This window comes from Salminus brasiliensis, chromosome 11 (genome assembly GCF_030463535.1).
Source record: "Salminus brasiliensis chromosome 11, fSalBra1.hap2, whole genome shotgun sequence".
Classification (NCBI taxonomy): domain Eukaryota; kingdom Metazoa; phylum Chordata; class Actinopteri; order Characiformes; family Bryconidae; genus Salminus; species Salminus brasiliensis.
Genome location: NC_132888.1, coordinates 33,754,075 through 33,826,163, shown reverse-complemented (window position 1 = coordinate 33,826,163; position 72,089 = coordinate 33,754,075). Strand labels below are relative to the sequence as shown.

Sequence of the window (72,089 nt, the reverse complement as noted above, 5' to 3'; positions counted from 1 at the left end):
GTAATTAAAACATGTAACACAATGTCATGTTTATGTTAACTATGCATATATCTGCACTGCACCTTTTTTCACCAAATGTGTGCCAATAGGAATAAATGGTGTGCAAAGATGTGTAAACCCTTCTAAAATGATTAGTGTATAACATCAATTTACCCTGTCTGCCCCCCGGGTGCACACTGCTCACTGTGTGTGTTTGATGCACTAGTACTTGTGTGTTCACTGCATGGACAGGTTAAGGGCCGAGGCCAAATTCCATCTGTGTCCAACACGAATGGTGCTGTCTTGTTTTAAGTAATATTCTTACACAACTTTGATAGAGATCATTTTACAGTTTTGGACTTTTGAATGTTGTTAGTTTCTAAATAAAATACTAGCAAGATTAGTTTGTACTTGATTCTAGTTGGGTACAGATTTGCTTGAGTTTCTTTTCTTACCTTTACTTTTATTATTTTTTACTGGTTGTTTTTGCTCATTTTCTTTTTATTACTATCATTCTGTTTTTCTTTGACTTTAAGCCTTTTCTGTTATTTTATTTCCTTTTATTATTTACTTATTTTTTCTCTCGTTAATAGTTTTATTTGGTAGCCCTTTTTTATTTTGACTGTTTTATTGTTTCCTAGTTTAATTTTTATGTATAATTAATTAATTTAATTTGTGGTCCTATTTTTTGCTTTACTTTTTTACTTATAAATGTATACTTACTATTTTCAATCCCTTCTGTATACTGCTCAGCTGAACTGTAAATGAATAGTAAAACCCTCACCCTCAATATATTGAGTCTAAATTCTATTTAAAATAGATTGATTGAAAACAAAAGTAACATAACATAAAATTTAAAAGGTAAAGGTGCACGTATTTGTCACTGTACAGTGTACACTGCACAGCAAAATGTGTCCTCTGTGTTTAACCCATCTGTGGTAGTGAACACACACACACACACACACACACACACACACTAGTGAACTAGGAGCAGTGAGTACACACACACACCCAGAGCAGTGGGCAGCCAACTCCAGCGCCCCTCCAGCAGAGAGGGTAAAGGGCCTTGCTCAAGTGCCCAACAGTGGCAGCTTGCCAAGCCCGGGTATCGAACCCACAACCCTGTTATCGATAGCCCGACGCTCTAACCGCTGAGCCACCACTGCCCCTCTTTACTTTCTTGTACCTTTTTTAATGGTGCCAGGATGGCTTTCTCACACACACACACACACACACACACACACACACACACACACACACACACACACACCAGACTTCACCAGAACTTGCTTGAAACAAACTCCAGACCACTATACCCAGAATGACTTTGGACAACTCAAGTTTAAAAACAGCGATCACATTTGGCCAAAAGGTACTAGGTAAAGTAATCCCATTACAATTAAAAGGAAATAAGGAGTAGTGTGTAATAGATTACTTTATTTTGATTAACATTCCAGTGTGCAGCCCTTAGTGTGTAAAGAAAAACACAAGAGGTTTAAAACCTTCACTCAGCCTTTGGATGAGATGTTTAATGATGTGTCGCCATGACAACAATGCTGTAAGACGTCAGCAAGTTATGTTTAGTAGCACTAGACAACCACTTGGCTTGATGTGGAAATTTTCCCTTTTGTGTTTGTGCATGACGGAACAAATGCGCAATATACTATTTTTAGCAAGTGTAACATCACAGAGTTCAAGAGATGAGAGAGATGATAGGAATCCCAAAAAATTCTGGGCCCTAAAGTGAAGTCTCCAAAGACCAAACACTTACAGTTACAGGTGATCAAGGGGATGTGGTTTGCCTATATAACTTTTTCAAAAATTGATTTGACAATAAAACTCATGATAATGGGTTCCTAAAACCCATGATAATGGGGATCTAAAACCCAGGTCCTCCGAAGCATAGGCAATGCAAGGGTAAAATCTCTACCACTAGTAGTATGTCACTAGTTCCCAATCTACGTTTGGATTATTATCTGTCATACCAAAGGGTTATTAAGTATACCACTAAGTTACTAACCCACGGTGTTAAAAAGGTAAAGTGTAATCAAAAAGCAAGAACATGTACCCACATCAAAGCACTTTGAAGGTAAAATTTACTAGGAGAGACACAATGCAATTACCACACACCTCTGACTTTAGTCCAAATGTCAGCAAGTCTACAAAACAATAAAAATGTTTTTATAAGCTCATGTATATCTCTAGGTTAAAAGATTTATGACTTCCTTGTACCCACAACATCTCTAGAAATTAGAGCAAATGAAACATTTAAAGAGAATTAAATAGTTTTTTAATGTCCAACAATTTATTTATTTATTTTTTACCTTGGCCTCATTCAAAGATTCAAGAAAACTCATCTAGCAATTAATAGGAGGAAATCATTATGCTGGATTTTTCCCCTTTAGATCTGCCTTTAATTTCCGACCATGCAAGCAAAGCAAACATCTAGAATCTTATTCTAATCATGCTACACATGAACTCTACAAACTTTCTTGATATAGCAGCAGCATTTAGCAGTGTTAACTCTTGTTTAGTATGCTTCTTGTCGTTAAGTTGGACAGCACAGCATGGCTTTGTCCATAACGATACAGGGAACTGACAGGACTTTGCCATGTGCGTTTGAAGAACAGGCACTGAAATGTGTCTCACACACTGACTAGAGATCAAGTACATCTAGACAAGGACTGGGACAAGGTTTCCCAGGCACCTAATTCACGTGTTTGATGCCGCCACTAAAGTATTTTTATGTTCTAAATATTGTAAATTTTTAAAAGAAGAAATGGAATTCTCTGTGGAAGATTGCTTAAATCATTTTGATCCAATGAAGGAAATATTAAAGGCTAAACAAAAAAATAAAATATATTTGTAAACCTTAAACCTTTGTAAAAGTATGACCATCACATGCTTGTGCGAGTCTTAAATCACAATAGACAAAGAGGCCCCAGCTCCACAATCGACACCTTCAAATGAAACTAAAGTCTGCAGCTGACCATTTACAAAAGAAAACCCCTTCTGGAGGCAGTCTTTGTCAGATGAGACAAAGATTGAGTTGTTTGGTTACAATGACCAGAGGTATGTTTGGAGGACAAAAGGTGAGGCATTCAACCCCAAAAACACTGTACCAACTGTTGAGCATGGTGGTCCAACTGAAACTGGTTTACTTGCACAAAGTTGATGAAATAATGAAGGACTACCTCAAACAGTCGGCGAGATGGTTGAGATTTGGACACAACTGGGTGTTAGTCTCTTTTCTGACAGAGAAGATTAAACAATTAAAAGGTGCATTTCTGTACAGCTGAAACTACATTAACACATTGTGGCACCACCCCTTGTAAATTTACTGACCATTACTGACCAGTTTAGAGTTGTTTGCTTTTATTTTATTTATTTTTGTTGGCAAGCACATTTTGACGTGTGGTTTTGTTATGTTCTTGTCATCCAGTTTGATTCTCATAGTGCGGTAGTTATAGTGTGTGTGTGCTTGTTATAACTTGTTACTGCTGAAAACTCTTCTTGTGTTCACCACATCAAACATCTAAAATGTCCAAGCATAACCTGATTTAAATGTAACATTACAGCAGGAGAAACAAGTTTCATATTCTAGACTGCTTAATTGCTGAGATTTAATGATAAACATGAAATTATGGAGGACTAAAAACTTATTTTAAAAACATTTTTAAACAGTCCTGTAGTACTGAGCGGTGTACCAGTTCTCTCTGTATACTATCAGTGTTTCTTACAAACTGTAATACCAATAGGCCAAAACAAACTAAACAAAACAAAACAAAAAAACACTTAACACTGTGTAGCTAGCAACAGTACACAAAAGTGTAGTTAAGTCAGGGGTCAAAAGAGCAGGGATCAAAACCATAGGTCAACTAGATCGAACAATCAAAGCAAGAGAGAACAAAAATGAGAAACCGAAAAACAGGTACATGGCAGTAGAATCTGAGAAATAGCGCTTGGTATACAATAAACCAATAAACAATACAAGGTAAGGTGCATGTATTTGTCACTGTACTACGTACAGCGAAATGTGTCCTCTGCAAATGTGTCCTCTGCACATCTGTGGTAGTGAACACACACACACACACACACTAGGGGCAGTGAATACACACCCAGAGCGGTGGGCAGCCAACTCCAGCGCCCGGGGAGCAGAGAGGGTAAAGGGCCCAACAGTGGCAGCTTGCCAAGCCCAGGAATCAAACCCACAACCCTGTTATCGATAGCCCGGTGCTCTAACCCACACACCCACTAACCGCTGAGCCACCACTGCCCCTATAAACCACAATAATAAACCACAGCAATACTTTGCAAAGGAAGAAACTGACAGTCTTATTTAAGGATAAAGGATAAAGGATAAAGATAATTTAGAAAACAGAGAGATGTACACAGGTGATAGTAGTAGGGCTGGCACAATATCACAATATTGTACCTGTTAACACACTAGCAACAGCCACACCGCGGTGTTCATGTTTTTTACATTTTGTAAGATGGAGACAATGGTAGGTGCTCACAAAACCAAACGCATCTTCACCTGTTTAGACAATGCACTATGCAAAATCTGTGAGATGAAGCCTGCATGTTGGAAGTCAGCTATAGAGGAATCATGTCAATGAGTAGACAAAACCACACACTTAAAGAGATGCTGGTAGTGAAAGACCGAACAAGCTAATGAGACAGTACCACAAAAAAAAACAAACACAGAAAACGACCTCTGCCGTCATACCATAAAGAGCCAGAGCAGATGACTCACTTAAAGCACCATGAAATGCAGCTGGGCATATTGTTGGCCCACTCGGCAAACCACACAAAGCAAAGATGTTTTTCTTAGTGTGCAACGAGGACTAAACTTATTCATGTTGTTTGATTCGTGCAGTCATTTTTACTAGATTATGAAAGTTTATTGAAAAGGTGGCAATCCAAAATCAAACCAGTAAACAGGCGAGGTTCAAGACTGGAGCCATGACATAACAGAAGGGCTAAGGCAAAAACCAGGAAATGAGAAACAGGCAGAATAAAAGGGCAGGTATAAAAGGCAGACAAAATGAGGCAGAAGATTCTAAACATAAAAAGGTTGGTAAACAAAGCAAAACAGGGCAAACAAACACAGAAAGCAAAAAGACGGTGCAAAGAGTCATTGTGTGGGGAGAGCTTAAGTAGCGGAACTGATGAGCTTTAGGGGCACGTTTAAAAGGGCTCCGGAGATAGGACTTTGTCCTAATTGGCTGAAGTGGTCACGTGAGCAAGCTGAGGAGTCTGGGAAATTGAGTACATATACAATGGCTGACGGTAAAACTGCATTTGAACTGTAGTCTGGTGTGTCAAGTGAGACAGAAAGCGAACCTGGTGTGTGACACACCATAAAAGTTAAAACATTTACTTAAGGATTCACTAAAAACTGCATTATACAAATTAAACCACATGTAGTAAATCCAGTGTGGAAAAGTGGACATACACCATTTCGGGCTTAACAGTGACACAGGCCCCCCCAGGGCAGTGTTCTGAGCCCTCTGCTGGTTATACTACTTTTCCCCATGTTTATTTATCATATTTTTGCCCAATTAACTGCAAGTGTTACTGTGAAGTCAAACTGTAACAGTGCAGATCACACATATTGCATATCGTTCCAACCGCTCCACAAATTATACCATCACCACTACTCATACCATCACTTCTCTCCCTCTCTCCCTCTCCTGGAGAAGGACACTTACGCCAGAATTCTGTTCATTGTCTTCAGCTCAGCATTCAACACCTCATCGGGAAGCTAAGCTTGCTGGGCCTCAACACCTGTCTGCAACTGGACTTCCTGACTGGGAGGCCCCAGTTAGTCCGGGTTGAGAACAGTATCTCCAACACAATCACACTGAACACGGGGGCCCCCCAGGGCAGTGTTCTGAGTCCTCTGCTGGTCACCCTGCTGACTGTGCAGCAAAACACAGCTGAAACCACATCATAAAGTTTACCGATGACAAAAGTGCTGAGTCTCATCAGCAAAGGCAACAAATCAGCAGAGAGGAGTGGCTGGCAGATTGGTGTAAAGTCAACAACCTTCACCTGAATGTAGACAAGACCAAGGAAATTATTGTTGTTGACTTCAGAAGGGCACGACACAACCACTCTCCGCTCAACATCGACGGATCCTCTGTGGAGATTGTTAAGTTCCTTGGTGTCCACTTAGCAGAGAACCTGACCTGGACCCTGAACACCAGCTCTACAGCCAAGAAAGCCCAGCAGTGTCTCTACTTCCTCCAGAAGCTGTAAAAGGCCTGTCTCCCTCCACCCATCCTCACCATCTTCTACAGAGGCACCAAAGAGAGCATCCTGAGCAGCTGCAGCACTTTCTGGTTTGGGAACTGCACCGCCTCTGAACCGCAAGACCCTCCAGCGAATAGTTGCATACAGCTGAGAGGATCATCAGAGTCTCTCTCCCATCCATCATAGAGATTTACACCACCCGCTGCATCCACAAAGCATCCAGCATTGTGGAGGACCCCACCCACCCTTCACACAAACTGTTCTCCCTCCTGCCATCGGGAAGAGGGCATCACTGCATCCAGTCCAACACAACTAGACTCAACAGCTATTTCCCACAAGCAATCTGACTTCTCAACTCCAGAGACTAAATGGATGGACCACACACACACACCACACACACACACACAGTGAATCCCAGACCATGTGAAAGCATTGTACTACATACTACCTCACTACATCACTGGACTCATTTACGCGCATAAATTGCACATTGCATTTTGTACAGTTGCACAGACCTATTATTTATTTCAAAATAGCTGCTAGAGTACTGCACTAACCTGTGCTGCACTCTACTGTTTTTAACACGGTATGCACAGTTTATTGCACAACCCTACTACTGTCCCACTAGGTCTGTCTCAGTCTGTCTTATTTATTTACACTTTCTAGTCTGCACAGTGTTGTGTTGTTATGTCTGTCTGCATTGTGTTGTGGTGAACTGTCTGTATGCACTTGTACTGTGTTGCACCATGGTCCTGGAGGAACGTTGTTTTGTTTCACTGTGTACTCTTTATATAGTTGAAATGACAATAAAGCCTCTTGACTTGACACAGTTCACAGAAAGAGTCAATTGCAAAACTCACCAGAATTCCAATCTCACTCTGTTTTTAATAAAAAGATATTACATTTGAAAAGCATTCTGGTCCAATGACTAAATGCATAGTGCACACTAGAGCTGCAACAACTAATCAACTTCATTGACTAAAATTGATGACAAAAAGAGCCAATCAGCTTGTTGGTTACAAATAAAATCCCACTCTTCAACAAAAATAACAGACAACAATAAAATCAGCTTGCTGGTTGCTCCGCAAGAGTCGACGCTCCAGCCAGACCCTGTCAAAATCCAAAAGGTCACTAATGCAAACGAAGCAGTAACTCAAAATACTAATAAAATTACTAATGAACTAGTATATAAAACAAAAGCTAAAATTACTGTCTCGTATGGGTCTCCCTTTTTCTTTTATGCCGATTTGAATAATTAGGGAGAAACCTGATTTAGTTTTGTAATATTTTATTGCTGCTACTTTGCACATCCTTGGTTTAATATTGTGACAGGAAAACATTGGAGTTTCTCTATCTTTTATATTTGCCGAAAAGCTCATGAAAACACTGTATTTTTGAATAAGTCCTTCATCTTTATTGTCTTCATTGTTGGTTAGCAAATACATAAAACGAATCTATAAAACAAGCCACATTTAAAAGTTGAGAGCTTCATCAAATCTAATTGATAGTTGAGTAATTCGCAATTTGATTAATCCATTAATCTTTTCAATAATCAAAAAAATTTGAATATTAAAATATCATTTGGTGCAAACCCTATTATATATATATATATATATATATATATATATATATATATATATATATGCACACCTCAGTACCTGAAGAAAGAGTCAGCCAATTTGCATTGTCAGTTTCTAAGTAATAAGCATTGAGATACACTATGGGAATTTGAACGGATTAATGACAATGGATTCATGTTTGTCCAGTCATTTATGTTAATCTGTGCTTTTTTGTCACAATATAGTAATACTATAAGTTAAGTTGTTTTACCATATATATAAGTTTGCATACACTAGCAAGTTAGCTAAATCTAAAAGAAGTTAACATAACACCAGATTGAGTGGAATACAACTTACAATTGTGTGTGCTACCTTGTCCCAGAAACAAAGAACCTCATTCTATTCAAGGGAGTGGTAACATGAGAGGTGAGTGAGAAGAGAGGAGAGATGGTTGAGGAGGAAGGAAAATTAAGGGCACTGAAACGCATTCACTTACTACACTGAAATGGGCTTTTGTAACTAAGCCAGCTGAGGCAAGAGAACTGGTAAGCTGAGAAGAATGCCTTAGTTACCCCCAGGGCAACCAGTCTATTGATAACCTTTTTCTTTTTTTTAACAAAGAGGGCACAAAGTGAGAGACAGAGAGTGTAGGGGCAACAGAGCAAAAGGCTATCCCCTGAATTTCATTTACCCAAGCTAAACATAGGTCTCAGACTTCTCCATCCATTTCCTGTTACCATGCTTATACTACCAGAAAGACATATTTTGTCACACATTTTAGTATTTAAACATTTAAAACATTTTATTAATTACAAATATACATGGGGTCTAGACATTTCAATCCTTGGATCTTTAAGATAATCCAGCAAAAAAGAAATGTGTATGTGTCTATGTATATTGTTGCACAAAAAGGCAACTGCAACTTTTTTTACTGCCAGTGCAGAAGGTGACAATGTCTGCTTCTGATAAGCCAGGGAAGCCCCAGATTCCTGTAAGCTAGGGAATAGCCTAGTGCAATATTTTGTAGGACAAGCCTACCTTACTGTACTTACGACAGCGGGTTGCTCAACTGTTTAGATCTCTTGTCTTATGACGTATACCAGCAGCTTATGTAGCCTACCTTAAAATAGAACAGGTTACAGCAAAACATCCTCTGTTTATATTCATATCATAACTTCTTATATAAATGGTCTTCACACACTCTGGACTCCTGTTAATAGCCATTAGTGGCCATTCCTCTGAATAGTCAGCATTTATTCGAATAGTCAAATGAAGTAGCGATTTAACCAGGAACATGGTTCAGCCATGCAAAGTTGCTTTGTACACATGCAAATGAGACAGATATAGAGCATGGGTCACAAAAACACAGGCACCGTTAATGGTCCCTACCCTTTCCGCAATCAGACACTATACTCTCTACTGCAATCACAAGGTTTACAGTACTGTCCCTTAGGAAAACATTAATGTAGTCGCAGGTTTGTGATTATCTGTGTCTAACTGGTTCAGCACTACAGATAAAGTGCAAAATTGACCTCTTTTAATACAGTCAAATCCATAAATATTTAATCTGTGTGAGGGTCTTTATATTCTCTACACCACCTAAATGGATGTGTAATGAAGTGCCAAACAGGTGGTCAACAAAGAGTGGTACAAAATTCCAGCAGAGAGGTGTAAGAAACTTCAGAAATTTCAGTTTTTCTTGAAGGTGCCAATAATTGTGTCCAGTACATTTTTGGAGTTGTGGGTGCAATTATAGGATTTTAGTTTTCTTTTTTTGTGTTGTACCAAATTATCTTTTAAAAAGTTTGGCCATGGCTGCATCTCCTTAATTTGCCATTAAACAATTAAGGGAAATGGCCAGACCTGCTCTGTTTAGACAGGAATACATTTATGTGGGTTCCTGTGGGTATGTGGATACTTCTCCATTTCACCGGTGCTGTTTATTTACATCAGGATAGCCCATGTCTGTGTTTTTATCCCTTATTTGCTGAGAAATGTACATCCAAGGATATCCTACTATTTTTTGTAAACTGAAAAGGTGTGGTCTAATCATTTTGGTCCAAATACACAGATCTGGGAATTTACATATAGAGCACAGGGCTATTGATGACAGGGTTGTGGGTTCAATACCCGCTCTCTGTAAGCTGTCACTGTTGTGTCTTTGAGCAAGGCCCTTTACTCTCCCTGCTCCCTGGGCACCTGCCCATGTGTGCACAAGTGCTCACGGTCACTGTGTGTGAGATCACTAGCATGTGAGTGTTCACTGCACGAATAGGTTAAATGGAAAAGGCCAAATTCCATCTGTGTCTAAAACTGATGGTGAATGGGTTTTTTTGGATACACGTCTAACCGATATGGACTCTTACCATCATGTTAGAGTCTTCAAAACAAAACATACATATTCATTGTCAGAGGTTTTCAAAGGAACATCTAAACAATACATTTTGGAAACAAGTCATTTGGACTGAATAAGTTAAAGTAGTATGTTTTGGCTGCAATGATCAAAGATATGTTTGGAGACTAAGGAGTGCTATATTTTACACAAAAAAACACCTTTCCAAGTGTTTTCCAAGGGGTGTACCAATCATGCTCTGGTCTTGAACCCAGAGCGCGAACCCACAACCCTGTTATCAATAGCCCAGAGGTTCAAGCTTAAGGTTTTGCTTTGACCCCTGCAGTCCCCCAAACCTACTTAAGAGTAGGATATATATTTCTACTGAAATCCTGTCCTGTTGTCAAATTCAAAAGGAGTAAAAAATGTGATGCTGTAGACCTAATTCTTAATTAGACCCTCTTATGCTAACACAATAACAGTACATGCATGATAATCTTTGGATGCAACATACCAAAGATTGACATTTGTTTTATAATTATGCAAACAGGAAGATTAGAATACAGGGAGAATATTAATTGATCCAAGTAAAAATGTCAATTAGTCTGGGATAGGAAGGCTAATACCAGTAATCCTGTAAGTACAAAGGAAAGTACAAAGGCAGAAGCTGTTTTAATAAACAGAGACAGCACCATGATTCATTTGCTTTTGGGCCATAGAGAGCAAGAAGGAGAGAAAGAGTCCCCAACTCACAAATCTCCTAATCTAGACTGAAGTCCACTGTAGAAAGAATACAATGGCAGGCTTGTACTGATCATTAAATCCAAATCATGCTAGACTTCAGCCAAAGCACACATGAATAAGTTTATACCTTCGGCATTTCTGTGTTGGTTTAAGAAGACCTAAGATAACATGCACCATGGATACCATGACATTGAATATATGTTTGGACTACTTTATATGTAGAAGTCATTTTTATATTACTGGAACGAGGTTACACCGCGAGGATTCATTTACTTAGAAGGCTTAGAGCGCTTAAAGTCCAAACAGTCAGCCCTTAGGTCTACAAATTTTACAATAATTGGTGGAATTTAAATAAAGTTTGGAAAAAGTAAGTTAAAAAGCAAAATGAAATGTAATGATTAACCATTTTTTTAATTTTAATTGACAGTTATTACAAGACTTGCTGCTAAGGTTTTGCTAAGTGGTTGCTATAGTATCCTAGGTGGTTGCTTAGGTCTTACTAGGCAGTCGCTATGATATCCATTGTGGTTGCTAAGGCAGCTGGTATGGTATCTTAAATGGATGCTAAGATTTTGCTACACAGTTGCTCTGGTATACTGGGTGGTAGCTTAGGTGTTCCGACAAGGCGCTGCTGTATCCCAGGTGGTGTGTTGTGGACATTTGGCCAAAAAGTGGGGTAGTTTCAAAGCTTTATCCAAAAAGATGGTAGGTCCAAAAGCTCATCCAATACGTTTGGCTAATAGAGCTATGTCTACAAACATTTTGCCAAAAGTTGCAGTGTCAAAACATATGTCTCAAAGCCGTCCGAAAGCTCCTCAGTACCTGCAGACAGTACATGTCAGCAATGGAGAGAAAGGATGCCGCACCTGTCTGGAGGAGTGACATCAGTGTTGCTTGGTGTGTAGCGCAGCATGTGTGGTGTTTCGTTTGTGTGTGTTGTGGAGTGTGGTGTGTGTGCTTTGCTGTGCATGGTGTGGGTTGTTCAGTGTGTGTTGTGTGGAATGTAATGTGAAATGTGCAGTGTGTGTATGAAGTGTGGAGTGTGTGTATGAAGTGTGGAGTGTGTGATGGGGAGCGTACCTTGTGTATATGTGTGGTGGGCAGTGTGCAATGCGTGTAGTGTGGAATGTGGTGTGTGTGGTGTGGAGTGTGCTGTGTATGTGTGGGGTGTAATGCGTGTGTGTGTGTGGAGTGTGCTGTGTGTGATGTGGGGTGTAAAGTGTGTGTAGTGTGGAATGTGGTGCGTGTTGTGTAGTCTGCAGTAACTCTTGTATTGGTTCTATGCTTCTGTTACCTTTAAAATACTGTGCAAAAGTTTGGAAACTGAATGGGATCCTATGGGGAAAAATATTGTTTGACTGACCGCAGCTCAAACACTGACTGATCAAACACTGACTTCAAAAAGCACAAGCAGACTCCACAAGTATTGGTTCCAAAAACCCTGTCAAGTTTCATGGTTCTAGCACAAAAACAATAAATGAAAAAGCATTTTAATTTCTGAGCATTTAATAATTATAATAATAATAATAATAATAATAATAATAATAATAATAATAATAATAATGGTAATAAGCAGAAGGAAAAAAAAACAAAGAACAGTAAATTGGCTTTGACATTATTAAGTAGCATGTTGCCAAAAGCCTTAGTACACAGAAAGGTACATGTGTAACATTTTTGATGTTGGTACATCTGTTTAATTTCCAGTCTAATCTGTGGGATTTCAAATTTATATGATTATTTTTTAAACAACAGTAGATTTATTATTATTTAAGGGACAAAGTTATACACAAAACCGTCATAAAGTCCTATTAATGGGCTTAGATATCTGACAAATATACCTCTTGTAGATTATTTTAGTACAAAATTGACATAACATACATGAAACATTTGTCAAATATTTTAATTTTACCTAACATTGAGGATCTCTTTACATCAAGAATAAACTAAAATAAGGCTTATAATCAGTTCATCAAAACCAAAAAGTTTGGCTTGAAACTTACCTTTTGGTCCACAATGGAGCAGGCAACCTGTTTGACATAGGCCAGGTCCGCCGTCTGTGGCAGCAGTACCGACTCTCTGGTCAGTCCTATTTGGATGATGAAGGAAACACCAACTGGTGTGGGAGGCACAGCAGGCATACTGGAAGCACTACTGGGTCCCCGAGACAGCCCTGCCTCTACAGCAGAGAACCCCGGTATATGGGCAGCAGGCAGTGAAACTGAGGAGGCATGCTGTGTCAAAACGGACCCAGAAACCGAAGAACCACCTTGAGGGAAAAACACCTGGGATAGAGGTCCTGACGGTATTTCAGGGCTGCCATTGGCCATCATGGAGAGCAACAGCCAGTTAAGCAAAAAAGTATGAGTAGGGGATGAGAGGGAGCAAAATGTAAACGCTTACAGTTCACTGACTAACTGTTGCAGTCCTGCTCTGCTGCAGACTCCCTCTTGTAGAAGGGCAGGAAAAGGCTCCAGGAAGTGCTACTTCTCGCTTCTTCCGTTCTCTTCAATGTGCAAAATGATACAGGCCTTTCATTTTAGAGAGAACAGTGAGCACAATGGATATCGGACAGCCTCCTCTCCTTATCTCCTCCTTCTCTTCTTCCTCTTCTTTTTCTTCTTCTTCTTCTTCTTCTTCTTCTTCTTCTTCTTCTTTCTTCTTTCTTCTTTCTCCTCCTCCTCCTCCTCCTCCTTATTCTTCCTGTTCTCCTCTTCCAAAGCTGCTTTGAAGTGGAGAAAGTCCAAACTTAAACAGGAAACACACTACGGTAAGAAAGAAACAGTACAACAAAAAGATGAACAAGCTCGTCTGCACAATGTGTCTTCCTGATACATGAAATTCTGAAGGCCGAGTGTCTGAAGAAATTATGAAAAGCGAGTGGCTGGTTAGGCTTGCTTTGCGAGTCCAACAGTGTTTCGGTTTCTCGTCGAGTAGAGCTTAACAGTGTGCGCTATGCCAGAGTGACTTAAAGACACGCCCTATTCCCTTGTCTCCACCTTAAACGTTCTAAACCTGCCAAAGACGAAGAGGAAGTGTTGTGACGAACATGACTCTCAGCCAATCGGATGGAGAAGGAGTTGTAAAGAAACATTTGTTGTGCTCTCAGTCCTTGCTCCTCCCGCTCGCTGTAAACGCGTTTGTCTTTTTACCTTCTGTTTTTCACTCCCCCATCCTGGAACAGCCTACTACTTTTTACACCACTTCCCTTCTTTGTACTTGTTTTCCCCTTGTTACGTACTTTGCTTCTTTTCATGTTTTATTTGGAAGAGCCACTGTACGTGTTTTACACACGATAAATCATTTGAATTATGCATTCATGTGGCTGTGACCAATGCTATATAAAAAAGAAAAGTTCGTCTCCTAAATAAATGTAATAAGCTGTACCGTGGCAACAAAATCACAAATGAATGCACGTTTAACTATCTATATATAAATAATAATAATTTCTATGTATAAAGTAATCTACTTTATTCTTTTTTTTTTGTACGTGATCTTTGCTGTATGTAACTAATGGTGAAAAGGTTACATAGTATTAAGGCATTTCTGTTTAATAAAAAATAATACTTTCGAAAATTGTTAATGTTAGTAGCCTAGCTATTTAAGTAAGGGAATATAACTCTTGGGTGTACATAATGATTATTTGAAAAATAAAGCAGTGTGTATGAAAGTAATGAACATTTCTGAATAATGAATAATCTGAATAATCTGAGTAATAAACATTGTTCCAGCATAAGGTAAATGTTTCTTGGCAAAGCAGAGACAGACATTTAGTAATGGTTATTTACTTGCCCAATGTGTTTCTGGTTGCCTTAGCTAAGGCAAGAAAGGTTTCTTTAGATTTCAAGTTCTTTTTTTGACGCTTTCTAGATGATTTTGTTCTAGATTATTGCCTTGTTCTTCGAGAGCTTTTAGGTAGCTTTTAGGACAGGGATGGCCCAAATCAAGGTTGGCCATTTACTTTTACACTCACACTGGTTACTGATCATTGATCCTACTACTATATATAAGTTTACTCTTGATTGTCAGAGTGGTATCGCCATGGCTAAAGCCTGATGGATGTTTACTGGTAATGTTGTGCAAGTCTTTGGTGCATAAAAACAGAAAGCTGCTTCTTCGCTCAGGAATTTCTTAGAAAGATAGCATTAGATGCTCTTACAGCACAATTTAGAACATAATCTCTCAGGCACTCAGAAGTGTTTGAAGGTGCTGACTGAAAAAGCTGACTGAAAAGACTGAAGAACTTGAAACAGTTCAGTAGAGAGTAGAGTAGAATTTATTATACTATTTACAAAGTGATTCTACTGCACAGGTTTTAAGTAAATGGCATCCAAAACCCCCAAAACTGTCATACATACAATATAATATGATGCTTTTTGGTGTGTGGTTTTGTATTCCCTAGATTTTCTGTGCCTCTTTTCATCATACTTACTCACTGACTATAATAGAATTCACTGTCCAAATGCATTAGAATAACTCAGTACAAGGTGGGTACTCACATAAGCCAAAGGTAACTGCTGAAAAGGCTGGCTGTTCGCAGAGTGCTGTATCATGCATATGGGCTGGTGTCAGTGCTTCATACATCTCCAGAAAGAAGGCTATGAATGCAGAATTCCTAATATCAACCCTCTTCTCAACCAAAGACAATGTAAGAAGTGTCTTACCTGGGCTAATGAGAAAAAAAATGCACATTTCCTCAGTGGCCCAAAGTCCTTTAGATTAAAGTAAATTTTGCATTTCATATGAAAACCAAGGAGTCTGGAGGAGATGATCAGCCCACCTCTGTAATACAAGTAACCTTGTAAGTCAAACTAATATAATAAATCTTATGTATATTAAATAATGGAAAGCAAGAAAAGCTTTGTGCCTGTGACTGTTAAATATATTATAAACTGTTTTATTAAAAATAAAAAAGGATATTATGCAAAAACGTATGAGTAGGCGGCCTACAGTAGAGACAAGGGAAAATATAAAAAAGCATGTGCTAAAGAGCACATGGAGAAAACCAATGTAAACTGTCAGAAGGAAAATCAAGATAAACAGAGAAGAAGGGCACAAAGGGACAAAAGCATGACAATTACACTTTGTTTGGTTTCTAATTTACTATTCTAATAATAAACAAGAGACACAAAAGTTTTGTGCACCATATGATAGACTCTGAACTCATAACCATTTATGGACAAAGTATTGGGGGGGAATATAAAGACTTTGATTTCCAAGTACATAAAAAAGGTCTGAACTGATATTTGTTAGTTTGGTAATTAAACAGAGCTGATACAATCTAACACAGTCTAGCAAAAAATTAGTTAACAGAGTTATCTTGCAACATGAAGAGTACAAACAAAGCAGTTACAAATAACTAAAACATAGCTACTGACCTATGAGAACATTCCTTTGGCCTCTTCGTCAATCTTTGCCGGACCCTTCCCCAACACCACAATGCTGGTTTTATGGACTACTAAATTACCATTTTATAATAATCTTTCATTTTACTCATCATTAAAAAAATGGGATTATAGAGATTTTGGATGCCATTTACTTACAGGGGAATCAGTTCATAATTCATATGTACATAGTATGATACATGCTGAGCTGGGTGTTTTTATCCACTACAAGTAGTGAATTTTACTTTGAAACTAAGGGCTTTGTTTTTCAGGCTTTCATGTGCTGTGAGATTTACTGCTAAATCACTAGTAGGAAGCATGCACACAAATCTTACATGTGTCTAGTTTAACCATGTTTTGGCAAAAGGCGGCTTATCCACAGGGGTTTCTTCAAAGAAGATAAGTTTCAAAGTTTTACTCTGTCACAATTTTCTTACTCAGAAGGACAAAGCTGCTGCAACTAGGTTGAGAGATGGTAAGGAGGTTTCATATTAAAACAAACAAAATAAATGAATACCCAAAAAGGGTCAGGCTAGGTTAGGCTAAGATAGGACAGAGGTTTTCTATAATGCTCTGCTCTGACGCTGAGTTCTCAACAACAACAAAATCTTTCCTCAGTCTTGACTTTATATTAAACAACAGCCTACTTTTATGAACCCTATAAAGTCTTCTAGGGTGACATCAGCGACAAGATGTTTCTGTAGTGTCTGCTGTATTTGGGGCCAGATGTGCAGATTTCAGAGCACTAATCATTAAGGCTGCCTATAGAAGTGCTTAAATAACAAGGTCGCTAAAGTAATAAAGCTTGTTCAGGTAGTACATTTCATGCCACTGGCACAAAGTGCCTTCATGCTGTGTTTAGTTTTCACCAAATGTGTGTGCATTATGGCCACATCTCCACTTTGGTCTACTGTTTCAGAAGTCTTGTGGTTTGTGCAAATGCCACTTTGCAACAGCCATGTTCTTTTTAGAGAGAATTGGCTTTTTCTTGGCAACCCTTCCAAACAAGCTTTTTTCAAATTGTACTGCAATGGGCTTGAACTTTTAACATGCTAACTGAGGCCTGTAAAGTCTGCAAGGTAGCTCTAGGGTCTTTTGCATTTTCTGAGCATTGTACGGTTCAACCTTGAGGTGAATTTGCTGGGACGCCTACTTCTGGGAAGATAAGTAGTACCTGACTGCTCTTTGCCCTCTTAATTCCTATGAATAAGCTTTAAGAATGTAATTAATTTCACGCACTTATGAATTTTTTCTTGTTTTTGTTAAATAATGATGGGTGTAATTTCTTTTTCCCCCATGACTGTATTAGAAAAACCTGGATTTCCTTGAATGTTTTTCTGAAACCTTTACAGACTTCGTTGACGAGTCGCCAGTGTCTTTGATGTTTTGGCGACTGGTTGCTTTTCTGTATTTATTTATTTAGTGTGCTTGTAAAAACCTGGTTACAAGCCCTGATTGCAAACTTCATTATAAGTGATTTTACCATTCAAGAGGCCTGAGGACTCGAGAGGGCGGTGTCAATACTGTTAATTTGGTTAATTTGTTCTTTAAATAAGAAGGGGGGGGGGGGGGTCATTACTTTTGCACATCTTCTTTGCTGGATTACTTTGTTCCATAAATGCAAAATAATTTTTAAAGATTCTCTTGATCTAATCTTAAATTGTTTTAACACTGCATTTGTCAGTTTTAACCAAAAACAAACTACTAAATTATAACTAAATTATAAAAAGAATCAGTAAGAGGCTGACGTTTTTCCACAGCAGAATAAATATTTGTGTGCACTGTATAGACACATGTCTTGCATACTGAAAAATACAAAGAACAAAAGGCACACTTTCATCGTACTACATAATATGTAGAAAATCTTTATTTTATTCCAAACAACATAACACAAGACCTGCACATAAACGGAAATTGAAGAACAGGGAAACTTTGTAAGTGTATCATTTTAATTCAAGCTAAAATACAGTTCAAAAATGTGTAACAAAAAATAAATAAAAGGCAGGTCTTTTATTCCTTGGAGTTAGAGCATAATGTTTAAATGCAGTTTAATGTGATTTACAATATATCACACAGTGATAAATTGCAATTTAAGAAAACCCATAAAGAATAATCCTTTTACCTTGGCCTTTGACTGCCTTTTTTGTCATAACTCATAACCAGTTTATTAAACTTTCCCCCGCCCCTCGAAACAGCTTTACTCTGCATGTTTCAATCACAAGCAGGTTCTAAGCCTAACAGTAATAAAAATAAAAATAAAAATTCATTAGGACATTGTTTTTTACAATTTATTAACTGGAGTCACAATAATAATGACATTTGAAGAAAAGCAAAATGAGGGCGCAATGGCAGCCATGTTTCATAATATTTTCTTTCTTCAATAGTTTTAATATTAAAAAGCTAGTATGAGGTTTCAAAGATATAGAAAAGAGGAATGTGACATTTTCACACAGACTCATTTAGTCTGCAGTCTTTTGGAGAGAATATGATTATGAATGTAACTTTTTCATGTACAGATGTAGTGTAGCATGAAGCTAAACATTAGTGTGTAGTGACGTCCCTCTAAATGAAGGCAGCAAGCAGCAAGATAAGGTGATCTCACTCTGAACAACTGTTTGAATGTTAAATATGCTTTGCATTTAATATGCACTGACTGAGCAAGTAACATCCACCATTCCAGACAAAAGACATGGGGCCAGATTCATAAATCTTGGTGGTAACTAAGTGCAACTTTGTGGCACAGTAATCAAAGTCTTAGTTGCATGATGGCCAAGTAATAAAACGAAAGAAGCAGAACTACTGTTTGGTAAAATACAGCAACAAACAATGGTATCCAATATAAAAATAACTTCCATCCTCTTTAAAAATGTAAGAAAAGTAGAGAAAAAAGTCCAGATAAAAACTAAGCTTCAGCGCTTAAAACCATCTGCATGTTGCTCCGGGTTATTTGTAGTTCATCTAATAGTTATGATGTCTGTCATGAAAACAGATCAGAATTAGCTTTAAAATATATGGGCTCCTAGTGTGTGTATAAAGCATGAAGAGTTGGCAGAGAGACCATGCATGTTTGCAAATGAAGAAAAGATTGCAAAATCCATTTCAGTTTTTTACCAAGACATTTACTGCAGGGTTCTAAAACCTGCATAATTTTTGCAGGATGATGTATATGCGGTAGCATCAGTTTTTCTAAAAATGGAAACTTTTATGAACGAGCAAACATTATATTGAATACATTTGTTGTTAATGTCATGGTAAATCTGGCACTTTTTTATGAATCTGGTCCATGGCATCCTTTGTCTCCTTTACTATAATATTGATTTCTTGTTTGGAAATGGTCTCTCCTAGTAGGTAAATATTCCAGGATAAAAAGGTAAATGAGCAGAAAGACCCACATTACTGATTGACACCTAGCCTTTAGCTGCCACCCCACCCCCAACCAGTCCTACTTTAACACATTCTTGACAATTTAAAATTACAATTTTGTGAAAGCACTTATTCGTCACTCATGCATGTTCTAACGTCTTAGAACAGTAGTAATCTAAATAATCAAATGTGAAATAAAAAAAAATATGCTCCTGCAGAAAATGTCTTACCCTGTTCCACTATCAATATCTTCTAAGGTGCATATGGCACCTGCCTTACAATATGCACAATTTGTCTCCATCCTAAAACATATCTTGAAACATAACAACATATATTAATAAATAAAAACACATTACACAAACACATTTTTAAAAAAAAAATCACTCAATTGGCTGTCATTCTGATTTTACAGGAAACCGTGTACTGGATGGTACAACTTAGCAATGGCAGGCTAAGGCAAGGAATGAATACTTTCCACCCGCTTACACAAATAGTTCCCTGATTCAGAAGAGCTTAGCACCAAGATTTGAAAGACAGCTGGCTATGTACAGGGTATACGGAGATAGCATCTCAATTCACAAAACAGATCTTGCACTAACCCAGTCAACAACTGTTTGCAATAGGATGTTCCTTTACTTACTGAAAAGTGAGTCACTGGCCTATTGACTACTGCTTGTAATGTAACCAGTGTGGATATGAATAGTGATATGAATGGCAACCACAAAAACTCTTATTCAGAACATACACACAACAAGCAGACACACTAAAAACTTAAAACACATAACTACACAGATGACAGAAAGCTGAAAGTCTAAGGCTTTTTCTGTGCAGATGTGAGGCCAAAGTTAAAGCTATGATTTTTGCTGTACTGCTGACAATGTGGCAACTGAATGCTGAAAAAAGTTTTCCACATCAGTCTTTGGATTAAAATGCATTATTTGTTACTGGGTAAGACGGCTGTTCCCATTATGTAGGAATATTAGCTCATAAATAAGAATGTTTAAAATCCATACTGATTGAAATATTTGGAAGTGTTGTGATGGCAATAGCAGTCTAATTTGTCCTAAAATTACTGAAATGACTGTGTTCTCTTATGAGGGCGATGACCCTGTATACACACTAAGGAGCCTGCCTGAACAAGAACTAGTGCTTGTGCACATAACTTGTGCATTAAAACAAGTAGCAAAACTGTAAAACTGCTGTATTAAAAACCTATCATAACAGTACAGTCCCTATCACAATGTGTGAGGCAGCGAAGGATTATGAGCAATGGAGTCCCATGTTTATTACACAGGCAGTTGTGTGCCATTCCCTCTAAATGCATGTCATAGATGTGTAGAATTAGAAGAGTTGGCTTTATGTTTCACAATTCATGCCCAATAGTGAAGGTGTCCACTAAGAAAGAGAACAGGAAGAGAGGGATGAATAAATAGGGTAAATAAATGAAATAAGCAATAAAAGTTGGTATAACAGTTTTAGAGACACTTAGGCCAGTTTCTCCCAGGTCTGGCAATCCAACATTGAGACATGCATTCAACTAATCATGCTTAAAATCTAATGCAAAACATTATATATAAACTGCATTTGAAGAAATGGGTATGAATGTAAGTACAAACCAAGATTGGAGTCAGACAAAAATCTTGGCAAGGGCATCAGCTCCAGCGCTGGCAATAAAGGGCTGTGAAGGGTGGAAAGCCACATCATGGATGGCCTCGTCATGCTTCTTCCTATGAGCCGTGATTTCTTGCACACATGTCCGATTATCCAGCATCCACAAGCGAACTGAGCAGTCATGACCTGAAGGGTGAATGACTATATTGTTTCTCAACTGATTAACTTGAAACTTAAACCGCAAAAACGAATGGTGGCAAGTTACTTATTATTCTGCATTATATATTTTGTGTGTGTGTACATACTGCCAGAGATGAGGTAAGTGCCTTTAGGGTCTGTGGTGAGGCAAGTTACTGCATCCAGGTGAGCCACCATGGAATGAATGACTTTTCCTGGAAGAGGGAAAGAAAGAAATTAAGAAAGAAAAAAAAAAAAAAAAAAAAAAAAAAACACCACCACACAGAATATCTTGGGCTGACCATTATGAACATAGTTTTATAACAACACTACGACTGCTACTACTAATAGCATGATTATTCCTACATTAAAAGGAAATGCCTCTCAGTTAAACACACACATACCTGTCTTATTATCCATGAAGCGAATGGTGCGGTTCTCATGGGCAGTGATAGAGATTTGTTGGGACGGATGGCTGACCACACGATTAATCAGCTTGCTGCCTGCAGAGGGCATTCAATATGGACATGCTATATTAGTGCAAAGAAAACATACTACAGAAACAACTCCTTTACAACACATGAAACAGGTAGTTTTTAAATTAATAGTTTAAAACACTAATAGTTAAAAAGATGATCACATTAAGTATATTTATCTACGTATACTATACATACTGTACATATGCACTTTAAAAACACTAACCTTGCAGATTTACTGTGCTGGTGCATCTATTGACTTTGCAATGTTTGTTTGTTTGTTTGTTTGTTTGTTTTTGTCCCCTTCTAGCTCGATGGTCCTGGAGACCTGCTTTCTCGCAAACTTTAGCTTTAAACCTTAAGGACTACTTGGCTAGAAAATGGCAGACACAAAATGATTACTAAGTAATCAAACTATATTCAGAAGTGCTTCATTAGCTGAATGAGACGTTTAATCTGGGTTGGAGGTGAAATCCGTAAGAAGGAAGTTGTCAAGGAGAAGGGTTGCTAAACACTGATTAAACGTATTAACAAGTTTAGTTTCTAATCCACAAATCTACTCTTGGCTGAATGACGGGGCAGGCAAGAGCGCCAGTTAGAGCGCCAGGCTATCGATAACAGGGTTGTGGGTTCGATTCCCGGGCTTGGCAAACTGCCACTGTTGGGCCCTTGAGCAAGGCCCTTTACCCTCTCTGCTCCCCGGGCGCTGGAGTTGGCTGCCCACCGCTCTGGGTGTGTGTACTCACTGCCCCTACTGCACTAGTGTGTGTGTTCACTACTACAGATGGGTTAAATGCGGAGGACACATTTCGCTGTACAGTGTACACTGTACAGTGACAAATACGTGCACCTTTACCTTTAATTTCAATCTACTCTTGATAAACTTTAATACCACTGTGACATCTACTACCATTCTAGGACCATGCCAGCATCAGCCACAATTCTATATAAAAATTCAAACATTGCCAAATAGTTGCGTTCAGAAGTTTAAATACACCCATCATGAACATGAATGTCATTTGAGAACTGTTCTTTAACATATAGTACATAAAGGAATAAATACAGGGTCTAAATATACAATTAGCTTTGTAACGATTTTGTTATAATTAGTTATTCTTAAATTGTTATAAGTAGTAATAATTAAAAAAAAAAAAAAGGTAAATGTCCCTTAGCAGCTTGCAATTGACCAAACCATTCTGATAGCCATCAAGCTTTTGAAAGAATTCTGGTTGGATATTTTACCACATTTCCTGGCAAAATTAGTAGAGCTTAATTAGTTTGTTTGTTTCCCCGCATGGAGCCAACTTTTAAACACAGTTCACATATTTATCACAAGTCAGAACTTAATATAAACCTGCTTTTTATTTATTCCATAACCACCAGTGATGTGCGTTTGGTGCCACTAAAATGCTAAAATCATACATGAGTGCTGTATACAAGCACATTATTCCTGATCAGATGTTGCTATCTTATAAAGTGCAGGACGACTTACCAGACAAATAATCAGAAGCATAGTACAGAAACATAACACCTGGCAGCCAGTGTTAGAAAGGGCTGACAAAATATTCATAATAAATGCCTTTAAATGTGTACTTTACAAGGCTATCCCTGTGCTTCTGTGAAGAACTGTACTCTAGCACTCTTTTGTATTTGCAAAATTACAAAGGGATTCCGCCCTCACCATCCTTAGTTTGAGTCTCCAAGACCAAGATGCTTTGCTCTGTGTTGAGGTCGTAGAGGACAGTCTCACCTCCATCAAATGACACCACTGCCTGAGACAGGTCAGCATTCCCAAAAGCAATGGACGTGGGAGTACCATGTTCTGAGACAGAGAGGCGTGTCTTGGTGAAATAAAGTGGCACCAAAAATGTACTCAATTATTAAACATGTAATGTGGTCTAGAATAACTAACAGCTGTTAATTATGACAAAAAGCTTAAAATTCTCTTAAACTCTTAATAATAAACTTATCCTTTTAAATGTTACTGCATGCACAGACAGACAGACAGACAGACCTTTCTCTTTGTTGAAAACAGATTTGCAAGGGGAGGAGCTCTGGGGGTCCCAAATACGCACAGTGCCATCTGCTGAGCAGGAGGCTAGACGTTTCAGAGTGGAGGAGTATGCCAGATCCCAGACAGAATCTTCATGTCCCAATAGCACACTACTCTCAACACCTGGGTCTGTAGAACACATGCACAAAAAAACAACCCTAATCAAATGCATAATAAATCTATGAAGCAAGGGCTTCAAACATCTGAAGTACACCAAATAGGGAAATTATGTTTTAAAGATGAAGCTGTAACTGGGTTTCCATTTTAACAATAGCAGTATAGAATAGCAGTATGAACAAATGAATGGAGATCAATTGAACAGACAATGCTTTGCATGATTCTGGCTGTTCAGTCCTGTTTTCACATGCCTCTTGTGGAGCCATTAAGACTCCACAACAGCTTAGCTGGGATGTGTAATGAATTAAAACAAGAGCAAATGAATGTCGGTCAGACTAAAAGCTTGTATGATAAAAGCATCACCAGGACTAAGTATTCTCGAGACTTGCCATAGTTGTCATAAGGATCCACATTAAGATCTGGAATTTTCCAACAACGAACGCTTCCATCCAGACCGCCACTGTAGCAGGTCTCTCCTTCCTCACCCATGGATAAAGAAAGGACTGATCCACTATTTTCACAGACACACACATAATTCTGTTAATATACATAAGAAAACCCAAATGACCATAAATCAGTCTCAAATCCTAAGGTTAACTCAAACTCTAAAGCTCACCTGTGTGCTCGAAAAGTATAAACAGGCTCAACATCCAGTGCTGCATTTCTGAAAAAGAGAGAGAAGGAGCGACAGAGAGAATGGGCAGGGTCAAAACACAATATCTATATTAAGTATTAAATATCTTTAGACTTAAACATGCCAATAAATTTTTTTTATTGAGAAAGATCTGTGAAAATTGTCTTGAAAGAAAAACTATACACAAACATGTATTGTATACATCAGCAAAGATTTTACACTTGTGTTTTTTTCTTTACAGTGGTTAAAAGAAACTAAACTGCAAAACGTTGTAAAGTGTTAAATCTTTGCTGATATAATACACTTTATTATGTAAAATCTATGTACACATTTTAATTAAATATTACTTGTCTTCTCGCAGTGTCACACCTCAAATAAATTAACATACAAACTAACTTAAAATTAGTTATTTTAAATATAGAGTATAATATAGAGAGAGGATATATATGTATAAAGTATAAAATATATAAGTCTATAAAGTATAAAAAACTAGTGATAGTAATTATTATTTTTTTGATGAATGTTAATGAATATCAACTGTTTACAAACCTAAAGCATGTGTAAGTGCCAATTTATAATGACTACCTAATACTGAAGCAATTAGGCTATCTGACAGAACTACTTACTTACTGCCAAATTGAAGTCTGCTGGAGTGTGCTAAGAAAATATAGCAGTATTGTGAATAAAAAATCCAACCTCTTGCTCAAATAAAAAGGTTTGTAAGTGTGATGTGTTAATTACACATTATTTAATTATCTCATGTTGTGTAAGACAGCACGGGATAGTATCTCACAAGCTGAGGCCGGTTTATGTTTTGCTACATTCACAAGAACCAATGACCCTTCAGAATCCCATTAATGTGTGTTATGTCATAAATCAAGTAAATCTGTATAGCTCACTTTTAATGGATGAGGTCTCAAAGTTTTGGATATCTTTTTGATTCAACAAATGTGGTCTTGACTACTGCTCAATGTCTCTCACTTTAAAATAGCTCCTGTCAGATTGAGGGTTCATCAGTGGGGCAGATCCAAAAGTCGAACAAATTAGTTTGTAAAATCATTTGTTAAACTGTTAAAACCAATTAGTGCAGCTGCAGGCTGTAGAAGGGTCTGATGTAAATGGAAACAAAACACTTGCTTGTTTTCATTTGTCAACTGCTACATATGCTTTTACTTTATACATTATTATGTTACTTCATAGAGAACAGATCAATAAATAAAACTAAAAAATATAAATATAAATAAATAAATAAAATCTGGCTAAATAAATTAGGCCAACTGTTAGAAAACTGAGGATTAAACTAAAATAGGAACGCACTTAAATAAATAATTTGTAAACAAACAAAAGTTTACCTGTTTTTTTCCCCTTGTTTAATTAGGTGTTCCTAAGTCTCTTGCCTATACAGTAGCTTATAAGCAGCAGACCTTACTTGAATGTTAGCATATGAAACATTGTATGTCAGTCTATGATTCAGTGCATTTTGTAGATTAAAGAAATGCATGCATAACTGCATGCATTGCTGCATTCAATGGCAACATTTCATCATCAGTTCACCTAAGGCCAGACAGAGCTAGTAGTTAGTGCTTACTTTTTAGAGTGCATGGCCTTGTTTAGGTTCCAAAGCTTCAATGTGCCATCCTCTGAGGCGGTCAACAGCACTGCTTGAATGGGGTGAAAGGTTAGTGCTTGGATAGCGTCAAAGTGGCTTCGTAGCGTAAAGCGAGGATTCCATGTCTTTTTAAACTCCTCTCGACTGTCTTGTAGCTATGAAAGGGGAGAGGACAAGACGGAACAAGAAAAAAAGAAACGCAGAGGGAAAGATTTATTAATTAGATGCAAATATATATATAAAATACATGTAAACAATAAAAATGTAATGTAATTTAAAATAATTATTTACATTTTATGCATATGTGTTTAGTCAAAAGCTTTAAAACAACCCAAAGCAAGCACAAAAAAAAGACTTACATCATTACTGAGCTCATTGTCATTAGCAACAGTAAGGTCAGCTAGCTCGCCAAGGTTAATGTCCCCTGCTCCAACTGCATCCAATATGAAGACATCAGAGGAGAAACCCAGAGTGCCCCCTACAGTAAATTGTAAAAAAAAAAATTTAAGGTATTCTACTGGGCTAGGGCCTCTACAATGCACATCATCATTTAACATTTTTATTTGTTTTCTTCCCACTTCTTTGTCATCCATAATTACAAAACCCAGCAATCTGTTCACTTTGTACTGTATATTCTAGCATTGTTCACTACTAGCCAATTTTTACAAATTTAGAAATGAACAGTTATTTTAAAATAGAGACACAAGTTCTAACTGGATTTACTGTATAAAGAATAAAGTAAAAAAAAAATAGAAAAAACAAAAACATTGAGTAGGGCTGTGATTGCTATAGACATGCATTAAGAGAGAAGATCAAGGGGTGTGCTTACCTTCCCCGGAGCGACACTGTGCTGGGATAGTGGTAGGTGGGGAGGACTTTGGGGGGAAATCTGACATTATGCCTTGCAACTTGTTCCTGCGGTTCTCTAATCCAATATAGGAAAGAGAAACAGATCAACATCTGTACAAACACAACAGATAAACAATAAATGCAGAGTTGCTTTTAGTTACCCAAAAGGTAAACTGATTGTAAGGGATTGTTTGTACAGTCACTTGAATATTTTAAATTTAATTTAAATACCTTAGCACAACCAATATAACAAGTTTCTCCAAATTCAAATGCCATTTTTTAAGACTTGTGCAGTTTCAAAATTATTCAACCGAGGCTTTAGTACCTAGTAGAGCACCCTTTTGCTATTACAACCTACTGCAAACATAATGCATAGCCAGAGACCAGGTCCTGGCAACGTTCCTGAGGAAATTTAGCCCATTCTTCATGGGCAGTGGGCTCCAGTTCACAAAGAGTGTACTTACACTAGGCCCAGTTGCCTCGTACTGTGCACAAGCACAATTTTAAATGGGTACAGCCTTATTCAAAATGCATGTTTATCCCATAACAAAAACCCGTTGCTGAGTTTATATGCTTGCTCTCTACTTCTCAATACTCCAAGTCTTCCATATTATACTTCTATTATACTCCTCACTGTTTTCCCCCCTCTCATTATATCAAGAGGAGTTTATTTGAAAAATAGTGAAGTAGTCATATTTACCATCACACAGTTTACTTGTGGTTTATTCGGCACGCTGGTATACAGTACTTTTACATGCCTTATAAAAGTATTACTTAAATGTACACACTGTACAGTTGCACAATATTCATTCCTTATTCTTTATTACTGTACTGCCTAATTTCCGGTTAGGTTTAAATTCATATTTTTGTATTACTGTGCTGTATTGTGCAACTGCTACTGGCTGCAAAATTCTTTAGGGAACACTAAATGTATGCATGTATCATGTATGCATCTATCTATCAATCAATTATGCAACACAGCAATGTTGCATAATGCATAATGAGGTCTCCCCGTTAACAAACTATATACTATACTATACACCATAAAATGTATTACTAGCAGGTTCATAAAAAATGTTTGTAGGCAACAGCAATACAGCAATTTTTGTTTGACCTTCTGCATAGTTTGCCATACTTCAATAATTGAGCAAACCAAACAATGTTAGATTTAAATAAGAAAGGCTCCACCCAAATTCTCTATAACAATAATTTACAGCTGCTGTAGTGCCCCTGATTCTAATTTTAAAACTGTATATTAATTACCAATTGACAATTATATATTCTTTTATACCTAACTCACGCCCATCTCCTGAGATGCGTGCCTCCCCAGCTCCCTCACTCTCCTCTCCAGAGCCAAGGAAATCAAACTCATTAAGGGCATCTTCCGAGTCATCTTCATCTTCTTCATCCTCAGGGTCTAGAACTGTGGTCATGGATTCATCACCCATCTACACAGAAATAACGCATCTGATATTATGGACCTCGAATTCCTGCAGGACCAATTTGCTTGTCACATGTCACAAAAAGTGTAACCAAAAATGGCACATGAGTTTTTCTGACTGTGTGTAATCTAGATGTTGAAGGGGAATGTCAATACCCAATACCTGTAGCAGGGGACAGATATGCAGTCTTATGTATGTTGCAATACATTTGGATACACTAACCATTCTTTACTAAATTCTTCTTAAGATCAAAAAAAAGTTAGTAAGTTAAGTATCAGGTGTCATGACTGGCTAGGTTGTGACTCAGGGGGGTTTATACTCGCAGGGGATGGCTCGATGCGAGAGTGCTTTATTAAGCAAAACAAGGGGATAAACACAAGAAAACGCAGCAATATTACTGGGACTAATGAACAACCAAAACAAACGTGACAAAGGAACGTAGACAACACAAAACGCACACCTGAGGCTGGTGGAAACCTAGGGAGCTAGGCTAGAACAGGGAAACTTAACAGGGAGGTAAACTATGAACATAAACTATTGGCCATGCCAGCGGATAAACGGGGGAAATAACAAACAGCGCTCGTCAGGCGCAACAGAACATACTTGACGTGAATACGGAGCTGTGAGATCAGTCGCTGAACCCAGGAGGTGACCCACGAACAAAACAAAGTCTCAGTACACTCATGAACGGTAATAGCTGAGTAGAACACTGGAAACCCAAAGGACTCCCATGGACGTCCTCGTGAATCTCTAACGAGACGCTTGACTCAGTAGAACACTGGAAACGTGAAGCACTCCTACGGACGTCCTCGTGAATCTCTAACTAGACGCTTGGCTAAAGATACCAAACACAGACGCCAACACACCAGGTTGGATCAGGATGGTAAATTCTCGTCAGTGAGTCGGTTCGCGTTCGCTCCCTAAATACCGCCGCCTTAGGTGTTACAAATCAACAAAACAATGAACACAAATCAAACGTACATGAGGAGACCTAATACATGAACTGAAACGAGAAGCATGGCTGTCAAATTAAGACTCCGTGAACAGTGATGTGAACCTTGACCTGGAAGTCCGTGAATATAGGCATGAACAGAATGTCAACTTAAAAGTCTGTGAAGCCTGTGGACCGCCCCCGGTGCAGGCGTGGCAACGCGGTCCTGACATCAGGTAAGATGACATACCACCATAATGAACAAAATCTAGGTCAAATGTTTTTTAGTAGCTAAGAATGGAAAATTATAAATATTGGTATGTATATGGACAGCATGGGAACATTCTGGGATAACATGTTGGGATGAGGTGGTAACACTGCTGGGGTGCAGAGTAGTGGTGTGGGAAAGGTGAGGGGACAGAAAGGTATGGTGTGGGGAATGTTAAAGATGTCAGGGACAGGATTTCACTCCTGTTCAGCTCTTTACACTATATGCTCTCACAATATGAACAATAAGTTTGCTTTTGTATGTGTAGGAAATTTGTTAATGTCTGAATCTTTCACAGCATTGCTAACCTTGGTCCGTGATGACTTGTTCTTGCGTGGCCCATCAATGCAATCTGTAGCAATGCCTTGGAAGTCATCATCTTCATCACTGTCTTCCTCATCATCCTGGCAGCTGCGCAGGAAGGGAATCTTATCCAGTACTGAGCCACCTATCCGCTCTTTAGAATGCTCTTTGCCTGCATTCCTGTAAAATGCACAATCAAAACTAACTACTTTGCTGTTTGTGGACTAAAAGATAGACATAGCACATATTCACACTAACCAACATTTACAACCAGTAATGGCATAACAGCGTATATAAACGAAAAATGTTACAGTGCATGCACCTCCTCTCAAGCTTTGCACATGAGGAACAGTAACCACATTACTCTTATATGCTTGCAATTTCAGCATGTATGCCTTAAGTGATTGTGAGGTGGTTCAATCATCCAATACTTGGATCCCCAATACTACTGTGTAATGAGATCATTGACTTAGCACTGTAGCAATAATTCAGTCAGTGGTAAAATATAAATGGTTAAAAAAAAACACTGTGGCTATATGTAATAACAAAATTTACTATACAAGGTTAAAAATCCTGATGAATTGAAGGAATGGATCAAGACCAATTAATTGTGTTAGAAACGTGCAATGACCAACAGGCAAAACGATGTGACCTTCAGAAACCATACCCACAGTGTCAAGGCCATCATCTGAGATTCCACCATGAAATAAACAAGAGAACAGAACCATGCCAACAAGTACAGCCAAAGGTGCCTTCCAAATATTTTATGTTGCAACTGAGACAAAAATTGCTCCAAATCTTTCCTCTGTAGTTCTGGTTGTAGATACCCACCAACCTAGAAAAAGTGAACCTTTGTTATCAACTTAAAAAAAAAATGGTGATGAAAAAAGGAGATGAGATAAAAAGTGTGGGTTTTACAGGTGCTCTGCCCATTAAATAAACACACAGAAAGCCTGGTTACCGACAAAGGTTCTTCTCAAGAAAGTCGGGTTAGTGTGAACCATGCTTTAATGCAACTTCCAGACGACCTAAAGATGTACTATAGAAATGCAAAAAAGCATTTTCTGCAGTCTCCCTACCTAGCTTTCGAATCTCACAGCCCCAGCCTGTGTTCCTGTTTAGGGTACACAAGTCAAGGCCGTAACCTGTACCCCAAACTAGCCACTATATTTATGATGCAAAGGATAGGTAATATAGTGTACAACCCTCAGCCCTCTCCCTTTCATGGCCGGTCCCCGTTTCTTAGTTTGGCCCCCACCAGGAATTCCAGTATTATATTGATAGATTATTTTTCTTTCATTTGTTTTAGTTTTACCACATGCTATTACATATGGAACTGTCCAGGGAAAAGGAGCAGACAAATGGTGACCTAGTTATGTTGAAACAATGGGGTCTATCAACTTCACACCAGCATCACCAGCGTTATCAGCATATGGCCATCAAAGGCGATGGAAACCAACGTGCTTTGGCAAATGGACATCAAAGACCAGCTGATTCAAAGTGTGAATGTCACGCAATTGCACATTAATCACGTTTTTGTGAGGTATAAGAATTGTAACCAACACTGTACGGCAAGGTTTTTGTCCAACACGGTTCTAAAGCCTTCCGCCGGCATTGCGTTTACTGCAGGACTAAAGTGTGTTTTACTACATTCCTAAGGCTGACTGATCGAGTTGATTCTTTAGGTGCGGAGAAGCATATACGACTACCACAAAGTTTAACACTCACAGTGTTAATTTAACTCCATTAACTTCGTGTTGATTACTGGTAAATATGCTGTCTATTTTTACGCCATGTAGTAATGCCTTTCCTCCCCGATTTCAGAAATTATGATCCATATAAACTGATTCTGTGATGATATGCCTACAGCCTGCTATTTTGCATTGTCATACACCTATTATAACCTGTGACGTTTGACAGTACATCTACAATTGGGACAAATTCAGAACTGTTACTACTCTCCCCTGTTAAGGTCACTCCAAGACCATAATTCGCAATTCTCAAAGCTCAAAAGGTAACAGCAAAAGACCTATGGAAGGCTTTACAAACTGCAAAAAAAAACACACTATTAGAAAGCACTTAACAAGAACCATGCTTATTGATGACAAAAAAGCCGCTACAATCCAAAAGTATATTATAGTTCAATTACAGCACAGTTTAAAAGCTAAAAGTTTAAAGGCTAAAAAAAAAAAAAAAAAAAAGAGTTGGTTAAGGCAATGACAACGACCTTGACCCTCTGACTCAGAGTCTTGACATTTTCATTCATTTATAATTTAAGACAAATCTTTTTTTTTCACTGTGACCTTCAACCTATCAAGATTCTGTGGCATGACCTGAAGAGGGCTTTCACAAAGCATCCTAGAATGATTAATGAACAAACATATTTTTTTGGTGTAAGTCATTAATTGCAGGTTATTAAATTCAAGAGTTTACTGACGTTTTTTTACCCTGCACTGTAGGTGTTTACTCAGTGTGAGTTACATTCAAAAAGAACCAGGTCACCAGGTCAAATTCTATTCGAGTTCACATTGAAGAACAAAGCAAGGTACATGGGAGTGAAAGGAATAAATAAAAAATAAAAAAATAAAAAAATAACAAATATTTTAGATGTAAATCATATGTAAAAGATGTCCAAATAATGATGTTGTGTCTTGTGTCATATATTAACTGAGAGTACCTTAGACTTCAGACCAGAGCAATAATGTTTTTGGTTTTTTTCACTGAACGCATTTAAAGCATGGACAGTGTCAGAGTATAAATTCAACAGATGAATACTGTTCAACACTTCAAAATCTAAGTGAAATATATTTCGCATGACTGTGTAGACCCCCTTCCAATAGCTATGAATCTTCTTACAATTCCAAAACATACAGTGCCCTCAATAAGACACGTTTCAAAGACATCAAGATGTGTCAACATGTGTAATTTTTTGCTTCCAAGTTTTCAAACACCTTCGGAGTCTGTAAAATAAGATACAGTAAATAGGGAAAGCAAAATCTTTTTTGGGTCATTGAAAATATAATTTTTTCCTTCATGTAGATACCTAAACCTGACTGTGTAGGCAAACCCACAATGCATATTCCGTTAAGCAGTGTCTTCCTCATTTTCTCAAATGGTCACCATCTCTATGATACCTCTACCAACAGGCTGGTGTAGAACAGCAGAAGAGAGCCGTTGTAGAAAATGGCTGTCCTCACTTCATGTCTGTGTAGCACAGAAGGTTGGTAGCACTTCCTGCAAAAAAAACTTTGCAAGAGAAGTACTACCTTTTCTTTTGTTATATGAGAGCGGATAGTGGTGAAAATAAGAATTAGATTTCAGCATATAAAAAGTATGCATGTACTGTATGCTCATACAGGGCTTGCACTTGAGCATATCTTTTTTTTTTCTTTATCCATTATGTTTGTTTTTCTTCTTCTTTTTTTCTTTTAGCAATACTAATACTACTGTATTTATACTTTTTATTCCACATTTATTGTTACTTCATTCGTCAACCCTCTGGATCAGGCTTGTGAAAAGTTCATCAGCCTAACAGAAAATTTTGGCTACTTTACCAAATGGAGGAGAAAAAAAAAAATACCGAACCTCTTGATCTGTTCCTCTATCTGGCGTACAAGTAGTGATTCCCCCCCATCATGGGATTCAGGTTCTGAGGGAACTTCACTTGGTGGGGGTCCATTCACTTCTGGGCTACTGCGACCCAACAGAGACCTCACTCTCTTTGAACGCATGTCCAGAATAGTGTCAGAGTATCCCACCTCTTCAAGGTACCTGTAAAAAAAAATATACGCAAAATTAAAACAAAAGTTAAACAACCTATTCTCTGTTATAATTTTGTTAAGAATGTGGAGGGATAAAGATGACAAACTTGCGCAACAACTGCCGTCCCTCCTTCCAAGTCATTTGACTGGTTGGCTCACTATCCGATTCTGCTGGCCCATTAGGAACTGCAGGACAAGGACAGCGTAAATCACTTTGGTTATGACAATCCAGTGGATAAGTGCAGGATAATCACCAACATTGTGTATCAGATTACAATTTAGTAATTTCTGAAAGACATCAAGATCTGAATTTCTAAAATTTAAAAAATTTGGGTAAAACAGTAGCGTTACTTGTTTCATTCCCAGCATCAGGCTTCTTCTCCCCTGGGTTCTGATCAGTACCTGTTTTCAGCTTCTGGTACTTGCCCCTAAAGATACAAAACAAAGAATTAATTCTCTTAAAATATGTTGCCTAGAAGTCAGTAAAGCTGTTTTCTTAAACATTTTAGAAATGCATTTCTAGGGGGAAGATTTTAATTAAAAACAAAAAAAAACTACAGTAAAGGCAACTCTTCCTTTTGACCACGGCTCACATTAGTTATGACTCGTTTGGAGTCTTGCTTGAAGTAATTCAATCTTTAATGTAATCCCAGTCTTACTGGGAGTTCATACCAAGCTAGTAAAATTTACTTGAACTTGGGTATGGCCATTAGATGTCTCCAGAAAAGAAACGCCCATAACAGCCAACAGTCACTGAAACTAAGCTATGCACTGTTGTAGCTGATAAGCTGCAACTCGATAAAAGAATTTAGTTCCATATCTGAGAGGCCTGACACGTTGGAAAAAGATTTTAAAGCAATATGCGATAACTTTGAAAATGTTAATAATGTTATTAAGGAAGCAAAATGTGTGGTGGATACTCTCCAAACGAAGATGGAATCAATAAAAAAAAAAACAACAAGGGTGAAAAGGGATAGGACCTGGCAAGATTCACTTTGGAAGGTAAATCTTTTGAGGTTGAATGAGCACTTCATATCTACAGCTCAGACCAGTTCAAATTAGGTCCACATTCTTTTTAAACTGCTTCTACCTGTACTGGAACACCATTCTCAACAGGAGCTTGACTAATACAGCACAAAAGGTAGACAGCTCCAGCTTCAGACAAGTTGTTGTGAACAGAAGAGCGACAATGGCACGACAATGACAGTGTTTGTCAAGTCTTTAATTTTGTGTAGTTTCCCTACTTGAAAGGGATTGACCCATCACGGAGTATCCACTGGAATTCACTCAATGACCAAGCAGATTTCTTCTTTTCTCTTTTTAATCTTAATACATTTTTAAATTCAGTTCTCTTTGTCTTTAATTTGCAAATAACAGGATTTCAGTTTGCTTATATATCAGTCATTTAATCTGATATGCAGATTTGCAATAATTTCAGAATAAACTATTCCCGTTTTAGGTCAATTAGGATGACCAAAATCATTTCTTTTTGCTAAATGCCAGAATAATAAGGGAGAAAGTTTTGAAGGCAATTTCTATTACTTTCTTCAAAGTCAAAAGTTTAAATACATTTCATTAGTATTTGGTACCATTGCCATAAACTGTACACTGTGTGCAGAATTATTAGGCAAATGAGTATTTTGATCACATCATCCTTCCTATACATGTTGTCCTACTCCAAGCTCTATAGGCTTGAAAGCCAACTACCAATCAAGTAAATCAGGTGATGTGCATCTCTGTAATAAGAAAGAAAGGGTGTGGTCTAATGACATCAACATCCTATATAAGGCGTGCTTAATTATTAGGCAACTTCCTTTCCTTTGGCAAAATGGGTCAGAAGAGAGATTTGAAAAAAAAAAAAAAAACTTGTGAGATGTCTTGCAGAGGGATGCAGCAGTCTTGAAATTGGCAAAAAATTTGAAGCGTGATCACCAAACAATCAAGCGTTTCATGGAAAATAGCCAACAGGGTTGCAAGAAACGTGTTGAAGAAAAAAGGTGCATAATAACTGCCCATGAATTGAGAAAAACGACCACCTTTGAACAAGACAGATGTGTCTCTTACAGATGTTGCCAATATACCTATTAGAAGCTTCCAAAGACATGACATCATTAAAGGGGCTGTGCCAAATTGTTTAAAGGCATAGTAATCTTAGTGTATTTAAACTTCTGCCTTTTAAGAAATGAATAAAAATTCCCCCTCTCATTATTCTGGCATTTAGCAAATAAGAAATAATTTTGGTAATCCTAATTGATCTAAAACAGGAAAGTTTTTTTTTTATTTCATGTCAGACAGTGAGAAAATAAAAAATGCGTATGTGTTTCAACTGTATATAATGAACACTAACAGGCTAAACATTTAGCTAAGCAAACGCAGCTCAGCAACTCTTAGCACAGAGCTAGGACAGTCCACACTGGTTCAGGCAGCAGCTGCTATTTCCACTAGAAAAGCGATTCCTTGGTGGTGTTAATTATTTGGATACTCTTACCGGCTGAGTCTCTGGATTTAGTAGATGCATCAGTCCTGAACAGTGTCTTTGTGAACTCTAACTTTGCTGGGCTTTTAGTAGTAACTTCTCTTTATGGCGAGGACTAGTGCATCTCTCTCCCTCTCTCTCCCTCCCTCTCCCCCTTTTTTTTTTTTTTTACTTACACAAAATACACAAAATGTTATTGGGATATTGTCTGTGTTAATTTGGGCTCACCTTTCTTGTTTAAGAGCATACTCCAGCATTTTTATCCGCCTCACCAGATCTTGCTTCATGTTCTCCTGCCCTTTCCTTTCTCCCTGAAGGAATGCCACCTGTGCCTGAGGAAAAAAAAGTTGAGAGAGAGCAGAATGAGAACCTGAAATTGAGAGACATTGAGATCTTTCCCAATTAGGATTAACTACAGTTTTGTAAAAATAACAATTGAAAAACTGGGTCTCACACACACACACACACACACACACACTCACACACTCACACACACTCACACACTCACACACTCACACACTCACACACTCACACACTCACACACACACGTAAGCTTAGTCTCTGTAGCTAATCAAACCTGAAACAAACGTAATTCACAGTTTAATAACAAACAAAAATAATTAGTGTGACCTGCACAAATGTTTTGAGGACAGGAGAAATCTTTTGGCAGAAATTACAGACTGCAAACACTTTTGTAGGCAGCTAAAAGTTTAGTCCAGACCAACAGGATTTCTTCTGGTATGCAGTGTTCAGTACCTATCAAAAGTGGTCCAAGAAAGGACAACCAACGACAAGACAAGACTGTGGGCTCACTGATTCAATACATGGAGGCCCCACCTCACAATTTACAGGAGTTAAATAATACTAATGTTCTGGTGCCAGATACCACAGGGCGCCTTTAGAGGTCTTGTGGATTTTATGTCTTGAATGAACAGATCTGTTGAAAAGATTATTTAACCCCCATTGCAAAAAGGTTTTATAAGCAAACTTTCCAGCAGTTTGCAATAAACAAGCCAAAAACAATTAAACACAACTAATAATAACCTCATAAGCAAATCAGGTGGCAAATCAAGGGCTTTATTAGTTGCATAAGGTATGCTTGAGATAAAACACATCAAATATCTGGTATGGCTAGGGATTTGTTGACTGTGACCTTTGACCTAATTTTAGACTTTAAAACAAACTTACAATTCAAAGAAAGTAGAGGGGTGAAGAGGTTTTGGCAGAGTTGGAACGGGAAAGTGAAATCGAGGGTTTGCTGGATTCGGACAACAGTGAACAACTAAAGAAATAATAATAATTTTTTTTAAAAAACTATTACTACTACTACTACTACTACTACTACTACAACAACAACTACAAATAATATGAAAAAGAAATAATACATAAACTACCTTTAAAGCAGTTAAAGGTAAAACTGATCATGTCCAAAAGTTGCTGCCCAAGTGTACAGTTTTTGACCCTCGTTACCGTGGTGGTTATAAAATGGACGATGCTTCTTTGTCTGAGACAAAGAGTTGGTTAGAGGAAGAGATGTTGGAAATGTGACCTGAACCAGCAGCGCATGCACTAAACGAGCGAGAAGAGGAAGGACAGAAGGGGGCGATGCACAGTCCACACTGCCTAAAAAGAAAATAACTTTGGGCAGCCTTCTGCAGAAAACAGCAGCAGCCATCAGAACCAAATGGGTTTGCAGAGGATCAAGCAGCAGCTGAGCGTTCTGCTTATTGTAGTGCGCCAGAGGCAAAGAGTTCATTTTAATTATTTTTCAGCCAAAAAGCTGAAAATTTGTAAATGTAGCTTTAAACCCATTTTGCAAAGAGGATTGCTGGCACTGACACACACAGCTTATCTAGCTCCGCAGAGAACTACTGTCAATAGAATAAGACTCTCTAGCACAGATAAAAATTAACAGATAATAATTAGGCACCATGCCTAATACCAGGTGTGGGCTAGAGGGGTCAAGTCAAGTGGGTTTTATTGTCATTTCAACTATATACAGAGTACACAGTGAAACGAAACAACGTTCCTCCAGGACCATGGTGCAACATAGACACAGTGCGTACAGAACACAAGTGCAACACAAGTGCAGACAGACAACACAACACAGTACAGACAGAGAATAATAATAAATTTTTTTGCTGAGGTTATTAATCCCCTCAGCATTAAGCTGTGGAGCAGAGGAAATGTGTTCCATTAACACTTTGTATTGTATGTTGGGGGTGAGGTGGGGTGGTGATTATCCAACATCCTGATATCAATAACGCTGTTGTTGCTGAATGAAATCCAATCCTTATATCAATGCTAGTAGAGACAATTCCAACAAAAGCAGGATAAACTCTTTAATACCTTAAGCAATTTTATGGAAAATATTAGTATATAAATGGTAATGTAATATTATGTTAATATAATGTTATTATATACCATATCTCCAGCATTTTATAGTAACTTGGCTGTTGTCTGGAAGATTATCAACACCCTCCACATGGGTAAGCCATAGAAATCCATTGCCGAAAAGGCTAGCTGTTCACAGAATACTGCATCAAAGCATATTAATGGAAGAAGAAAAATATTTTGTCAATATTGTTTGTTCATATTAGGTAATGTACGTACAATTTGATGTATAACCTAGAAAATAATAAGAGCCCTAAATGAGCCCTAGTACCATCTCCAAATTGAAGGCCAAGTTCCATATATAGGGGGACGTGAGAGACAGGCCGCAAAGTGGGCCTCCCAAGAAGAGGACACCCCAAGATCGTTTCCTCACCCTGTAAGCACTTAGGTCTTCTAAGACCTAGAGGCTTGCAGGACGATATGGCCAACAGCTCTCTGCCCAGACAATCCAGAACAGACTGCACACACGCCAGTTTCGTTTGCGCCGTTGTTGGCAACACATGAATCTGGACTCGCTGAACATAACATTTTTCCACACGTTCAGGGAAAGACAAGGCTTGTCATCATTAGAGCCAATCTCAATGCGGAGAGATATTTAGATGAAATTCTGCAACCAGTGGCAATCTCCATAGTCTGGGACCAAACTCAATCCTCCAAGATGACAACGCTCGCCCCCAGAGAGGGTTCATCAGAGACTACCTCCAGAATTTGTGAGTGGAGAGGATGGAATGGCCTACCAGCAGTCCTGACCTCAACCCCATTAAAACTTGTGGGATCAGCTTGGGAATGCTGTTCACTCCAGAGTGCCTAACACAAGCACGTTGGCTGACTTGCGACAAATGCTGGTTAAAGAATGGGATGCCATATCACAGCAGTGTGTCCAGTGACCAGGCTGGTTACCAGCATGAGGAGGAGGTGCCAGGCTGTTGTGGCTGTGTATTGGTTCTCCCACATGCTTCTGAGGCTCCTGTTTGTTAAATGAAAAAAGATTAAATTGCCAATATGTCTTGTTTCCTCAAACTTTAATCATCCAGTCCACCAAACGAGTCAACAGAAAAATAAGAGGGTTGGAATTGGCAAAGACGATTTTAAAATTTTCTAAATTTTCATGGACGCAGTATACATACTTAGTCCTGCTGCTCATCCCACAAAGGAATATTAGTGTAAAACAGCCAATATGATCATGGAGCCAATGTTGTACAACCCAACCCATTGCAGCTTGGGGGATACATTGGACCGCATTAACTTTGGTTCGTCAAAGTGGCAGAGCTGAGCTCCAGTACTGTAATTTGATGGAAAAAGTAAATCTGTTCTCACAGTAAAAAATAACCTAATACAGCATGGTCAGGGACTAACAGCTGGATGTTCTGTGGAGTATTTTACTACAAAGTGCCATATACAGAACCCCTTAGGCCAGACTGCAAGCTCAATGGTGGGCTTGGAAGCTTGGTCTGTGAGAAGGTGGCACAGGTAACCAAATGAGGTAGGTGTGAATGGCCTCACCTCTAGTCTCGACAGCATAGACTCTGGTTGCAAACTGCACAAAATGCAGAGCGATTCTAGCTTCATTTTCATAAAACAGAAGACTATGTGATGATATTTTATTGCCCAGCTCTGTACAATATACTGTTAGTGCTTAATAAACACTGATCAACAGCAGGTTTCATTACAAACACTGTAGTTAGACTAGTTTCATTAAATAAAGAGCAACAGATGTTAAATAATAATCACTCTATTCAGTACAGGAGAGTATCTGACTAGTAGTTTAGTAGTAGTAGTTTATAAGAATCTATCGTGATATAGTATTTTTACCATACCCAGCCCTACGTCATTGTTTTTTTGTTTTTTGTTTTACAGTGAATGGTCAGCACTAAACATTCCCTGGCAAATAGCTTTGTTTGTTGCAGTAAAAAGTGAGGAATCAGAATATTTATAAAGCCTTGAAAGTTGCATCAAGTGGCCTCTCTAAATATGACTGTAAAGTCATATCTCAAACATGTCATCAGGGTCAGAGACCTTTGAAAAAATCATCCAAGAGCTCAGATTTTTTTAGGTGGCCAAACTTGTAATATAGCTAACTGAATTAAACTGAGGAAAAGAAAGAAAACAACATTTGAATAATATAACTTAAAAATGTAATGAACAGAAATGCAGTTTTCTCATTAGGAAAAAAAGAGAACACCCCCACATTTATTACTACTTAAAATGCCTAGAGTCAGGTGCACCACATTGAAGTGAATGGTATCACCATGGCAAGATCCAAAGCACTCGCTGAAGCCGTCAGAAAGAAGACGGTACATGCTTCAAAGTCTGTAAAGGGGTTTAACAAGATCTCAACTAGACATCAGCCATTCCACTGTCCTAACATTAAAGGTCAGGCCAACCTAGCAAGTTCAGCCCAAGAGCGGGCCGCAAGAAGTCTCCAAAAAAATACAATGCAAGCCGGAGTATGCACAAGGCTAACAGCTAACACCAGTGGCCAAGCAGTTCTCTAAATCCTGCTTTCAAACGTTTGCTCTCTGGAGAACAAACTGGACTATCTCTGAATCCAGCGAGCTACCCAGCATGAATTTAGAGAGTGCCATGTTTTTGTATTTAGGGAAACACCAATGACGACCTCCACTTCACTCCACTCCCAGTCATTCAGCTTGAATGGCTGCTTTGCTTCTGTGTGGATAGAGAAGCAAGACTTAAGGTGAGGGCCTGGGTGTTTACATCAACACTAAATGGTGTAAAAACACAGCACTAGTATCCAGACAGTGCTCACTGCTGCTGGAATTTGCCACTGTCGGAGCTAGACACTTTCATTTACCAAGGGTGCTGACTACAGCATACATAGTAGCTGTGTATATAGCTCCTAGTGCTAATGCCTCAATCGTTCTACAAACAAAGCCATCTCCACCACAGTCCACCTGACTCTCAACTCCTGGACAATAAAAACAACCCATGTCAGAATGCTCATCCCTCAGCATCAGGTTGAAACTGAGCCTACTAGACCTGAACACCTCCCTCTGCAACTGGTTCTGGATTTCCTGATTTCAATTAGTCCATCAAGGACTGGGGGCACTGGTGCCCCCAACCCCTGAATAGTGAGGACAGCTAAAAAGATCATTGGGTTCACTCTCCACTCCATCATAGACATTTACATCACGCACAGTGTCCACAAAGCATTGTGGACAATCCCACCCATTTCTCCCACAGACTCTTCTCACTTCTACAGTCTGGCAGAAGGTACTGGAGAATCATAGCCACCTCTGCCAGACTCTCAAACAGCTACTACCAACAGACTTATCAACACACAAGGACTGAACGGAAACCCTTAGTTACCTCATGCACGTCTCTATTGATGCTCTAGCCGTTTGATGCTTAATACTGTACACATAAAAAAATTCTCTTCTAACTCAGCTCCTCTTGAGTTTCAGCTCATGTTTGCATATTTGTTTGCACTTTGTGTATCTGTAATGTATTGTACCGTGGTCCAACGCATAATTTCTGTCCACTGTGTGCTTGTACTCAGATCGAATGACAATAAAAGCCTTCTGACTTGACATGTTAGCACTTGTTTCATGTCGCTTTCTGTACAGTGGAATGACTGATTTTGAACTTTTCCAAGATCTTTTTAAATCTGGTTTTAACCAACGCTAAAATTCACAAGATCAGATAAGCCATAAGCCATCCAAGTTTTTATAAACAGTTCAATTGTATAAACACCAAAATAGTTCCACATGTGAAATTGTGTGCAACCAAACAAATAGATATATTCACCAACTATGATGACCATGGTTTTCTCATAGGTTTATAATAGAGTCAACAACTGCCCTTTATGCTGTCACTGTAGTCAACAGACTCATGTTTTAAATCCTTATGCGACTATCCCTCTTGTAGTTGAGTTTCCCCACTTCTAAATCCGTCAATTACATGCTACCTAAACTTTCTGTTTCTGTTTTTTTTTTCTACACACTGCCAAAATCACCCAGTTGGTTGCAGTTGTGCAATGACAAAGATACTTTATTCCATTATATCCATTTGAAAAATGTATCGAGTGGCAGCCTTCAATTAATTAAGTCTTTAGTGGCAGCCCTAAAAAAACCCACACACTAAACCTGGCCTCTCAGCTCCAGTGCTCCAGTTGCCCACTGTGAAAGCTACTAGGACGGGTAAGTTGTATTGCTAAGTTTTTCCAAAGCAGTCACACTGCAAAACCTTCCAGTTGATTTGCCACAGCAAATTCCATTTTCTTTGTTAAGAAAAATTGCATTACACACATACTTCCGATCCACTAAATATGCTTGGCATGACCCTAGTCCCAAAAAAACCTTCCACCCCTTTGCAACCCCATTTATAGCAAATGCAATTATTCTTTAATGCATTTTTCTTTTTTTGACAAAAACATCTTCTAGAGGTCCGATTTCAGGGCATCCCAACTAGAAATACAAAAAGGCCACACATATAGTGAGTTTGTATGTAAATTAATATGAATGCAAATATTCATTCAAATATACAAAATATTGATTGCACATAGTTCAAATGCTTTAGTCGTTTAGCTATGAACCAACTAGATTTAGTTTTATACTTTATAAATACAAAATTAATTATAGCGGTAAAAGAAAGTAGAAGGTATTTTATAAGGAAGGATGGAAGCCCGCTACTTATACTTTTGCCAAAACTGTTCTGTTCAAATCTTGGGTTAACACATTTTGGATGTGTCTTCAAATACACAGCATTACACTGCATTTATTACTACTGTAATAGAAAATCTGCTATAAAAATAGAACTGTTACAAAAGTGAAAAGTTTTTAGATTTATAAAATATCTTATACTAGAAATCGAGCCCTGTGACTAATCCCACAACATGTTCTTGTCCTGCAACACGTGTAAAGCGTTTGGTCCTTCTGGGCACATTTGTACTGATATGTAGAGACTGGTCTAAAAACAGGAACAGACATACACAAAAGCCCAGTGGGTGGTCCTGTTGTAACACGCTTGCGTCATAAATCTTAGGTAATTCCCGGCAATGGAATGTGGGCCAAAAAGAGAGCTTAAAACTAGCAACTTCCCACAAGAACGAAAAGTTTGTTCTGGTTTACCTCGGCTACACCGCCTACACCAGTGCATTACGTCATTGGTATTGTGCGTCTTTCTACTAACCATGACATTACAAATAAAACTGAATCTGAAAAGTGGTGTGAGCTGCGAAATATATATATGTTTTCATGTTAAATATTTTCTACTCTAAGCTTTACTCCACTAGCTAGCTAGCTAACTGAAAACGGTGCAATGCATATGTTACCAAAGTAAGGCGTGGGGGAACAGCGCATTTTACAAATAAAACTAGCTAGCTAAATACAAAATAACCAACCAAACCTTTATGCATCATGCTAAGCTTACATTTTCTTTCTTTCTTTCTCTCTATCTCTCGCTCTCGCTCTCTCTCTCTCTCTCTCTCTCTCTCACTCACATACTCACACACACGTATACATATACATACACACACACACACACACACACACACACACACACACACACACATATATATATATATATATATATATATATATAAGATTTGTCAAGGAAAACGCATCTAGATAAGAAGCCAAGAAGATTCTTATTTGCTGTCTTAGGTCTGACTACTGCTCCTTGAAAAATTCCTTTAGTCTAGCTGACTAAATGGAATATGAAATGAAATGAATATGAAAGTTACCCTAAGTTCATCTCGCTCCGCTTCCCATCGATATTTTTCCGCCTGAAAGCGTCCCCATTCATACTGGATGAAGTGTAAAATCCCAGGTAACGACAGGCCTGTTTCTCCGTCTTGATGTCCCCGTGGCTGGGAGGATCCAGGCATCGCCCCGGCTGCTGATGCCGCCGCAGTTGTTGCCATTGTAGATGGTGGCCCAAGCACAGGCTTCGGGCCATTGGGATTTCGCCCCGATCCAGTAACTGTAATGTTCTGATTTGTCCCTCCACCAAATCTTTCCGCCTCCATTATAGTGTGTCGCTAAAGCAAGGAAAAAAATGAAGTAAAAGAATAGGCAAGCGGCTATCCGTTTTAGCGCGCTACTAGTTCTGTTTCCTAATTTTACTCCATACAGGCGCAACCAAACACAGTGGGGATGCCAAATAGTGATCCCTTACAAACCACGGAATGTTCCCCCTTTGAATCCATCACGATTACGGTTGTAAAGCTCGCGAGCGCACCCTCGGGATGCTTCCTGCTACATTGTGATATCCGCTGAACTTCCTGTGCTCATTTCCTACACAAAACATACAACAGAAGACAATGTAACGAGGCACGGAAAACCACCGAAGGCACAAAGCTAAGATTAAAAATTGTTTGTTGTGCATTTTTTTTGTAATTAAGTCGCCTATTGATCTGCCTACGAGCCTGTGCATGCGTTGAAGTATTGTGCGTCTAATACCAAATATAAACCTTTGGCAGCATGGTGGAAAAGCATCAGAAATGTAAAGCGGAGATGTTTGCCCGAATGTTGTGGATTTACATTTGCACTCTGTGAATATATGACTCGCGAAACACATAGGCTAGAGATCAAACCTGCATTTTTGTCATGATAGACCTAAGACGGGGCTAACTATTTGGCCTAAAGGAACCTTGACAGTGGCCAATCGTGTGCGTCAGAGAACACTCACTTAAAAAATAAACCAAAAAGGTTAGTAAGTCTTCGGTTTACTGCAGGCATTGTTTTTGTTGTTATAGCTTGTATTTTTACTTTGGTTTGTTTAAAGGGCAGTCTAATGCTTGTATTCTTTGTGTGTCTTCCAGTGTCTCCAATGAAGATGAGTTAAGGCAGAGATGGGATTCCGTAGTCCAGCAACTTCCTATTCTAAAAACTTTAGTAGAACCTTCCAGATATTAATAAGCAAAATCTGATTTTTCACATTCTTTACATGACCTATATTAATATTACTTAAACATTTATCACCAATTTTGTTTGTTCATGGCATTTGCACATTTAGAAGAACACTAGCAAATGACCACTCCAGGGTTATGTATACGTCAAATGGTGTAACTGTCACTTCCATTGTATGTTACATATATATAATGTTATATGTTAAACCTGTACAGCCAAAATGCGAATCACTTTCTGCCAGGGTCTGCTGACAGGAGCTATTTTACTGAACTTGCTAATCCTGTACTTTGTATCTCGAGCACAGCAGCAGATGATGGAGAAGCGCATGCAGGGAAAAAGCTTAAAGAAAACCTCTCTGTCTGTGTCTGGCCTGGGGGCTGCTGGGGGGCTGGTAGGGGGAAGCATGGCAGAGGCCAGCAAAGTAGGTAGTGGAGTTGGTAGTGTGCGAAGTCCTCGTATGACCATCCTACTACGCGAGTTTGAAGACTTTGAGAATTATGTTGGTGATGTGGCTCGCTCCTTCTTGCATCAGAGGCCAGAGGTGCCATTCTTGGTTGTGGCCGATACCCTGCCTTACCCTCCTCTGGCTTTGCCTGAGAATGCCCGTTTGTTGGTGCTTTCTCCCAGACCAGACCAGTCTCCTCAAGCACGTCGTCCAGAATTTTATGTACAGTCAGAGTTTGTGCTGCTGGTGCCTGATGGCGTGGAGCTGGAGCATGGACGGCAGCTTGAGAGGCTCATTCGGGAGCTGGAGGGTGAGGGAGGTGGGCCTGTACGTCTGATTGCAGCCCCGGTTCTGACCCGTTCTGCTGTCCAGTGTTTGCACCTGCAGGTGACTCTGAAGGAGTGGACAGCAACATACTCGCTTGGGGCACTGGGGAGTAGTGGAAGTGTGTGCACTGCTTTACACGGTGATGCTGTAGTCCTCATTCGCACTGAGGACCTTTTCAACCTATCTGTTCCATTAGCACGTCCCCTGCTGTCTGCGCTGTTTATACAGACAGCCCTGCGAGGCTGGAAGATCAAGCTGCTGGAAGGACCATTATTCACTGCAAGCCACCGGCCTCTCTTCACCTCAGCACACAACCAGTGGAAGGCGGACAGCCGGCTTAAGGAGACTACCAACCAACTTATGCGGAGCTTTGGCCTCAAGCGCTTAGTGTGGCCTGATGGAAGGGAACAATGGTTTGGTTGCTCAAAAGAGACAGCACGATGCTTCGGCACTGTGCGCGACGACACACCTGAGTATCTTTATCTGGAGCGCTGGACTCCACCTTGTTGCATGCGTGCTCTCAGAGAAACAACAAAGTATGTCATTAACATTTTAGAAAGTTCTGGTGTGCGCTATTGGCTGGAAGGGGGCAGTCTGTTAGGGGCAGCCAGACATCAAGATATCATCCCTTGGGACTATGATGTTGACTTGGGTATCTATCTGGAGGATGTGTCTAATTGTGAATACCTCAAGAACCTGGACTCAGGGTCACTGGTGGATAGTAATGGGTATGTGTGGGAACGAGCAGTAGAGGGAGACTTCTACCGCATCCAGTATAGTGAGGCTAACCACTTGCATGTGGATCTTTGGCCCTTCTATCCACGGAATGGAGTCATGACCAAAGACACTTGGACTGAGCACAAGCAGGATGTAGAGTTCCCTGAGCACTTCCTGCAGCCACTGGTGCCCATGCCATTTGCTGGCATCACTGTCTACGGGCCCAATAACCATCGTGCCTTCTTGGAGCTCAAGTTTGGGGAGGGGGTCATTGAGAACCCACAGTATCCCAACCCTGTTAAAAAAAGACTGGATAGGAGTTGAATGTGTGTTTGCAGTAATTTTAATTTATTTGTTTGTTGATGAACCTTGACCTTGAGGATATTTTAAAACCTCTAGGTTTATCACAAAGATGTGCCATAAGGTGCCATTACCTTGCTCAAGGATTTGAAATGCACTTAAGTGTCCACTACAAAATGACAAATAATCAAATTTTCTTTCCAAGAGGTTTCCTTTGTTAAGTTAGAAAATTGGTATGTGCAAGGTGACAACAGTAGGTTGCTGGCACACTGAATGTTTTATAACTGCACACATGGGATTATTTTTTTTAACGGTTCAGTAATTGATAGATTGTCATTTGTGAACCCATTGTTTTCTTGTTATAGGAATTATTACCCAAGACAGTGAGATATTAGACTTTCAGATGAGCTAATAAATATGAACAAAAATGTGGTGCAGAGTCTGAGAATTGTCATTTAAATGTGGGAGATTTTAACTTTACAATACATCGGTCTGACCACAAGGTGGTGGCAGAGGTTGGAGTTTGAAGTCAGTCGTTTTGCCAATTAGTCAGAGGTATACTTACTCTACATGTACCTCTAATTTTGTGTGTGTGTATATATATATATATATATATATATATATATATATATATATATATATATATACACACACACACACACACAAAATTATATTTATATATATATTTATTTATTTATATATATATATTTATTTATATATATATATTTATTTATATATTTATTTTTATATATAAAAAAAATAAAAAAGTAGTACTGCTAAAAGATCCAATTCATATAACTTTCAGGAAAATAATACAAAGGTAATATTTTTCTTTAGTTAATCAGCTTAAAATTACATCTACAATTCAAACATATTGGATAACATTGGGTAAAAACAGTCTATTAGACACATCAGACACATACAGTGTGTTACTGATGTGAAATAACACAAGTAATCAGCTTGAAAAAGAAGTTCTAAGAGTAAAACACTGCTCTGTAGTGCAATCATTAACTGAGGTGTCCCTGCTTGCCTTGCAAGCCAGGCTCAAATAACACTAAAGTGATACACATGCCACAGTAATTTAGCTTTTAAAAAGAAAAGGGTCAAAAGTAGGGTCAAAAAAGAACCAGGACTATTTTAGCAACTAGTTCAAAATTATTTTTTTGATTCAAGATAATTTTGAGGATTATTTCAACAAATTTAATGAGCATACTATATATATTTGCAAGTATATATATATATATATATATATATATATATATATATTTTTTTTTTTTTTTTTTTTTTTTGTATATTATATACTTTTTATTTATATATATATTTTACTTTGAACCAGCATTGTAATTAATCCATCTAGATGTGTATTTTGTCCCTATTCAAGATGCAGAGCATAGTTCTACAGCCAAAATGTTTGTTTTTTTATAAGAAAGCTATTTACCAGCTGCAGGAATTGCTGGTAAATAGCTGGTTGCCTCCTGTGGTCAAGCCTCCACAATTATAAATGGCAGCAAACTATATGTACATTTATTTACATTCTGTATTTGCCAATACCAGTATAAATAGTTGAAACACTCCATTTAGACATTGGACAGTACTGGGAATTCAACACTACAGTAAGGTGTATCTTATTATAAACAAGGTAATCACAAAAATACTGTTCATTTCTTCTAGCCGTTTCCCTGTTGACACTGTAAAGAAACAGTTAATCACAAAATTAAATACAAAACATTTTATTCTAAAGCCAATAAGGAGGACATTCTACATATTTTGCAAGATGCATCTCTTTCACACAGCTGCAACAAAACCATCACTTCCAGCACTTGCATATAATGTTGGCATAATATACAGACTACAAAATACTGGAATGATAAGCCATCATTGTATCAGACAATTACAGCTAAGAGACTGGTAAAACTCTTAGGACATGTGAGTTTTCCCATTATGAGCCAACTAGGCACAGACAAAAGAAAGTGATATTGTAGCACTTTGTGAAGGCAAATTAAATTAGACAAACACTAAAAAATATATCTCCCAGAACAGTACCCACTATAGACTAAAGTTGGATGTACATTTGCTGATATCATTGCAGAAAACATAGAAAAACAGCATGCTGTAAAGAATGAAAAACATTTAAAAGAAAATAACAGACTATTAACACTATTGAAGAGTAAAGTGTAGAAATGCCTCATTTAAAAGGAAGGATACAGTTTCATAAATATAACAACTAAAAATAAAATATATTCTACAGGAGTTATTAAAGCACATATCAATATCATGTAGCCTTCACAATCAAGTTTGGCTTATTTTGGTGTAGTTCTCGTGTGCATTGCTTGTGTGCCAACCCAATTTAGACAAAATAGTACTGTATATCTAACACAGTTGCACAAATCAATTCTCAAAGCATCAGACTGAGACTACAAAATAGGTATACCAAAAGCTTCTAGTTCTAGATTGTAGTTTCTTGACAGAGATGAACAGGAAATAAGAGGGGCATAAGGAACAATGCCATATTTTAAACCCAAGAAATAAGATTTTTTTTCTCTATATAAAGGAAAATGAGAAAAGGATGGTTCACAAAAGGTCCACAAAGACTCATTTATAGTGTCTCATTATTACTTTACGGTTAGTCTACATGATCGATTCTTTTTCACTGGCCCGTGGTCCAGCAACTTCAAGTTCAACAGGTCTCTCCATGAGAGGAGAGTGCTCAGGCTTCAAAAGAACATTTTCCTCACCTAATTGCACCTCAGTCAGCTCTACTCCCTCTTTTTTACTGGTGCGGTCTGCAAAATACTGCAGCAGTCCCGCCCCAAAAGCATCACCTTCCACATTGATAACTGTGCAAGTCCGATCCCTAAAAGCAAAGAAAAAAGAGGTTTTAAAATAACTATACATATATATCACAAATAACATTATATTTACTATTTACAATACATTCACAAAAAAATTATCCTTATTTCAGATACCTTATAATACTTCTGATCTTATGCTCTTCCATAAATTCTTTCAAAACCCACCCAGTATTACCCTTCCCACATTTCACTCACACAAGCCAGTCCACAGCCAAAATAAGTGAAAGGTCATGAGTGGGCAATCCAACTGCCTCTAGGATGATCGCCAACGTCAATACACCTCCAGCAGGGATCCCTGCAGCTCCCACACTTGATGCTGTGGCAGTCACTCTAAAAGATGAAAGGGGAAATTTGTTTAATTTACCTTCATGTTGACTCATAGCTCATGTTAACCAGTAAATAAGAACTGGTAGACAAAAGACTGCACTCACAGTATGGTGATGACCTGGACAAAGTTGAGAGGAATGTAATTCAGCTGGGCAATAAAGACAGCAGCCACACACTGGAAACAGGCAGCCCCATCCATGTTAACAGTGGCACCAATGGGTAGGATAAAGCGACTGATGTGCTTAGACACTCCATTGTTCTCCTCCACACACTTCATCATTAGAGGCAGTGTTGCAGAACTGAATACATGAAAACATCAAGTGAGAAGTGAGACACCCCCCCAAATACTGCATCTGATCAGATCCGCTACAGATTTGAGTTAAGAGCCTGGTGGCCTTAGTCATGTGGGTCAAAGATTGTAAATACTTTGATACATACCTGGAAGAGGTTCCAAAAGCTGTGGCCAGAGCAGTAATCAGTCCCAAAAGGAAGGTGTAGGGGTTCTTCCGAGTAATCACAAAATAAATGAGTGGCAGTATAAGTAATCCATGCACTGCATGGCCAATGACACAGCAGGCAATATACTTCCCCAAGCTAGCAAACAGCACCCCTACATCTTCCATCTCAACAATCTTAGCAGCCACTAAGAACATGATACCCAGGGGAGCATACCTAGAAAACAAGACAACTTCAGAATACAATAGATATACCTAAAATCAGTTAAATACACACACACACACACACACACACACTATACTGCCAAAAGTATTCGCTTGCCTGCCTTCACACACAAATGAACTTGACATCTTATTGTTAATCTTTGCAGCTATAACAGCTTCAACTCATCTGGGAAGGCTTTCCACAAGGTTTAGGAGTGTGTTTATGACTATTCTTCCAGAAGCGCATTTGTGAAGTCAGACACTGATGTTCTGACAGTCTATGTTTACCATGTTATCAAATCAGGGTTTTGCTGTAGTTTTACTATAGGAGGGTTTAGTTTTCTTTTGCGAAAAACTAGCTGGTTACAAAATGACCCTAGATTAAGAAGGCCATAAGATCATTAGGATAGCATTTATAACAAAACAAAACAAAAAAAACCTCTTACCACATGATCCAGGACACAAGCACCATTGTGGCTTCATTGAAGGAATTAAAAAACTTTATGAGAATTTCTCCTTCTTCTCCCAGTTTTCTCAACGCCACACCAAACACCATGGCAAACACTATTAGGCCCAAAATGTTCATACCATCCACATCTGTGCCTACTGGAACCTACACACATATACTTGTTACCCTTCTGCACAGAATTAAATACAAGCAGCATGTTGCCATGATATCATGATAAGTAATTTCGAGAAATTCTTTACCTTTTCCAAAGTAACATTGGTAGTATTTACATCGTTTTTCACAATTTTATAACCAGTGGCATACTGTAAGGAAGTAGAGAGGAATAATTAAAACAAACAATTTACATTTGTTTCACACTGTTTACTGTATAACTTAAACACAACACTATTCTGCTGAGTGACACTGTGGGAACACCTATTAAACCTCTTACCACTGTAGACAAGAACTATTTACATGTGGTACTGTATACGTTCAAGGAAGATGGTACTACTTACAGACTGAAAAGCAGCAGCCACCAAATTGGAGGGAAAGATGTTTCTGAAACAGAAAAGGAAAACAACATTACAAAAATTCCTATGCTTTCTTTTATTTTTTTTGTCCATCCCCAATAGAAATGAAAAATGAAAACAACATTAGCCTGGCCTCCATGACCTGTGGGATGAACTTTTTTAGCAGAGTTTGGGTCCATTGAATCCTGTCCTTTTTAAAGTATAGTATCTTTTCTATATAGTATCTTTTGACCATGGGAAGACTATCAATCTGAGCTGCATAATTACCTGATTCTAAAAGAGGACACCTTTGTGTCATACAGACATATTTCAAGGGGTTATGCCATTAGCCAGGTGATTTATCCCTAAACATTCTGCATCTTCCAATTCTTGTAAAGTAATAGGGACACCTAATTGACTGCCTAATTGACTGCCAAGAACTGGGGTGGGTTCGGATGTTGGCATGCAACGACTGCTTAAAGTCTGAAATTCATAAACATCACCAGGTAAACATTGCCACCAGGTAAACATTGCCAACAACCTTTCCCTTAACATCAGGAAAACCAAGGAACTGATTGTTGACTTGAGGAGGGGGAGTAGAGTGCATGCATCCTAGAGCATCAGGAAGACGATGCTGGAAAACGGTGAGCGGTTTCCTGTTTGTTGCTGCTGAGGATACCACTCGACCCACAACAGCTCCTCTGCAACTTTTACAGGTCCACTGTGGAGAGCTTCCTGACCAGCTGCATCGCGGTCTGCAGGGCCCTGCAGAGAGTGGTGAAAACTTCCCCGTACATCACCACGGCTGCCCTCCCACCCACATAGGACCTCTACAACAAGAAATGTCAGAGGAAAGCCATCAAAATCTCCTCTGAACCACACACTTAAGCCACTCTCTGTACAAAGCTCTGAAAATTAGAGCCATTCAAAAATAGTTTATCCACACACTTTTAAACTGGACACCAGCAAACACCAACCACTGCCTAAATACAGAAATATCGCATTTCTATTACAGCAGTGGTAATTTTACCTTCAGTACCATATAAAACAAACAGTTACGTTGGCACTTGGTGTAGTTATGAAAGACTAATTATTTTTAGTCGCAACCCTGACGCCGACATGTTAGTTTATCCTCTACAATATCAGGATAAAAATCTATTTCTCTCTAGAATGGCCACCCAGGTACCTGTTAAGAGAACTGTTATCTCAAGGAAAACAAATTCTCCAGGCGGTTCTAGTCACGTGTGCCATCAGGCACATGTAACTGATCCCAAACGCAGTAGCAGCATGACTAGTCTTAAATCTCTTACTCATGTCACCCATGCTGCCGTGTACTGGCTTCAGTAGCTGCCCAGTTCAGATTTATAAAAAAATAAAAATAAAAAAAAACCTGATGCTTGCCTACAAGACCAAAAAGCACGCTCCTCACTGCACTATATAACTTTAAATAAGCAGAATGTCCAAACTGCCTCTAGACATTTATAGACATTTATTACTAGCCTATTAATACTAGCTAGGGGTGCGTTTTGTGAACAACAAAGGCCATTCTTTGTTGCTATTGCTGAGCTGAAACACCTGCAACAAGAAAAGCAAACGACTGGAGGATAGTTTTAACAGATTTCATAAATTGCACATCTCATTTTATAGTTTTACTGCATTCACTTTTAAATGTAATACTTCATTGTCTCCCACAGTTCAGCATAAATTCTGAAAAATATAATTCTTCATTTTGGGATCTCTGTGGCTTTTGCCCCTTAGTAATATATTTCATATGTACATTGCCTTGCAATTTGATATTATATTTAATATTTTGGACTTTTTACTCTGCCCTATGGCTACACTGCCAAAAAAGATCAGACAGAACTCTATGTTCAAAGATAGCTTGGTTGCACTTATTATTGGTAACACACACACACGCATCAGTTTACAGGCAGGGCTAATATTTTACATTGGGGAAAGTATGTGTGTTTGACATCTGCTACAGGACATACGGTACATGGTTTTCAGAACCAGATTAGGCAAGCAGATACATACATAAAATTGTCCTCTTATGGTTGGTGTACAAAGGGGAAACACTTTCTAACAAAAAAAAAAAACATCAGCAGGGCAAGCCTCAAGATTCATTTGTCATAAGAACATTCCTAGTGTTTGTCTAGGTGTTCTCTGGCAAACTTTAGTCTTGCCCTGGTGTTTGTTTGGGGTTTTGATAGTTTCCTACTTGCACATCTACCATGAAAATCCTGTGCAGTCAGATTGTAGATGCATATATTTTGGCATTAACTGTAGTAAGCGCTACCTGTAGGTTCTGTGATAACATTTTAGGATTGTTTAAGGTTAATTTATGCATCTTGCAGTCTGTTCTTGGGCTGACTTGGCCATGCTGGCAATTATTTCACTTGTAAGATATTTTGCAGACAGTGGAATGGCTGATTTTAATACATTGAGATCTATTTAATTATTTCCCAAACTTACTTTACTTTATTCCATTGAGTAGTAATAAATGTAGGGTGTGATAAATGTACAATGTATTTTTTGTCTTTGGTTTTGTCATCTTAAGACTACAAACAGACTTTTTTAGGTTTAATCAATATTTAAAGATTATTGAATGTTTAAAGCTGTCTAGGGATTTAGCCTAAAAGAGATACTTGCTCATTTTCCTGGCTTTAGCTTCCTCAATTGCAGAGTTTTGGTTACCCTTCCAAAAACACTGGCACAGGAGAAGCTGTAGTAATGAGACCTGGTTTAAATCTAGTGGGCTGGGTGTATGTTCATTTGGAGGGGTGTGGGGTTTTGGAGGGGTTTGGGGTTTTGGAGGGGTCTCATTTTACAACCCTGTAATGTTAGATTTTCTTTTCAGTTAAGACAACAGTGTTTGAGGTCCACTATGCCAAGGTAAACACAGTTCTAGGGCACCTTGTTGTATATGTGAATTTTACACAGCTGGTCAAATAATCAAGGTTAATAAGTGAAAGCATTGTGATAAAACTGCAGCTAGAAACAATAAACTTAATAGTAGTAAATTTAGTAAGGCTTGTACAAACAATGTTCACAGTTGCACATGGTAGAACAATTTTGTGCTACTAAGAGTAAAAACACAAAAGGTTCCATTATAGTTACCCCTTCTGAGACAAGAAACATTTTAAACAAAGATCAAATAAGTCACTATAAGGCAATAATTACACAAATTTAACTGGTGGTATAAATGATTTCACAAGGCAAATACAGTGGCATGCAATAGAGTGCCCCTGGTAAAAACATCTTACACTGTGAACATCTATGCTTCAATTCTTGTTCCTGAGATTGTTGTCCATTCTTCCTTGCAAAACAGATTTCCTTAAATTACCACACTGTAAAATTAAACATTTAGAAATGCACTGAAACTCTGGGTCAATTGGAGAATACTTAACATCATATTGTGGCTGAAGCTGTTATCATAAACCAAAGATTAAAAAAAAAAAAACATTTTTTAACCACATCCAATAATGCTTTTACCAATGTTTTGTGCCAAGTCAATTGTCCATCGGTGTATTCATTTATTTTAAGCTTGATGAAACCAAGTACTGAATAAAATAACCATGTTTGCAAATAACAAAGACAAAAATATAACCCCTGAAAATAAACAGAAATATCATTTCCTATCGAACTCTGTACCATTATGCTTTGTGTTCAAGTTAAACCTTAGGAAGCGCTAGAAGCTCCATGATCTAATGGATCGATTGTGAGGGGTAGGTGAAGTGTTCGATATTTTCCATGCACACTCGTGTACAGTATTCGTGAAGAATCGGACTTAATATGGATAGGCACATGATGGGTAAAGAGGTCAATTCTGATTTCAACTCCAAAGACCTGGAGCAGTACCAATTCTGACAAAGTTTTTGCGCGAATTACGACGCAAATAGTTTTGTTGCGTAAAACATTGGCTTGAGGTATTTTACACCTTTATAAGTCCATTCAAAATGCTATACACCTCAACACGTCGTGTCTGCCCCACCTGTTTGTCGACGGATTAGTGATTTGCTAACACATGGCCGGCAGCTGATGCAACTGAGCGCTGACCTTACAGCACAGCAAAATGACCAACATCCGGACACTTGAATGACGAGTCCCACCTAGGTGATGACATGGACTGTTTCCCAAAGCGCATACCACCAACATACACATGACTACTAAGTTACACTACCGAACGGGGTGTACTATTTTAACATGCTATTCAGTATGGGGTTTTGGAGACGTTCAATTATAAGCAAATACACATGCCAGATAAAGTCACCCTAGCAGTGTAAACTTACACATACCGTCATTAAATTCAAAATCATTATTAAAAATGACATTTGCTCTAGAAGACTATAAGAAAATGGTAAGTAAACTGTGTGTTTGTTTCTTAGCTCGCTGCTTTGGTAGTTTACTTAGCTAGTGCTAGCTAGATGTTCGTGAAACATCTTGGCTTGACTTCCGCATTGTTGTCGTCAAGGCTTAAAGTAGCCTTGTTAACACGTGTTCGGGTGTAAATTGCTACTAACCTTATTAAGTCTAAAAATGAGTCAACCACCTCCTTGGCCTCTGGGACGTTGTCGTCTTGGGAAGCGATTTTAGATTTGGCGCCTTCAGATGAACCAGGCTGAATAATGAACGCCATAATTACACCGATTGCTGATGAAATGAGCGTGGTCACTAAAAAGAACAGCATCGCCCAGCCACCTAGTTTGCCCAAGGCTTTTGGGTCGATGCTAGCTGCTCCTGACACCAAGCTACACACAACCAGCGGAATGATGATCATTTTCAGCAGGCGAACCAGGAGCTCTCCGGGGAAACCAAAGTATATGATCTGCGTTTGGTTCAGTTCTGCGGTTCGCACTGCGAGTCCAATTAAAACGCCAATAATGACCGCTGACACGGTGAGTATCACAAGCAAATTTTCCATAACAATCCTTTTTAACCTCAGTGGGAGTGTCTCTCGTGTACTCTTTTTGTGGTCGGTCAATCCATTAGCAAAAGTTGGCTCATCGAGATGCACCTCACCGCTGGAATCTTTTCGTTCCTTTGTAGATAACTTCTCATCTGCCATTGTGTGCACAAAAAAAGATTATATATTTTAAAACGAACGAAAGGAAACTTTGGTCCGGAGTAAGTCCTTAAGTTCGTAAGTTATCGTAAAGCGCTTGTCTACACGAAGTCTTCGCTGTTCGTTTGAACAGATGCGTGTGCCAGTTGCTTATATTAACACGCGCGCTGTGTGGTTGACTGTTACTAAAGCTATGCGCCATGACGTCAGAAGGTGGGTCCAAGTGAAATGCAACTAGTAGTACTAGTTGGTGTAACGTCATAGTGACATTTTTTTTGCTATTGTTCCTTCCAACCAGGTGATAGGAATGACAAGTGGATCTTAATTGCAAATATGACACGCTAATATTTTATTTAATGAAGGTTATAACAGTCAACAGTTCCCTATTTTTAAAAATCTCTCCAACTGACCATATGAATGTCACAATTATCATCAGTAAAATGTGCCGGAAGGACATGTAATTACCCTCGCTTCTATTTTCAAATATTTGTTTAAAAGCCTTACTTGGGTTAAGTGCTACCTTTTAATGAACGTTGGTGAATGAAAAAAAAGTATATATATTTTATATATTTTTAAGTTATGTTTATATAAACGAAGCTACAAGAAAAAAATTAATAGCACCAGTAATGAAGTTATTTAAATAAACTTTTTCTTTAACAAACCTCTCAATGACAACGGTATTTTTTGTATTATTATTATTATTATTAAATAATTTATTTGTATTAAATATTTTTTTATTTAAAATTTAAAAAATAAACTGCAAAGTTTTTAAAAAATGTTTAAATAAAAATTTATATATTTTTGAATTTGCAGCATTAAGAGAAAAATCTTAACAAGCCATGTTACATGTTAACATAGGACCCCTTCTTTGATATCACTTTCACACTTCTTGCATCCATTCGAGTTTCTGCTCAAACTTCTTTGCAGGATGTCAGAATAACCTCCCAGGGCTGCTGTTTTGATGTGAACTGCCTCCCACCCTCATAGATATTTTGCTTGAGGACACTCCGAAGGTTCTTATTGGGTTGAGGTCAGGGGAAAATGGTGGCCACACCATGAGTTTATCTCCTTTTATGCCCATAGCAGCCATTGTCACAGAGGTATGTCTCTTTGCAGCATGAGATGGTGCATTGTCATGCATAAGGATGCAAAGAAGTTTTTTTTGTACCATGGAAGAAAGTGGTCAGTCAGAAACTCTGTATACTTTGCAGAGGTCATTTTCAGCTCTTTCAGCTCTCTCCCCATGATTCTGGGCCAAAACTAACTCTGCCATCTCTTTGCTGTAGCCGCAGCCTTGTTGGGACATTTTTGGAAAATGTAAAAAAAAAAGAGGGTCAGGATCAGAGGAAAGGGCTTACAGTGCAGGTCCACATGTTTGGTTGTCCTAAACTATAAGGTGTAAACTCTTTGTAATTTGGACTATTTAGCCATGGGCACTTAAATATCCTTGCTAAATTGCATATGAATATGCAAAGTCTACTTTTGCAAACTAGTCTCTGGATTTGACTTTTTTTTCTGACAAAAGAAGTGTCAAAAGTTTACAGGAGGATGTAGGTCAATAATTATCAAAACATGCCCACTATATGCAAATGTATTTCTATGATTCTGTGAATAATTTACTCAAACAGTTATTACTTATTAATGCTTTGTGAAATATTCAAACATCTATCTATTATTTTTCACACACATATATATATATATATATATATATATATATATATATATTCATATATTCCCAATCAAGCTGAAACTTGGCATGCAGCATAATTTTTGTATATAAGACATGGGAAATAAAAGACAAACTTATAAACTAAAATTTCTGACCACAGTAGGCCCATTCGAATTCAGCAGGCCTTTCAGAGCCAAACATCAAGAAACTTACAGTGGGGAAAATAGTATTTCTCCCAAGTTCTCCCACTTAAAAAGATGAGAGAGGCCTGTAATTGACATCATCGTAGACCTCAACTATGAGAGACAAAATGAGAAAAAGAAATTCAGAAAATCACATTGTCTGATTTTTAAATTTATGTGCAAATAATGGTGGAAAATAAGTATTTGGTCAATAACAAAAGTTCATCTCAATACTTTCCTCCATGCAGATCTCCTCTAGAGCAGTGATGTTGTGGGGCTGTCGGTGGGCAACACAGACTTTCAACTCCCTCCAAAGGTTTTCTATGGGGTGGAGATCTGGAGACTGGCTAGGCCACTCCAGGACCTTGAAATGCTTCTTACAAAGCCTTTGTTGCCCTGGCAGTGTGCTTGGGATCATTGTCATGCTGAAAGACTCAGCCACGTTTCATCTTCAATGCCCTTGCTGATGGAAGGAGGTTCGCACTCAAATTCTCACAATGCATGGCCCCATTCATTCTTTCACGTACACAGACCAGTCGTCCTAGTCCCTTTGCAGAGAAACAGCCCCAAAGCATGATGTTGCCACCCCCATGCTTCACAGTTGGTATGGTGTTCTTTGGATGCAACTTAGCATTCACTCTCCTCCAAACACAACGAGTTGTGTTTGTACCAAACAGTTCTACTTTGGTTTCATCTGACCATAAGACATTCTCCCAATACTCTTCCGGAACATCCAAATGCTTCTGGTAAATTAATACAGGTAATGAGTGGAGGACAGAGAGGCCTCTTAAAGAAGAAGTTACAGGTCTGTGACAGCCAGAAATCTTGCTTGTTTGTAGGTGACCAAATACTTATTTTCCACCATTATTTGCAAATAAATTCTTTAAAAATCAGACGATGTGATTTTCTGATTTTTTTTCTCATTTTGTCTCTCATAGTTGAGGTCCACCTATGATGTCAATTACAGGCCTCTCTCATTTTTTTAAGTGGGAGAACTTGCACTATTGGTGACTGACTAAATACTTTTTTCCCCACTGTAAATATGACATGACAATGGAGGCATGTCCTCTTACCCTGTACAGTCCTTATTGGCCAGTTGTGCAAAAATACATTTACAATAGTTTAAAACTTGTCCTTGGATTTTCTTCCAGTCAAAATTGGTCATGATGCAATCTGTAGGTTTCACACAATAAAGGTGGGGTTTATTCAACCAAAGCCTTATTGAGGCTTCAGTTGCCTGAAACATTTTGCATATGCATAATAAATTGTTCAGTTATGACAGCTAAACAGCCTTGCAAATGCATGTATGACTACCAACATCTGTCTGCAAAGAAGGGTCTACATCAGCACATTAAACTTTATTATGCTCATGCCACTCATGAATCTTTATATTTTATACATTTCATCCTAAGTCTCTTATCTTGTTGTTATATGTGACACAATTTTACTGCTGTACCATGCATGAGTATGTATGTGACAAATAAACTTTGATTTGATTTTAAGAGGAAGCATATTTTTTTTTACCAGTAAGACTAGAGAAAGCCAAACTTTCAAATGAGGGCACGACTAAAAGCTTATTAACTACAATCTCTTCAGCTTGCTAACAGCATGTGCTGAGAGTACACAACGAGAGGACAGAAACACTACAACAATAACATTTTTATTGGTTAATGTCAAATCAGTTCTGGTGGTGTACAAATACAAGATTAGATTCAGCTGGATTACTACTACAACTGATCATTTGTGTAATATTTTATTTTAAAAAAAAAGGCTAACCATATACACTTAAAAAAATTATTAGAGAAGACATTTTTCAGTAGCAAAAATTATTAACTGAAAAATGCTGTGTTCATAAGTATTCAACTCCTTTGCTGTGGAAGCTCCAAATATCTTCAGATGAGCTTCGATGCCCTAACAAGGACACAGTTGGTCTGTGAATCATTTATGTGAAACATTTAACCTTTTCTAAATTAAAGACTTTTCTTAGATCAGGATATAGCTCTTGATCAGACTATGAAAATGAAATAAAGTTGTAAAAATTAAGAACAAGAGGTATTATAATGAAATTTAAGATAAAGTTGTAGACATGCACAAGGTAATACCTGGATATTTAAGTATCTGGATAACACAATGAGCAGTGCTGGATTAATTGAAAAAGTGAAGAAACATACACTGTATCATACCATACAGCCTTTGTCTTCCCCTGAGAGGCCAGCAATGACTTTGAGGGAGATACATAGTTCAGAGGCTGAGACTGGAGTGAAGGTGCACCAGTAAGTAATTGATATAAGTAGCTCTGCATACAACTTGTCTGCACCTTAAAAACCTTGAGCAAATGTGGCAGACAAAAATGTCCAAAATCACTCTCAATCAGTGTGTGAAGTTGTTAGAAATGTCCCCTACGGAACTTAAAGCTGATATTGCAGAAAATGTTGCTTTTACCAAGTACTTAGATCTGCTGAAATCCCTGTCTATACTTGATTGTCTTTATCTGTTTAAGTGCGTATAGCACAGCATAGATGTATGTCATGGAGCTTCATTTGACTGTGGTTTCTAACAAATAATTCACTTTACCACTTTTGACATTTAGATTGTGCTGGATGTCTATATCCCTTATTAATCATTTAAACAATTGTAATAATTTGAATAATCAGTACAGGGACACCTAATTATGTTTTGTCTACTCTGTTCTGGTGTCACCCAGAGGTCCGCTCCATATTGAGAGCTTAGTACACTATATGAAACACCAAATTATAAACTGCAATAAACCTGAAATAGATGTATGCCCAGCTTTTTAAGGCAAAATATCCATTGCCAAGAAACATACAGTATATTATTGATAAAAGTTCCTTTAAACTATATTCATGTCTTCATGTACAATGTATTCAGAAGACACTTTTCAGAGCCAAAGTTAGCTTACCCTGAAAAAATGCTAACTACTTGTTTCTTCAGAGTAAAGACTAACAGGAAACACATTCATTTTACCAGGATGGAGCCTTATTACAAACAGCTCTAGTCTACCAATAAAGGTCCACATTTCAGCCCTGGGGGTGTTTTCTTAAGGATTATCGTTTTTTAAAGAACTGTCTGGTGCACATTTTGGAGAATATCAGCATTCCTATGATATTGTTTGCCAGCCTGAGACAAGTGAAAACAGAGAAGCAGCTGAAAAGGGATTTTGAGATTGTTCTGAAAATTGGTCTTCCAGTATAAAAACATGAAAGCTATCTCAGCACTACGGATGCCCCTATGTAAACACAACGCCCTGCAGAAAGCTATGTAGAATTGGTCATCTTTACAGATTTACTTTTGGCTTTAATGTGCTTTGAGAATTCAGCAAGAAAATGTATGCATTCTTTATATGTGGCCCAGAGGAGTTTTAATATAGTTTAATCTTGAGATACAGAAATGGTGTGTATGACAACAATAACCAATAAAAATACATGGAGTTAATAATGTATTACTTTAACATTTATAATATTGGGTTATTGATTTAATGTTTCATTAGTAATATTTTTGTAGTTTTTTGCAGCTGATAAACTCAATGCCTATGGTAAAAAAAAGTCTACATTTTATAAATCTACTTGAGTAAATGAATTGAAGGATTATAAAACGTTAGTTAACTTAATTGCAGAAGACCTCAATCAATACAATTAAGTTATTCCCTATTTTACAGGATCCCCATACGCTGTGTATATACAGACAGTACTAAGTAAATTATTTACCCCTTTCTGATTTTCTTATTATTGTAAATGACAAAAGATGAAAACTTTAAACAAAAAATTAGACAGAAGAACCCTAACTCAAAATGTATTTATTTAATTATACTTTTCTATAGTGATACATTTACAAACAAATTATCCAAATATGAAGCGTACTTGCCCCCAAAACAAAAACTTGCTGCAGACCTTTAGCAGTTATAGCTGTAATCAACATTTCCTATAATTTAATATCACATTGCCTTTCAAATTGTTGTAGAGGAACGTAAGCTAACAGGAGGAGGGGGTGGCTTATGGGGCTCACGCCTTGGATGATTGTGTCATGCCCGCGTCGCCGCGTCCGCCCCAGGGGCGGTCCCGGGACGCGGCTCACAGGCGATCACGAACTCCCCCTATCACGGTCATTTAATGGACTCTACTTATGAAGAGGACTTTTATGTTGACAGTCATGTTTGTTCTCGCTTTACGGTTCAGTTGCTTTCCTGTGTCTGTCTTCACGCTCTGTTGATGTGTTTCACCTGTGGGCTGGCGTATTTAAGGAGGGCTAGCGCAAGCAGCCAGGGCTGAGAATTAACTTTAGTTGACTTTTGTCTTAGGAGCTCTGGTTATCTCAGGTCAACACTGGGTTGGATCTGGTGTCTCGTAGTGCTGGCATTATCCGTTGGGCTCTCCAACGGCCTCTGCTAATATCAGCTAAACCTCCTCTGTCTAAGGACTCAAGTGTGGCTGCCGAACCGCAACTGCCTGTTCACCCTCGGTCATAGAGCACCGTAAGGAGTATCAGGGGCTAGTTCATAGGAGTGCGCTGAACTCTCCTCGCTTCGTTCGTGAAGCTCACGTCAAGGAAGTCAGCTCTGGTGTGCGCTCTAGTTATCGCCTGTGCTCTGGTAAGCTTGCTCTGGCCTAGTATCGGTTCTGTTTGGGTTCGGCAGCGGATCCCTCAGCTCCGGAGGTCCAGTAAGTCTCAGAAGCGCCTGACCCGCGCTGTCTTTCTGTTTCACGGTTTTCCCCAGGCTGCCTGTAGGTTTAGGTTTTCTGTATCGTTCTGGCTCGGCCCAAGCCTAGCCCTCGTCCCTCACCAGCCACAGGTGTGCTCTTTTGTTTGCCCAGTTTGGTTGTCACGATTGTTTTTTGTTAACCCTGTTAGTCTGTTGCTGCTTTTTCATTGTTTTCTGCCCTGTTTGGGTTAATAAACTCTCTCGCTTTGGTCCATCCCCTGCGAGTGTTCTCCCTCATTGTCTGACCCAGTGGATCATGACAGATTGGTCAAAAGCACTGAATGTTTTTTCAAAATAAAGAAAATAATTTAAATCACAGTTTACACTTTTGAAACCCTCAAGCAATTATATTAAAAGTAAGATCAGATTCTATAAAGCACACAAGAAAAAGAATTATCTTACCAACCGTGGCTCGCTAGGTAGACCATTTCGATGGGTAGCACAACTCGACAGAACACCTGTTTTAGTTAGTTAACGTAGCTAGAGTTAGGGTTACGGTTAGCTATGGATATAAGAACATTTTGTAAAGAAATCAACCACGGCCCCTCGCCCACAGAAAACGATATGTCAGGTGAGTCAGCAGTGAACGTCATTCATGACCACCGCCTATTCTATGTGGCATCTGTAATGGACCATTCAAGTAAAATGAACAAAATATTTACTAGACCACAAGCCCAGTAATAAACATACTCTTAAATCTAACAGGGGGTGTTCCTAGTGGCGGGGGTGCAACGGTTCAATACACCTTTTTTGTTCGCGCACAATAGGCCGTCAACCTCATCGTGTCACACACTATATTCACACATCTGAAGGGTTTCACATCCGAACACCACTCAGTGCCGTTATGGAGTCTTTTTATAAAACAATCATAAACCTAACCACAGCAAGCTTACCAGGCTGAAATAGGATTACTGTTCTCCAGTTTCTTATTGTCAATTCCACCTGCATTATTATATTATAATAATGCTGCGGCATTATTTATGATGGAAGCGAATGGAAGCAAGTTAAATGCAATACTATTATCAGCTTATTGGCTTAACTTGCCATTCAATTAAAACCATGTCTGAGTTTTGATAACTATATAAATTAATTAAATGTACTCAGTATGAATTATAGTTAAATAAGAAGTACATTCCATAATAGTGTTTTCTTATAGTGGCCATGTTTGTTGTGGCTATCAAAACTCAAATACCCATAATCCTTTGTGTGCTAGCTTTAGCAATTAGTTTGCAGTTTTGTTTGTATTGCAGCAACATCCAACGTAGGAACAATGTGGTATGGAGCTGGTGTGGCAGTAGCTGGTGGCAATTCCTCATATTTAAGTTCACTATTTAGAGTTAACTCAGTTATGGTTATTGGCTCCTGTGATGCTGGCAAAGATGAAATCTAAACCTCACATGAAGCTTTGCTCTTTGTGCATGCACATCAGTGTAGAAACATGAACTGTTCAGATACATTTTGGATCTAGGTCAAGTTAAAAAGATAGTTTAAGGATTTTGGCCACCTTACCTGCTGTGTGAATGTAGCCTAGGAGTCATGCAATTGTAGTTATTGAATTGTGTTTTTTACTTGACTACGTGAATAACTTAGATGGCGCCTTGTGACAGAACTGCCCCTACGCCGACATTGGAGGCATCTACCTCCACCACAAATAGCTTCTGTTGGTATTGGGTGTTTGAGTAAGGGAGCAGACAATCAATTGCTCTGTCAGAGATTTAAATGCTTTGTCTGCTTGAGAGGGTCACTGTAGTTTTTTGGCACCACCCTTTAGGAGATCAGTGAGGGGGTGTATCTGCAGAATTGAAATCCCAGATAAATCTCCTATGGAATTGAGCTAAACCCTAAAACCATTGAAGTTCTTAAACTGATTTTGTCACAGCCAATTTGTCACGGCATCAACCTTTAGGTCATCCAAGATCACTACCTAAGCATTGATTATGTGTAATGTAACCCCAAAATAAGTCATGTGAAATTCACATTTTTCAGCCTTGACAAAGAGTTGGTTATGTAACAGGATGGACAAAATATGACAGACTTGGTGGGTGTGAGTGGGAAGGTTACAAAAATGTTTAAGAGTAAGTCAAGAAATCATCCAAATAGGCGATTGCAAACCAACTTAATACGTCTCAGCATGGCATGTCCAAATAATCAAAGTGCCCCCTGGTGGTAAAATACGGTTTTCCACTTGTGCCCTTCTCTAATCCGAACGACATTATAGGTGCTGCAGAGGTCTAATCTAATGAACACAAAGGCTCCATGGAGCTGCTCCAAAACTACAGGGACTAAAGATAATGGATAGGGGTACGCTTTAGAGATCTGGATAAGCCCTCTGTAGTCTATACAAGGCCTAGGTCCACCCCTGTTAGTTAGATAAATGAAACCCTGTGACTGAGCCTCCTGTATGTACTCCTCCATGGCAGATTCCTCCTCTAATTAACTAACCAAATGCAACTATCACAGTCATGATGTTGAGGCAGTGTCATAGCATTTACTTTATTTACCTTATGCCTTTGACCAGCATGTGTGTTGTCAGTGTACGGCCTGTTGTCAACTCTTAAACATAATGTCACACAGTCTTGATGCTGTAAGCTTTACAGCACATTAAGCTTTACACACTACATATTTTTCTCATTATTTTAATTTGAGAATTTGGCTACAACAACTAACATTGTGAAAGTCAATAAAAAACAAAAGTGTTGACAACAACACTTGATTAATTATTACAACTTGTTATTGATTAATAGTTCTGCATTACTACGCATGAAAATGAGCATGCAACACATTTCTTACTTCTCTTACTTGAACTGCCTTTAGATTTTTTTAGGTTTTAAAGTAGTACTATTTTTTTAGGTTTTAAAGTGTCCTATTTCAAATCTGTGGACCCAAACTACATTTTTGATTACACTCTTTGAAGCATAAAGCAACATCTAGCAACTGTGCTAAACATCTGGGTGAAATGATGTTGCTTCCAGTTGATCCAGCAGAGCTCAATAAGTAAACTTTTCTAAGATTCAGTGGTAGAAGTCAGTTATAAGTCAACTGTGTACTTCTTGGTGTGACATCTCTTTATCTGTGTGCTGTGTGGAGCTTCCACAGCACAGAGGTTTAAAACCTGTGCAAAGAGAATGTTTGATTAATAAAAAATCATTTCTATAATTTCTAATTTCTAGGATTTAGTTTCAGAAGACAAGTTAGGCATTGTTCTCCTTATTTAATTTGTTCATTTTTAAATCTGTCCCCCAGAGAAAACGTAAATCAGAGATGGACTACCTCTTTGTTCTACAGAACAGAAATATTATAGTATTTTTACTATAGTGTATATATAGTAATATTATAAAACTGTATCCATCTACATCCACGAACTGGTGAAAGGTTGAATATTGAATTAACACATTTCTTTTGCACAATGGCCACAAAGTATATGGATATGCAAACATGATCATGATTAAGCTACCTAGCTAATAACATAAAGGTAACAGTACGTATGTTTAATTTGATGTAGGCTGATTTAGCTCTGACCAGTCCCTGTATATGGTCAGGATACAGTGCTTTGGGCATTGACTTTATCTGTCAGCTGGTAAGTGCATTTTTAAACAAATTAACATTTTTAGTTTGACCTGTGTGTATATAATGTTCATAACTTATTTTTTTCACATTATTTTTCACAATGTATATAATATCCTATATATCCCCATTCAGCTAAAATATATAGAGATATGATTTGTTTATCCATATCGCCCAGCCCTTATTGAAACTGTCCATCTTGTTTATACATTTTGATAAAATTACTTCATCTGAACTATGCAGATCATTGGAGTAAAAATCAGTGTTTGTAGTGGGTTACAAATGAGCTAAAAGCAGTGAATGGGGGGAAATTATGTTTGGAAATATGTCTTGTTTTAATGTAATGTGTATGAGCTAGAATTAAGCTAGAGTTATGAATATATATTTGAACAATGGTATTTAAAAAACAAATTCATAGAACTACTTAAACCACCTTTTAAAGAAAGCATTTGTTTCCCCAATACTGCACACTGCTTGTTCAGAGGCTTCTTTAAAATTGTATAGGCTAGATGGCAGGGTCAGAGTATTTCCAGAATGGCAGGTCTTGAGGAGTGTTCCTTGTATGCACAGAAGACCTAGCTACTGTAGCACCAATTGCTGAAAAACATCATTGCTGCACGAATGTGCTGGATGCTCTGCCTTAATTAGAATCCCATGTGAAACCGATAATGCAGAGATAATGATGCAAGGTCTTGATTTCCAGTTAGAAGAAGAAATTGTGCAAACATCACGGCAGGCCTTTTTATCAGTCATGAAAAGTAAGTTTTTATGTTGATTGCATTCTTGTGACATTATCTAATGGCACAACTAACTGAACAAATTTGTCCAACTCTCAGATGTGTATCGGTTGTACCTCCAATATAGTGAACATGATTAGGCCAGCATATTCATGACTTAAATCTTGGAAAGTTGATCATGCTATGCAGATCAGATTTGCCACAGATGTTTCTGCCATTTTAAAATTGGTGTGCATTGGAAAAGATACGGAAATCTAGGGAGTATATTCATTTTGATTATATTGATGCGACCTGCTAATAATGGGGGTAGTAATGTCCAACATTTGAGGTCCTGTTTTGTATGTGAAAACTGTTGGGGGAGTTACTGGAAAAAGTAAACTTTTTTCCAAGTTCGGTTTGTACCCTGATATTTTCTGTTATATATTAAGTCATCCAGTATTATCAGGACAGAAGTCAGAGAAGGCAGAAGGACTAGACCTATGTAATAACAGGTCATCTGCAAAGAGTGAAACCTGGTACTCTGTGCCACTCTATGCCACTATAACTGTTGGTCTGTCCGTAGTGCTACAGCAAGAACATTTTGCTGCCTGTCTGTGGTTTGCCTGTATGTGGGGACTGAAGGTGAGGGAGAAGAAGAGGAGTTTAAGGAGGCGTGGGGGATGAAGGTGAGGGTAAAAATATAGGGTGTTTGATGGTCATCACACAACAATGAGGGGAAGGTGTTGGCTCTCTGCAAAGGTGAGCAACCATCAGCACTAATTGCATTACCATATAGTTGGCAGTCAAACAGACAAAGACAAAGAAGGAGAGTGACCACTTCAGGTCGGCAGACAAAGAGTAATCATCATACAAACAAATGTGTAAGATGACCATTTGCAACTTTCTATATGGCCGAAACCATAAGAAATTAATGTTAGAAAGGGGAATTTAGTTAGAAATAGAGATTTCTTTGTGACATGTCAGACTATTATATAACATGGGGAGGGTAAAAGGGTCTTGAATTTCCACCATTTGTACTTGAATCCATTTTCTTTGGAGATGGTTTTGTAACCTTTTTCTGCCTAATGACCATCAACAACTCTTCTTCTGAGGTCCTCAGAAATCTCCTACACTTCCAAAAATGTGCTGTAAAGATCAGACTTTGATCCCTTTTCAGGGCAGATCTAACTTTATAGATCACTTAAATTCTCACTCAAGATAAGCCTTTCATTTGATTGAAAACACATAACTCTAATTTTATCTTTAAATAAAAAATGTTATGCTAGAGTTATCATACTTTACTCATATATATGTAATATTGGATTACTTCTATAACTTAAGTAAGTGAATAAATAAACCATGTATAATTTTGCTATTATACATTTTTGCAGTTTCTTCTGTTTGTAAATCATTTCATGATTCAGTTCATTTTGTTTGAGCATGTATATGGTAGTTTGATTTTGGTGTTTAAGGCAAAAACATCTATTTGGTGTCAAAAGACATCTACAGTGTCTTCTCTGAAATTCTTAATTGGATAGTTTTTTTGTCTGAATCAGGGCTTTGTTTGTGTTTTGTGTAAGTGTGTGTGGGGGGGTTATTTGCATAACCATTTAATTTAAGTAATTGAGAGTAATTGAACTGTTTGCAGTGCATAGAAATCATCCAGTTATTGCTCAGAAGTAGGGGAGATCAACATGACCAAAATAATCTAACATGTTTTTGCCTATATTACAATACACAGTATCGCAGTATATTTAAAATATAAAAAAGTTAATATTGTATTTAGTTAAATACAATATAGTGCATTATATAGGGCAGTCTAAAAGTATCAGTACATGGCTTAATAAGAACTGCACTTTTTTATTTAGTATGTATTGGACACTTCCTTGTGTAATCATGTAATTCTCTCAGATATTTATGTTTGAATGAAGCTGTAGTTGGCTTCTACCTTAAATGGTGCAACAGTTACAATCTGAGACGTTTTACCTTAAATCTCAAACCGGTACAATCGGAAACTGAAATTCGAGGTTTCCCCTTATAATCTTATCATTTTTGCAGTTAACTTTTTCAGGTCTGATCAGCAGTTCCAAGAACAGAACCAACCAGGCCAGGAACCAGATCCGGACCATCACGAAAAAACAGCAGGTCCTGGAACAGAACCAAAAAGTCTGTGCAAAGCTGTGTAGCAGAACCAAGGCACAGCCCAAAAGATTAATGTAGCACCACGCAAAGAAAATATAGTGAAGTATTTTGGTTAGCCAATGTGAAGTAAATATACAGTGGTGTTTAAAGTTTGTGAACCGTTTAGAATTGTCTGTATTTCTGCATGAATTTGAGAATATAAAAAAATTAGGCTTGGGCTGTGACCAAGTATTGTGCTATATACACACGTGGACTAAATTGTTGGTACCCCTCGGTTAATGAAAAACCCACAATGGTCACAAAAATAACTTGAATCTGACAAAAGTAATAATAATAAAAATGCTACGAAAATTATCCAATAAAAGTCAGACATTGCTTTTTAACCATGCTTCAACAGAATTATTTTAAAAAATAAACTCATGAAACAGGCCTGGACAGAAATTATGGCACCCCTAACTTAATATTTTGTTGCACAACCTTTGAGGCAATCACTGCAATCAAACGATTCCTGTAACTGTCAATGAGACTTCTGCACCTCTCAGCAGGTATTTTGGCCCACTCCCCATGAGCAAACTGCTCCAGTTGTCTCAGGTTTGAAGGGTGCCTTTTCCAGGCGGCATGTTTCAGCTCCTTCCAAAGATGCTCAATAGGATTTAGGTCAGGGTTTATAAAAGGCCACTTCAGAATAGTCCAATGTTTTTCTCTTTGCCATTCTTGTGTATTTTTAGCTGTGTGTTTTGGGTCATTATCCTGTTGCAAGACCCACGACCTGTGACTGAGACCAAGCTTTTTGACACTAAGCAGCACATTTCTGTCTAGAATCCCTTGATGGTCTTGAGATTTCATTGTACCCTGTACAGATTCAAAACACTCTATACCAGATGCAGAAAAGCAGCCCAAGAACATAACAGAGCCTCCTCCATGTTTCACAGTAGGGACAGTGTTCTTTTCTTGATATGCTTCATTTTTCTGTCTGTGAATGTCAAAATGTCATAGGACATTCTCCCAGAAGCTTTGGGGCTTGTCAACATGTAGTTGGCAAATTCTCTTCTGGCTTTTTTATGATTTGTTTTCAACAATGGTGCCCTCCTTGGTCATCTCCCATGAAGTACACTTTGGCTTAAACAATGACGAATGATGCGATCTGACACTGATGTTCCTTGAGCTTGAAGTTCACATTTAATCTCTTTAAAAGTTTTTCTGGGCTCTTTTGTTACCATTTATATTATCCGTCTCTTTGACTTGTCATCAATTTTCCTCCTTCGGCCACGTCCAGGGAGGTTGGCTACAGTCCCATAGATCTTAAATTTCTGAATAATATGTGCAACTGTAGTCACAGGAACATCAAGCTGCTTGGAGATGGTCTTATAACCTTAATTTTCTTTCTAATCTCCTGACACAACTCTTTCTTTCGCTTTCTCTGGTCCATGTTGAGTGTGGTACACACCATGTCACCAAACAGCACAGTGACTGCCTGTAGCCCTATATATAGGCCCACTGACTGATTACAAGATTGTAGACCCCTGTGATGCTAATTAGTGGACACACCTTGATTTAACATGTCCCTTTGGTCACATTATTTTCAGGGGTACCATAATTTTTTATCCAGGCCTGTTTAATGAATATACCTTATCAAAATAATTCTGTTGAAGCATGGTTCAAAATCAATGTTGGATTTTCATTTGTTCATGTTCATATTATTCATATTATTATTATTTCATATTATTACTTTTGTCAGATTCAAGTTATTTCTGTGACCATTGTGGGTTTTTCTTTCATTAACCGAGGGGTACCAACAATTTTGTTTGTGTGTGTGTGTGTATATATATATATATATATATATATATATATATATATATATATATAT

General features: G+C 38.2%; 4 protein-coding genes and 1 long non-coding RNA gene across 9 annotated transcripts in view; 2 read left to right on the top strand and 3 right to left on the bottom strand.

Moving 5' to 3' along the window:
- Positions 1-13,811, bottom strand: part of prkd2 (protein kinase D2) — a 42,601-nt gene extending 28,790 nt beyond the window's left edge. For both annotated transcript variants that reach the window (XR_011980569.1, XM_072690702.1), the window contains exon 1: positions 12,873-13,811. Coding sequence is in view for 1 of the 2 variants with exons in the window: in XM_072690702.1 (XP_072546803.1) it covers positions 12,873-13,202 (330 nt within the window). In the remaining variant the exon portion in view is untranslated. The remainder of the gene's footprint in view (positions 1-12,872) is intronic.
- Positions 13,812-18,095: 4,284 nt separating this feature from the next.
- strn4 (striatin, calmodulin binding protein 4) lies at positions 18,096-44,838 on the bottom strand. Its single transcript, XM_072690694.1, has 18 exons — positions 44,419-44,838; positions 36,552-36,655; positions 34,199-34,275; positions 33,955-34,033; positions 33,672-33,857; positions 30,092-30,266; positions 28,434-28,590; positions 27,123-27,218; positions 26,653-26,771; positions 26,273-26,448; positions 24,667-24,714; positions 24,440-24,561; positions 23,895-24,062; positions 23,562-23,702; positions 21,809-21,907; positions 21,533-21,619; positions 21,233-21,413; positions 18,096-21,011 (listed from the first exon to the last, which is right to left on the bottom strand). The coding sequence occupies exons 1-17, from the start codon at positions 44,701-44,703 to the stop codon at positions 21,244-21,246; spliced, it is 2,289 nt and encodes a 762-aa protein (XP_072546795.1). The 5' UTR covers positions 44,704-44,838; the 3' UTR covers positions 18,096-21,011; positions 21,233-21,243.
- slc1a5 (solute carrier family 1 member 5) lies at positions 44,659-57,408 on the bottom strand. 4 transcript variants are annotated; one of them, XM_072690698.1, is made up of 10 exons: positions 56,691-57,408; positions 52,177-52,219; positions 51,922-51,984; positions 51,660-51,826; positions 50,993-51,226; positions 50,659-50,853; positions 50,423-50,557; positions 50,111-50,229; positions 44,857-44,971; positions 44,659-44,715 (listed from the first exon to the last, which is right to left on the bottom strand). In XM_072690698.1, the coding sequence occupies exons 1-9, from the start codon at positions 57,233-57,235 to the stop codon at positions 44,889-44,891; spliced, it is 1,584 nt and encodes a 527-aa protein (XP_072546799.1). In that variant the 5' UTR covers positions 57,236-57,408; the 3' UTR covers positions 44,659-44,715; positions 44,857-44,888. The 4 variants fall into 4 exon arrangements, with proteins under 4 accessions (XP_072546799.1, XP_072546800.1, XP_072546796.1 ...); XM_072690699.1 differs by lacking the exons at positions 44,659-44,715; positions 44,857-44,971 and adding an exon at positions 48,871-49,063; XM_072690695.1 differs by lacking the exons at positions 44,659-44,715; positions 44,857-44,971 and having other exon boundaries at positions 49,090-50,229.
- Positions 44,955-47,807, top strand: fkrp (fukutin related protein). Its single transcript, XM_072690701.1, has 2 exons — positions 44,955-45,385; positions 45,499-47,807. The coding sequence occupies exon 2, from the start codon at positions 45,807-45,809 to the stop codon at positions 47,397-47,399; it is 1,593 nt and encodes a 530-aa protein (XP_072546802.1). The 5' UTR covers positions 44,955-45,385; positions 45,499-45,806; the 3' UTR covers positions 47,400-47,807.
- Positions 57,409-69,322: 11,914 nt separating the features above from the next.
- Positions 69,323-72,089, top strand: part of LOC140564986 (uncharacterized) — a 5,476-nt gene continuing 2,709 nt past the window's right edge. Inside the window, exon 1 of the long non-coding RNA XR_011980568.1 lies at positions 69,323-70,225. This is a non-coding gene — a long non-coding RNA (uncharacterized lncRNA). The remainder of the gene's footprint in view (positions 70,226-72,089) is intronic.

Excerpts from the sequence above, each read along its gene's own strand:
- strn4 (XM_072690694.1), bottom strand. The coding sequence starts at position 44,703 with ATGGAGGCGGAAAGATTTGGTGGAGGGACAAATCAGAACATTACAGTT. Across the intron at positions 24,562-24,666 it reads TATACTTTTCGAGCACACAG|TGGATCAGTCCTTTCTTTAT; the intron begins GTGAGCTTTAGA and ends CTGTGAAAATAG. Across the intron at positions 23,703-23,894 it reads TGTTTTCAACAAAGAGAAAG|AACATGGTACTCCCACGTCC; the intron begins GTCTGTCTGTCT and ends TCTCTGTCTCAG.
- fkrp (XM_072690701.1), top strand. The coding sequence starts at position 45,807 with ATGCGAATCACTTTCTGCCAGGGTCTGCTGACAGGAGCTATTTTACTG.
- slc1a5 (XM_072690695.1), bottom strand. The coding sequence starts at position 57,235 with ATGGCAGATGAGAAGTTATCTACAAAGGAACGAAAAGATTCCAGCGGT. Across the intron at positions 51,985-52,176 it reads TGGCTGCTGCTTTTCAGTCT|TATGCCACTGGTTATAAAAT; the intron begins GTAAGTAGTACC and ends ACTTCCTTACAG. Across the intron at positions 50,854-50,992 it reads GCTTTTGGAACCTCTTCCAG|TTCTGCAACACTGCCTCTAA; the intron begins GTATGTATCAAA and ends TCATGTATTCAG.